General features: G+C 42.9%; 1 protein-coding gene across 2 annotated transcripts; it reads right to left on the bottom strand.

Annotated features, from left to right (window-relative positions):
* Positions 1 to 834: 834 nt before the first annotated feature.
* Positions 835 to 31947, bottom strand: LOC129816523 (5-hydroxytryptamine receptor 2A-like). Of its 2 annotated transcripts, XM_055871094.1 has the most exons (4): positions 30477 to 31947; positions 8875 to 9075; positions 1235 to 1990; positions 835 to 1203 (listed from the first exon to the last, which is right to left on the bottom strand). In XM_055871094.1, exons 1-4 carry the CDS (start codon positions 30952 to 30954, stop codon positions 1118 to 1120), a joined length of 1521 nt encoding a protein of 506 aa, XP_055727069.1. In that variant the 5' UTR covers positions 30955 to 31947; the 3' UTR covers positions 835 to 1117. The 2 variants fall into 2 exon arrangements, with proteins under 2 accessions (XP_055727069.1, XP_055727068.1); XM_055871093.1 differs by having other exon boundaries at positions 835 to 1990.
* Between the last annotated feature and the right edge of the window lie 40142 nt (positions 31948 to 72089).

A 72089-nucleotide genomic window follows, 5' to 3' on the forward strand; every position in this document is an offset into this window, starting at 1 on the left:
GTATACATTTATGAACAACTAGCTTACTAAGATTTACAAATGTGGTAGTAATGGTTAATAAATGGTGAATCCCTTATAGATGGTTTATTATTAAAGTGTTACCGTACTTTGCCCAAACACTTACACACTTTGCTTCTCCTTGGTCTGCAGTTAAAAACCAGGTCTGCTTTGACCAGTCAGACATACACACTAAGAAAATGACTTCCACACACTCATAAAGGCTTCAATTTCTATTTTACTTTGATCGGAAACAGAAATCATTTCATTTGTGTCAAGAAGAAAATTGTACGTTGGCTGCCCCCCTGGTAATATTGATGCCACAATAAACTCCATCAAATAACACAACTCTTTCCATTGGAGTTAGACGTGATTACCCAGGCAACATCAACATTTTATTGAAGATATTTTTTTAAATATATATTTTTTAAACATCAGTTCAACGCTTGAGTAGGGTTGAGATCAGAGGACCTTGTAGTAAAGTCGAGATGGTGGGTTCACCATGAATAAGAGGGAGGGGTTATAACATCACATCACATCAATCATACTGTAGGTACAACAACACGTAGTTCAAATGAGTCCCATGCCTTAAAAAGTAAGGTTGTTTAGTCCATTGAGCTATGCCTAGGAATCCCTCAACATATCTTCATTTACCCTACATCCCACCATTACACATTTCTGTATTTTAATACCGCGTCAAGGAAAACACAAGATCACAAGATAGGTCTTTCTCTTCGGTTAATGACAACAAAAACAGAACATACAGGTATTTATTTATGTGCACAATGTATACACAAATATAGATTTTGTCTGTGGTGTTTGTTTTTGGGGGGGGGGGGGGGGGGGGCTGGCGGTTGCTGATAATATAGTATTAGGTCAGTTGTTCTCTTCTGGTGTTACTAGTTTAAGTGTTTGTGAGGCAGGTATTGTCTTTCCTCTCTCTGTTCTTCCTGTTTCCTATTTCCCTGTTTCCTGGCAGCATGAGTCTCACCATGCAACTACTGAGCATGCTCCAGCACAGGAACCCCCGTTCCCAGTGTTTCCCTCCCAAAACAAGATTGAGATGGGAAATCTAATAAAAACCCAGCACATTCCACTAGGATTATGGGAGATTGAGTCCTTACAGGCTCACAGCCTCACACACAGCTGATGCTCTCATCTTTGTCCCTGGTTGCTTTGTGTTTGTCTGAGTTTGATTTGGTCCTCACAAGGTTTCGTAGGGAGTCCCTGGGTCCTCCACCGCTGTGGACCCCATTCCCGAGGGACCCCATTTCCTCCAGGGGCAGGTGGGTGGAGTTGTAGGCCAGTGGAGGGATGGTGTTAACCAGTATGAGCTGCAGAGGCTTCCTCTCCGGGCTGTACTGGCAGCGTACATAGCGGGAGAAGGCTGCACGGTACGTCTTGTTGAACAAAGTGTACACCAGAGGGTTGATGGCTGAGGAGAGGTATCCCACCCACACAAACACATTCAGCAGCCCCCCCATCACCCCCGGATCACAGTTCACAGGGTCGCACACCACCGCCAACACATTGGTGATGAAGAAGGGACACCACATGACCACGAACAGGAAGAAGACCATTCCCAGGACCTTGGAGGCTTTCTGCTCGTTGCTGATTGACTGCATGGTGCGACGCCCGTACCGCGGGTCCACACCGGCCCCGCCGACCCCTCCTCCTACCCCTCCCGTGTCACGGCTGAGCGAACGCCTGAAGAAGAGCTTCTCTGAAGAGAGTGAGCCCTGCGGGAGGAAGCCCAGTGTCAGGGTGGCGATCCTCTTGGGCCGGGGCACCAGCTGGTCCAGGCAGAGGGTAGCCTCGTTCTGGAGGGCGCTGATGGTGAGGAAGTAGGTGACCACCATGATGGTGAGGGGGACGAAGAAGGCCACGAAGGAGCCCACCAGGACAAAACTGTCGTCTGTCAGCAGGCAGCTGCCCTCTTTAAACACCTTGGTGTGGTCCCGCAGGCCTAGGACGGGGATGGGCATGGAGATACCTACAGAAAGACACGGAGGCGATAGAGGTTAGTTTAGTATGAGATGTGTGTGTGTGTGTGTGTGTGTGTGTGTGTGTGTGTGTGTGTGTGTGTGTGTGTGTGTGTGTGTGTGTGTGTGTGTGTGTGTACATGCGTGCTTACATGTGTTCCACTTCTTATTTAAGATTTCAAATTGAAAAAGTAAAAGCAATTTTGTACAGCTTGTCTCTGCCTAAACGGTAAATAGCAGTGTGGCACTTCAAGATTGTGCCAGTAATATCAAAAAGTCTGGCCCTATAATGTACAGATCACTCTACGGGCAAAGCACACCTGTTGCGCATTCCCACCATAAATCAATCCACCACGGCAGGATCCTCTGGCATCAATAATGCAATAGTCCTCATATCACTACTGTGTGCCCACCAGGACAGATAAACCCTGCAATTTCCCCTCACAGGCCCAGCATTAGTGTCATTAGTGTCCAATAACTGGATTTGTGAAGGAGAGGGACAGAAGCATCTGGAGCCATTCACTAAGGCTTTCATCCCCATTGCAACACAGTGAGATGCAAAGACTAATAACCTTAGGGAGGGAGTTCAACTGGCCTGAAATTGACGGCCATTTTGGGGCTTAGACCAGGAAAATAGACGGGGACAGTTGCCAGAACCAGCTCCAATTAAGATCACATCGCTTTAGGCTTTGGTAACAGATTCAATGATTTACAACCTCACATTTGCAAGGGCATTAGCCTAATTCCTCAATTCTGTCTGGTCTGGCATCCAGATCTGAAGGAATTAAATAGTCACTCGTTTTTTCACCATTTTACTACAGACCTGTCAAATTTAAGAGGCAAACATCCATCAACACGCCTGCAGAATTCTGAAATTAAATAGACATTTTGTCTCTCTTTCTCTTCCCCCTGACAATCTCCTTCCTCAAAAGATAGAGGGGCTAGGAGAGAGAAAGGTGGAGTTTTTCTTTGAGTTGATGTTTTCTTAACCACTATTTTTTGGCTGGCTTAGAGAAAATGCAGTAATGCAATTTCGTCAAGAGTATTAGCAAGTTGAGAAAGATAATTCTTATTGTGTGTGGGTTGGGATGTGGAAGCAGTTGAAAGAGTCAAGACAATATTTTGCTACCAGATGGCCATGGAACCCTGAATCAATCATATGACTTAAGTCCAACATTTCTTAATGTAAGCCTTTGTTTATGTTCCTGTATCTTTACTTTATTCTTCCCTAGTATTACAGGTTGTTTGGACTAGCTTCACATTGCCCTGGGTGTGTGCTCAGTGGTTCCCTGGGTTCCCTTGCCCTGCAGTTGGAGACAGGCCAAAGAACACATACCTGATCCAGACATCTCAACAATCTCTGCCATGTTTCCACACTAACACATCAATACCAGAGCCACAGATACATTGAGCTCCGGGTTAGAGATTACACTAGACACAGACCTAGGATCAGCTCACCCTTCCCAAAACTTGAGCTTAACCTCAGGAAGAAGAAATGCTAAGAGAAGAAATGTATTCCAATAAATACAGCTCAGCTAATTATCCCTCCATGTTTGCACAAAATCTTTCTGTGGCAGTCACATTGACATTGAACTGCTGATGTCAACATGTACATTGTTATGCCTTTGGTAATTGCGTGTCTCTTTGCTCTAGGAAACTATAGCCAGTGTGTCTGAAGAGAGAGAGATACAGCTCCAGGGAAGACACATCACAACATGACAGAAATACAGGAAGCTGCAGGATGCTCCTGAATGATTTAATAGAAAGAGAAAGACTGCAGGTTACAAAGACCAAAGAGTATTATTATTTAATTGAGCTTTGCGGTCTTACAAAAATTATTGGCTGATATGAAATGTTTTTATGTCCTGGTCATGGCCCAGGAACTTTCCTTGGTCATGGCGATTTGAGGTGTGTGTCAGTGTGAGGGTGTGGACTCGTGTGTGTGAGACTTTGTTTGTGCGCAATATGTGTATGTGCGTGCACACATTCGTTGTACAGGATGAGGTGTGTACGTGTAGACGTGTGTTCTGTGTATAGGTGGGATTTTGTAAGGTCTTCAGTGAATTCTCTCTGTGGTTGGAGTCTTGTACAATAGGCTGGGCAGTAGCAGCACTGTTCCAGGGTTTATTTAACAGCATACATCATCTCAGTTCTGTGTAACATCAGCTACACTTCAGCTTCTATTTCTCTTTCTCGGTCTGCCGTGTACAGATGGACGAGAGGAGAGGGGGATGATACATAACATGAAGATAAGCAGCAGTGAATATCTTATTTAATTTGCAGGCAGCAGCGTATCATATGATAACTTTCCGCCTGGGGCCTGGAACCTGTGGAATGGTGAGTCATATTAGGGGTTCATTCCTCCCCACGTTGTGTGTTGTCTCTCTCTGCTTCCCTGGTTCTATGTGACAATGTCTCTCCCTGCCTACCGGGGTCTCTACACAGCATGACTGGATCATTAGTGGTGGAATTGACCAGCATGACTGGATCATTAGTGGTGGTATTGACCAGCATGACTGGATCATTAGTGGTGGTATTGACCAGCATGACTGGATCATTAGTGGTGGTATTGACCAGCATGACTGGATCATTAGTGGTGGTATTGACCAGCATGACTGGATCATTAGTGGTGGTATTGACCAGCATGACTGGATCATTAGTGGTGGTATTGACCAGCATGACTGGATCATTAGTGGTGGTATTGACCAGCATGACTGGATCATTAGTGGTGGTATTGACCAGCATAACTGGATCATTAGTGGTGGTATTGACCAGCATGACTGGATCATTAGTGGTGGTATTGACCAGCATGACTGGATCATTAGTGGTGGTATTGACCAGCATGACTGGATCATTTGTGGTGGTATTGACCAGCATGACTGGATCATTAGTAGTGGTATTGACCAGCATGACTGGATCATTTGTGGTGGTATTGACCAGCATGACTGGATCATTTGTGGTGGTATTGACCAGCATGACTGGATCATTTGTGGTGGTATTGACCAGCATGACTGGATCATTAGTGGTGTATTGACCAGCATGACTGGATCATTAGTGGTGGTATTGACCAGCATGACTGGATCATTAGTGGTGGTATTGACCAGCATGACTGGATCATTAGTGGTGTATTGACCAGCATGACTGGATCATTAGTGGTGGTATTGACCAGCATGACTGGATCATTAGTGGTGGTATTGACCAGCATGACTGGATCATTAGTGGTGGTATTGACCAGCATGACTGGATCATTTGTGGTGGTATTGACCAGCATGACTGGATCATTAGTGGTGGTATTGACCAGCATGACTGGATCATTAGTGGTGGTATTGACCAGCATGACTGGATCATTAGTGGTGTATTGACCAGCATGACTGGATCATTAGTGGTGGTATTGACCAGCATGACTGGATCATTAGTGGTGGTATTGACCAGCATGACTGGATCATTTGTGGTGTATTGACCAGCATGACTGGATCATTAGTGGTGGTATTGAGGCATTGGTTTGAAGCAATGGAAAGGAGCCACAAGTCTGACAGGCATTTTTTATTTTTGATCTGATCACCCTCTAATATTCTTAAATTATATACAAATTTACGTCTGGTTATTTGAACCCTAAAAGTTGATAACTCCTACAGCAGGGCATGTCTCATTTTAGCAGCAGCTTCAGCTTCGATACAGAAATAGTTGGGTGTGCTGCCTTTCACGCAACATACAGTGGGAAGAAAAAATATGTGAACCCTTTAGAATTACCCGGATTCTGCATAAATTGGTCATAAAATTTGATCTGATCTTCATCTAAGTCACAACAATAAACAAACACAGTCTGCTTAAACTAATAACCCAAACAAATATAATTTTTCATCTCTTTATTGATCACACCGTGTAAACATTCACAGTGCAGTTTGGAAAAAGTATGGGAACCCTTGGATTTAATAACAGGTTGACCCTCCTTTGGCAGTAATAACCTCAAACAAACGTTTTCTGTAGTTGTGGATCAGACTGCACAACGGTCAGAAGGAATTTTGGACCATTCTTCTTTACGAAACAGTTTCAGTTCCACAATATTCTTGGGATGTCTGGTGTGAACCGCTCTCTTGAGGTCAGGCCACAGCATTTGAGGTCAGGACTGACTGGGCCACTCCAGAAGGCGTATTTTCTTTTGTTCAAGCCATTCTGTTGTTGATTTACATCTGTCTAATGGGTTGTTGTCCTGTTGCATCACCTAACTTCTGTTGAGCTTCAATTGGCGGACAGATAGCCTTACATTCTCCTGCAAAATGTCTTGATAAACTTGGGGATTCCTTTTTCCGTAGATGCTAGCAAGCTGTCCAGGCCCTGAGGCAGCATAGCAGTCCCAAACCATGATAATCCCTCCACCATAGTTTACAGTTGGGATGAGGTTTTGATGTTGGTGTGATGTGCCTTTTTTTCTCCACACATAGTGTTGTGTGTTCCTTCCAAACAACACAACTTTAGTTTAATCTGTCCAACAGAATATTTTGTAGTAGCGCTGTGGAACATCCAAGTGCTCTTTTGCGAACTTCAGATGTGCAGCAATGTTTTTTTTGGACAGCAGTGGCTTCTTCCATGGTGTCCTCCCATGAACACCATTCTTGTTTAGTGTTTTACGTATTGTAGACTCGTCAACAAAGATGTTAGCATCTTCCAGAGATTGCTGTAAGTCTTTAGCTGACACTCTAGGATTCTTCGTAACCTCATTGAGCATTCTGCTCTGAGCTCTTGCAGTCATCTTTGCAGGACGGCCACTCCTAGAGAGAGTAGCAACAGTGCTGAACTTTCTCCATTTATAGACACTTTGTCTTACCGTGGACTGATGAACATCAAGGCCTTTAGAGATACTTTTGTAACCCTTTCCATTTTTTTCAAGTCAACAAATCTTAATCTTAGGTCTTCTGAGATCTCTTTTGTTTGAGGAATGGTTCACGTCAGTCAATGCTTCTTGTGAAAAGCAAAATCAAATTTTGTGACTGTTTTTTATAGGGCAAGGCAGCTTTAACATCTCCAATCCAGTCTCATTGATTCGACTCCAGGTTAGTTGACTCCTGATTCCAATTAGCTTTTGGAGAAGTCATTAGCCTAGGGGTTCACACACTTTTTCCAACCTACACTGTGAATGTTTAAATTATGTATTCAATATAGACAAGAAAAATACAATAATTTGTGTGTTATTAGTTTAAGCACACTGTGTTTGTCTATTGTTGTGACTTAGATGAAGATCAGATCAAAATGTATGTCAAAATAATGCAGAAATCCAGGTAATTCCAAAGGCTTCATATACTTTTTCTTGCCACTGTACATGACACATGTTTATTCTGTATGGAGCTAAGTCTGATGGCTTGATGCATCAGAATGCATTAGTGGCTCAATCATTTCCTTTTCATGCTAGGCCATTGAATTGATCAGCTGGATATCAACAAGGCCATTATAAAGTCCTGAATGTTCAGTCGCCTTGGCTTTTACGCTAAATAATATAGACCTTAAAACTCAAATTACAGTTGCTTATGAGTCATTCTCCTTTCATTCCCTCATTCACAGCCTCCATCCCTCCTTTGCTCTCACCCCAAGGCGCCTGTTGCCTTGCCCATATCCAACCGTAAAATGTTCAAATGTGGGGGTGTTTTTACAAAGACTTGGTTCTAAATATGCCCCTCCCCTGACAACCACACTTTATATTAACAAATACAGACACATGGTCTCTGTCTGTCTCTCGCAAGGGAGCAGCATATACACTACCATTCAAAAGTTTGGGGTCACTTAGAAATTGCCTTGTTTTTAAAATAAAAGCACATTTTCTGGTCCATTAAAATAACATCAAATTGTAAATGACTATTGTAGCTTGAAACGGCAGATTTTTTTATGGAATATCTACATAGGTGTAGAGGCCCATTATCAGCAACCATCACTCCTGTGTTCCAATGGCACGTTGTGTTAACTAATCCAAGTTTATAATTTTAAAAGGCTAATTGATCATTAGAAAACCCTTTTGCAGTTACGTTAGCACAGCTGAACACTGTTATACTTATTAAAGACGCAATAAAACTGGCCTTCTTTAGACTAGCTGAGTATCTGGAGCATCAGCATTTGTGGGTTCGATTACAGGCTCAAATTGGCCAGAAACACTTTCTTCTGAAACTCGTCAGTCTATTATTGTTCTGAGAAATGAAGGCTATTCCATGCGAGAAATTGCCAAGAAACTGAAGATCTCGCACAACGCTGTGTTCTACTCCCTTCACAGAACAGCGCAAACTGTCTCTAACCAGAATAAAAAGAGGAGTGGGAGGCCCCGGTGCACAACTGAGCAAGAGGACAAGTACATTAAAGTGTCTAGTTTGAGAAATAGACGCTTCACATGTCCTCAACTGGCAGCTTCATTAAATAGTACCCGCAAAACACCAGTCTCAACGTCAACAGTGAAGAGGCGACTCCGGGGTGCTGGCCTTCTAGGCAGAGATGCAAAGAAAAAGCCATAATGAAGCTGCCAGTTGAGGACTTGTGAGGCGTCTGTTTCTCAAACTAGACACTCTAATGTACTTGTCCTCTTGCTCAGTTGTGCACCGGGGCCTCCCACTCAATTAGGCTTTTAAAATTATACACTTGAATTAGTTAACACAACGTGCCATTGGAATACAGGAGTGATGGCTGCTGATAATGGGCCCCTTTTTTTCCCCCTTGTAGATATTCCATAAATCAGCCGTTTCCAGCTACAATAGTCATTTACAACATGAACAATGTCTACACTGTATTTCTGATCAATTTGATCTTATTTTAATGGACATAAAATGTGTTTTTCTTTCAAACAACAAGGACATTTTTTAGTGACCCCATACTTTTGAATGGTAGTGTACTTGTACAGGCTTTTCTTCCTGTTTCTTACCCACAGAGATGGTCCAGACAGCCATGATCTTGAGGCGGGCCTTGGTTCGGGAGTTGAAGCGGCTGTGGTGGAGGGGGTTTCTGATGGCAATGTAGCGGTCCAGAGAGATGGCACACAGGTGCATAATGGAGGCTGTGGAGAACAGCACATCCAGATAGATCCAGACAGGGCACAGGTCAGAGGGCAGGGGCCACCAGTAGTCTGTAGGGGGGAACACAGAGAAAACAATGAACTCTGGAGAAGAAAAAAAATGGGAATGGGAATACCAGTTACACAATATACAGTATGTGAGACTTTTAACACAGATTCGTTTTTATGAAATTGGAGTTGGTTGTAAAACACATTTGCAGTGGCATTGTGAAATTTTTAACAGAGTTGTTGGGTAGTAATATCCACTAAAAAGCTTCTTATGAGGTGACCAAAATACATCAAATAGAAAGCCTCAGATGTGTGGAACCAAACCCTCTAAAACACAGACTTAAGCTACTTTAAGACACATACACACTGAGGTTAACACACACAGCGCAAGGCAGCCTTTCACAGAATGTAGAAGGCTTTTTATAATAAAATATTACTCTTGAGAAACTGTAACTACATCCCCCCCACAAAGACAAAACTTAATACAACCTCCAAATTAAAAGTTTACACAGTAACGTGCCGAATAAAGACCAGGCAGCAGAATCTGATAGTATGCGACAGATCCCCACACCAGGCCAAAACAAATACTCTGCCTGGATAATAACCTGGAGATAGGGAATGTCACTTTTGCATCCACAGTCAGACGTGGCAGTTACACTGTTTCTCCATTTTATCCTCTATTTCTCTCTCTCCATGGGGAAGTCAGACTCCCTCGCTCCTCTCCTCCAGGTGAAGGAGAACCTTACATAAAGCCTGTTTATTTGGACTCAGTGACTCATTGTCATCACCATGGTCACGGACTGACTGTGTCTCTTTCTCTTCTTCCCTCTCTATCGCTCTGCCTTTCTCGTTCTCTTCTTTCCTTTGCATGTCTTTCGTCCTTATCCCTTCCTTCCTTTTTCTCTCTTCTATCTCCCTCTTTCATCTTTCTGAGGTAGAAAGTCATTAGACATCCAGCTGTCTCAGCATGCACCTCTTTGTGGTAAGATATATTTTGGTCTGCCCATCTGAATGTCGAAATGGATGGAGGGAAGATAGAGGGAACAGGGTAGGGGGGATAAAATGGAGGCAGTCCATGTTTGCGGATTAGGATCTTATAATGATGATGTGTCACCTGCAGCCAATATAGTGTAGTACATTCCCTTATCTCTAATCAGTCTGCCTGAGTTGTCTCCATCCCACCCTGTAGGATTTAGCCTAAATGAGTCTTTCTGACCTGCAGCCAGAGAAGCAGAGAGAGCCTAATGATGCTGGTTTAAGGCCTTACAGAGCAGCCACAGTGAATTGCCCTTCAGTGCTGTTCGCAGAGCGACCAATAACCCCAGTGAAAAGAAGACTGCTGAAAAGTAACATATTTTCACTACTACTTTTCAGAAACCCAAAAACACTTGACACTGCAGTATTTCACAGCTCAGGCAGAGAAGTGCACACGCTTGTCTGAACACCCTAAGAAAGAGGACACGTTCGGTTAAGTTCCACAGAGGGATGCTGTATATGTTCATGCAGATATTGGCAGGGGCATCAATTTGGGCACTGGAGACAAATGAAAGCGCTTTTCTCCTCAAACTTGCTGACAGCTTCAGGCTTGTTTGCCTTCCCCCTGACCAAAGCTGCATTTGTATTTCCTACCAAACAGAGTGAGGAATGGTGAGAGAGAAAGAGGGAGAGAGAGAGAGAGGGGTAGAGAATGGGAAAGAGAGAGGACCAGTGAAAGATAGTGGGAGAAGGAGAGAGGAATAGACATGGTGAGCTAGAGACATGGTGAGCTAGAGACCTTCATGACCACACAGTGTATACACCAAGTCTTTCATCAATGACAGACACAAAGAGTATCTCCAGAGACCGCTAAAGGATTTGTTATATTATGTGGACCCAACCGGCATAAAGAATTCTGAACAGGTTTTCTTTCTGACTTTATCTGGTTTAGTACTTCCTCAGTGATGCCTTGTATCAGGGGTGAATAGTGTATTTCTAACATGTTTCTCTTTACTCCATCTCCCTTTCTCCCCCTTCTCCTCTCGCTCTCTGCCTCTGTAGGTCTAGATCAGGGGTGTCAAACTCATTTTGCACCCGGGGGCCGCGTTTGGTCTTCAACGAGGTCCGGAGGGCCTCACTGAAAATGTGTTATATTTCCTCGCCGTCAGAAGAGGCAAAAAATAGTCCTCTATCCAACGTTTTGGGAATTTCCGATGCTCCCTGACTGTCTTGTTTTCATTCCGGTGATTATTAGCAAGCTGGACACAGTCAAGAAACTGTATGAATGTAGGTCCATTATTATTTCTAGACAGTTTAGATTTTGTTTTAAAGTAAATTGAGTTTGCTTTACCCCAAAATATGTATTTTTCTTTTTAAAACGCTAGCCATATGTTTGACACTTCTTTTGGCCGGATTCCACTTAAGTCCACTTGGAAAAGACCATCTGTAGAAATTCAAAAAGGTTACCATACAGAATTAATCCAATTTAATAAAGCCTATCTCTCCAAGAACATGTGAAATCAACTCATTGACATGAAAGCTCACAGAACTCTAATCCACCAGGGCCAATACAATGGGTGAAACAATGACAGGTTATTCCAACAATATGTCTGTGTTCTGACAAAAACAATCCTGTATAATGGCTGGAAGGCCTTTCGATTGTGATTCTGATTCAGAACATCAAGAGGTCTGCTCCTTTGAAAAGACTAGAATCAGTTATTACATTCGGTGCAGAACCCAGAAACACACCATTGGACCATGTGAGTGTGTGTATGTTGAAACAGCCAGGAAATATGTTTGTAATGATAATACTACGCTTTAAATCAGGTGTGTCTTTAGAAGGAGAGCTGGAGAGAATTTGGAGATGAGAGAGAGAATAGAGGAGAGTAGAAGGCAATTTGCCAATGTGTCATCTTCAGGCTCAAAGAGTGTCAGTCTATTCCACGCTGCTCTGATGGCACAATGACAGGAATAATACAGTCCAAATGAACAAGTTGCCTGAGAGAGAGGTGAAAGGCAGAGCAGGTGAGGAGAGAGAGAAAGAAGGAGGGAGAGCAGAAGGGAATTCATCTGCCAATTCTGTTGCAAAACGTTTCTTAAACGGAAACGAACGAAACGGGGAGGGACCTACAGTGCATTCGGAAAGTATTCAGACCCCTTGACTTTTTCCACATTTTGTTACATTACAGCCTTATTCTAAAACTGATTCAATTGTTTTTCCCCCTCATCAATGTACACACAAAATCCCACAATGACAAAGCAAAAACAGGTTTTTCAAAATTTTTGCAAATGTATCCCAGAACCCTCCCGGAAATATTACATTTACATATGTATTCAGACCCTTTACTCAGTACTTTGTTGAAGCACCTTTGGCAGCGATTACAGCATTGAGTCTTTTTGGGTATGACGCTACAAGCTTGTTGGCACACCTGCATTTGAGGAGTTTCTCCCATTCTTCTCTGCTCTTCTCTGCAGATCCTCTCAAGCTCTGTCATGTTGGATGGGGAGCGTCTCTGCACAGCTATTTTCAGGTCTCTCCAGAGATGTTCCATTGGGTTCAACTCCGGGCTCTGGCCGGTCCGGGCTCATGGACATTCAGTCCTTAAGGTGTCTTTTGGCAAACTCTAAGCGGACTGTCATGTGCCTTTTACTGAGGAGTGGCTTCCTCAGTAAAGGCCACTCTTGAGCTGGCCACTCTAACGTAAAGGCCTGATTGGTGGAGTGCTGCAGAGATGTTGTCCTTCTGGAAGGTTCTCCCATCTCCACAGAGGAACTCTGGAGCTCTGTCAGAGTGACCATCTGTTCTTGGTCACCTCCCTGACAAAGGCCCTTCTCCCCCAATTGCTCAGTTTGGCTAGGTGGCCAGCTCAAGGAAGAGTCTTGGTGGTTCCTAACTTCTTCCATTTAAGAAATTATGGAGGCCACTCTGTTCTTGGAGACTTAATGCTGCAGACATTTTTTGGTACCCTTCCCCAGATCTGTACTTCATCACAATCCTGTCTCAGAGCTCTACGGACAATCCCTTCGACCTCATGGCTTGGTTTTTGCTCTGACATGCGTTGTCAACTGTGGGATCTTATATAGACAGGTGTGTGCCTTTCCAAATCAAGTCCAATCAATTTAATTTTCCACAGGTGGACTCCAATCAATTATAATTTAATCCATTTTAGAATAAGGCTGTAAGGGGATCTGAATACTTTCCGAATCCACTGTACCTGAATCTATCCAACTGGAATCTCTGGTTTGCTCTGTTGGCTTCCATTTGGTTCTGAAACGGTAAACCGTTTCCGTAACGAATACACCCAGGCAAGTGAACGGAGAGAGAGAGTGGGGAGGGTGGGGAGGGAGAGTGAGAGCATAGATGTACAGTAACTCATATCTCACGTTGCCCTCTTTAGCTGGTTGGGTTCTCTCGTCTCTCACCTGTCTGATGAGTGACGGATCATGTGAACCTCAGACGTCTGGTGCCATGGGAACACGTCTGCTATCTGTCCAATAACTCAACCTCATACTGCCTGTATGAGATACTATAATAAAACCGTATACTGTAGTATTTCGTACGAGATCCTATGAAAAAAAACTATTTTTTATCGTCTGAATCCAAACTTGAGATGTGTGACTCTTGAGTACATTATGCATGGAAACTCAAATGCAATTTAAGTTACAGTACCCACGTGGATTTAATTTACTGTTGAAGTCGGAAGTTTACATACACTTAGGTTGGGATCATTAAAACTTGTTTTTCAACCACTCCAAAAATTTCTTGTTAACAAACTATAGTTTTGGCAAGTCGGTTAGGACATCTTCTTTGTGCATGACACAAGTCAATTTTCCAACAATTGTTTACAGACAGATTATTTCACTTATAATTTACTGTAACACAATTCCAGTGGGTCAGAAGTTGACTGTGCCTTTAAACAGCTTGGAAAATTCCAGAGAATTATGTCATGGCTTTAGAAGCTTCTGATAGGCTAATTGACATCATTTGAGTCAATTGGAGGTGTACCTGTGGATGTACTTCAAGGGCTACCTTCAAACTCAGTGCCTCTTTGCGTACATCATGGGAAAACAAAAGAAATCAGCCGACCTCAGAAAAACAATTGTAGACCTCCACAAGTCTGGTTCAATAGTATGCAAGTATAAACACCATGAGACCACGCAGCTGTCATACCGCTCAGGAAGGAGACGCGTTCTGTCTCCTAGATATGAACGTATTTTGGTGCGAAAAGTGCAAATCAATCCCAGAAGAACAGCAAAGGACCTTGTGAAGATGCTGGAGGAAACAGGTTCAAAAGTATCTATATCCACAGTAAAACAAGTCCTATATTGACATAACCTGAAAGGTCGCTCAGCAAGGAAGAAGCCACTGCTCCAAAACCGCCATAAAAAAAGCCAGACTATGGTTTGCAACTGCACATGGGGACAAAGATCATACTTTTTGGAGAAATGTCCTCTGGTCTAATGAAACAAAAATAGAACTGTTAGGCCATAATGACCATCGTTATGTTTGGAGGAAAAAGGAGGAAGCTTGCAAGCCGAAGAACACCATCCCAACCGTGAAGCACGGGGGTGGCAGCATCATGTTGTTGGGGTGCTTTGCTGCAGGAGGGACTGGTGCACTTCACAAAATAGATGGCATCATGAGGCAGGGCAATTATGTGGATATATTGAAGCAACATCTCAAGACATCAGTCAGGAAGTTCAAGTCAAATCAAATCGAATGTTATTTGTCACATACACATGGTTAGCAGATGTTAATGCGAGTGTAGCGAAATGCTTGTGCTTCTAGTGCCGACAATGCCGTAATAACCAACGTGTAATCTAACCTAACAATTCCACAACTACTACCTTATACACACAAGTGTAAAGGGATAAAGAATATGTACATAAAGATATATGAATGAGTGATGGTACAGAACGGCATAGGCAAGATGCAGTAGATGGTATAGAGTACAGTGTATACATATGAGATGAGTAATGTAGGGTATATAAACATAAAGTGGCATAGTTTAAAGTGGCTAGTGATACATGTATTACATAAAGATGGCAAGATGCAGTAGATGATATACAATATATGTAGATGAGTACAATATAGATGAGTACAATATATACATATACATATGAGATGAGTAATGTAGGGTATGTAAACATTATTTTAAGTGGCATTGTTTAAAGTGGCTAGTGATATATTTTTACATAACTTTCCATCAATTCCCATTATTAAAGTGGCTGGAGTTGAGTCAGTATGTTGGCAGCAGCCACTAAATGTTAGTGGTGGCTGTTTAACAGTCTGATGGCCTTGAGATAGAAGCTGTTTTTCAGTCTCTCGGTCCCTGCTTTGATGCACCTGTACTGACCTCGCCTTCTGGATGATAGCGGGGTGAACAGGCAGTGGCTCGGGTGGTTGTTGTCCTTAATGATCTTTATGGCCTTCCTGTGACATTGGGTGGTGTAGGTGTCCTGGAGGGCAGGTAGTTTGCCCCCGGTGATGCGTTGTGCAGACCTCACTACCCTCTGGAGAGCCTTACGGTTGTGGGCGGAGCAGTTGCCGTACCAGGCGGTGATTCAGCCGACAGGATGCTCTCGATTGTGCATCTGTAGAAGTTTGTGAGTGCTTTTGGTGACAAGCCAAATTTCTTCAGCCTCCTGAGGTTGAAGAGGCGCTGATGCGCCTTCTTCACAACGCTGTCTGTGTGGGTGGACCAATTCAGTTTGTCCGTGATGCGTACGCCGAGGAACTTAAAACTTACTACCCTCTCCACTACTGTCCCGTCGATGTGGATAGGGGGGGTGCTCCCTCTGCTGTTTCCTGAAGTCCACAATCATCTCCTTTGTTTTGTTGACGTTGACGTTGAGTGTGAGGTTATTTTCCTGACACCACACTCCAAGGGCCCTCACCTCCTCGCTGTAGGCCGTCTCGTCGTTGTTGGTAATCAAGCCTACCACTGTAGTGTCGTCCGCAAACTTGATGATTGAGTTGCAGGCGTGCATGGCCACGCAGTCGTGGGTGAACAAAGAGTACAGGAGAGGGCTCAGAACGCACCCTTGTGGGGCCCCAGTGTTGAGGATCAGCGGGGTGGAGATGTTGTTACCTACCCTCACCACCTGGGGGCGGCCCGTCAGAAAGTCCAGTACCCAGTTGCACAGGGCGTGGTCGAGACCCAGGGTCTCGAGCTTGATGATGAGTTTGGAGGGTACTATGGTGTTAAATGCTGAGCTGTAGTCGATGAACAGCATTCTCACATAGGTATTCCTCTTGTCCAGATGGGTTATAAGTCGCTCTGGATAAGAGCGTCTGCTAAATGACTTAAATGTAAATGTAATGTAAATGTTATGGCAGTGTGCAGTGTGGTTGCGATTGCGTCGTCTGTGGACCTATTGGGTCGGTAAGCAAATTGGAGTGGGTCTAGGGTGTCAGGTAGGGTGGAGGTGATATAGTCCTTGACTAGTCTCTCAAAGCACTTCATGATGACGGAAGTGAGTGCTATGGGGCGGTAGTCGTTTAGCTCAGTTACCTTAGCTTTCTTGGGAACAGGAACAATTGTGGCCCTCTTGAAGCATGTGGGAACAGCAGACTGGGATAAGGATTGATTGAATATGTCCAATAACACAACAGCCAGCTGGTCTGCGCATGCTCTGAGGACGCGGCTGGGAATGCCGTCTGGGCCTGCAGCCTTGCGAGGGTTAACACGTTTAAATGTTTTATTCACCTCGGCTGCAGTGAAGGAGAGCCCGCAGGTTTTGGTAGCGGGCCGTGTCAGTGGCACTGTATTGTCCTCAAAGCGAGCAAAAAAGTTATTTAGTCTGTCTGGGAGCAAGACATCCTGGTCTGCGAAGGGGCTGGTTTTCTTTTTGTAATCCGTGATTGACTGTAGACCCTGCCACATACCTCTTGTGTCTGAGCTGTTGAATTGCGACTCTATTTGTCTCTATACTGGCACTTAGCTTGTTTGATTGCCTTGCGGAGGGAATAGCTACACTGTTTGTATTCGGTCATGTTTCCGGTCACCTTGCCCTGGTTAAAAGCAGTGGTTCGCGCTTTCAGTTCCGCGCGAATGCTGCCATCAATCCACGGTTTCTGGTTTTCGAATGTTTTAATCTTTGCTGTGGGTATTACGTCACTGATGCACTTTCTAATGAACTCGCACACCGAATCAGCGTATTCGTCAATGTTGTTGTTGGATGCAATGCGGAACATATCCCAATCCACGTGATCGAAGCAGTCTTGAAGCGTGGAATCAGATTGGTCGGACCAGCGTTGAACAGACCTGAGTGCGGGAACTTCTTGTTTTAGTTTCTGTTTGTAGGTAGCAACAAAATGGAGTCGTGGTCAGCTTTTTCCGAAAGGAGGGCGGGGGAGGGCCTTATATGCATCGCGGAAGTTAGAATAACAATGATCTAGGGTTTTACCAGCCCTGGTAGCACAATCGATATGCTGATAGAATTTAGGGAGTTTTGTTTTCAGATTAGCCTTGTTAAAATCCCCAGCTACGATGAATGCAGCCTCAGGGTGTGTGGTTTCTAGTTTACATAGAGTCAGATAAAGTTCATTCAGGGCCATCGTTGTGTCTGCTTAGGGGGGAATATATACGGCTGTGATTATAATCGAAGAGAATTCCCTTGGTAGATAATGCGGTCGACATTTGATTGTGAGGAATTCTAAGTCAGGTGAACAGAATGACTGAGTTCCTGTATGTTGTTATGATCACACCACGTCTCGTTAATCATAAGGCATACCCCCCCTCCCCTCTTCTTACCAGAAAGATGTTTGTTTCTGTCAGCGCGATGCGTGAAGAAACCAGCTAGCTGCACCGACTCCGACAGCGTCTCACGAGTGAGCCATGTTTCCGTGAAGCAAAGAACGTTACAGTCTCTGATGTCTCTCTGGAATGCTACCCTTGCTCGGATTTCATCAACCTTGTTGTCAAGAGACTGGACATATGCTAGGGAGTGGAGCGCGGTGTGCCCTTCTCCGGAGCCTGACCAGAAGACCGCTTCGTTTGCCCCTTTTACGGCGTTGTTGTTTAGTGTCGCCGGCTGGGATCAGATCCATTGTACTGGGTGGAAGGCAAAACACAGGATTCGCTTCGGGAGAGTCATATTCCTGCTCGTAATGATAGTGAGTTGACGTTGCTCTTATATTCAGTAGTTCCTCCCGACTGTATGTAATGAAACCTAAGATTACCTGGGGTACCAATGTAAGAAATGCATTGCTATGATTTGAGAACTGAAATACTGGTGGTTGTTGCTACTGCATATCTTTGGATATTCTGCAATAATTGGCAGTTGAGACTGTTCTGTAATTTTTTTTTTTCATGGCAATTCACTACAAAACTGTATTCTACAAGACTACAAGACTGTTCTGTAATTTTTGTTTTTCATGGCAATTCACTACAAAACTGTTGAAAAAAACAAAATTTGCATAGTTTCCTAGGAACGCGAAGCGAGGCGGCCATCTCTGTCGGCGCCGCAAGTAGTTAAAGCTTGGTCTCAAATGGGTCTTCCAAATAGACAGTGAACACAAGCATACTTCCAAAGTTGTGGAAAAATAGCTGAAGTATAACAAAGTCAAGGTATTGGAGTGTCCATCACAAAGTCCTGACCTCAATCCCATAGAAAATTTGTGGGCAGAACTGAAAAAGCGTGTGCAAGCAATGAGGCCTACAAACTTGACTCAGTTACATCAGCTCTGTCAGGAGGAATGCGCCAAAATTCACCCAACTTAATGTGGGAAGGTTGTGGAAGTTAAAGTTAAACAATTTAAAGGCAATGTTACCAAATACTAATTGAGTGTATGTAAATTTCCCACTGGGAATGTGATGAAAGAAATAAAATCTGAAAGAAATAATTTTCTCTAGCATTATTCTGACATTTCACAGTCTTAAATTGGTGATCCTAACTGACCTAAGACAGGGACTTTTTACTAGGATTAAATGTCAGGAATTGTAAAAAAAATGAGTTTAAATGTATTTGGCTAAGGTGTATGTAAACTTCAGACTTCAACTCTACATCATAAACATGAGGTCTGATATCTCTTCCCACACCTTGTATCAGACATTTTCTTTTATGATCTTCATCGACAGTTCAGTATATGTAACTAACTCTGATTATATCCACTGAACAAAAATATAAACGCAACATGTAAAGTGTACATTTTATCGATAGCAATTTGAAAATACAGAGATACCGTGTTGAGATCCTGAGGCCCATTGTCGTACCAATCATCCGCCACCATCTCATGTTTCAAAATGATAATGCACGGCCCCATGTCGCAAGGATCTGTACACAATTCCTAGAAGCTGAAAATGTACCAGTGCTTCGATGGCCTGCATACTCACCAGACATGGCACCCATTGAGCATGTTTGGGATGCTCCAGATTATCGTGTGTTCCAGTTCCAGCCAATATCCAGCGACTTCGCACAGCCATTGAAGAGGAGTGGGACAACATTCCACAGGCCACAATCAACAGCCTGATCAACTCTATGCAAAGGAGATTTGTCGCGCTGCATGAGGCAAATGCTGGTCACACCAGATACAGACTGGTTTTCTGATCCACTCCCCTACCTTTTTTTTAAGGTATCTGTGACCAACAGATGCATATCTGTATTCCCAGTCATGTGAAATCCATAGATTAGGGCCTAATGAATGTATATCCATTGACTGATTTCCTTTGAAAATGGTTGCAGGTTGCGTTTATATTTTTGTTTAGGATATATCACAGGCAGACCCCTAGCACGGTAAAAAGTTTTACTTCCACGTTTGGAACATGAAGAGTGTCCACTGTCCTCCTGCTGCTTGATGGACAGACACAGTAATCTAAACTACTCTTATCTCTGATGTACATGTATCATGTACAGTATATATCCCAGTTGAATGATAATGATCTGGTCCTCTGGGATAATTTCTCTGGTCTGATCTAGGCTTGTTGCTCTGATTTTGAGGTTACTGAGCCCTGTCTTCACAGCTGGAAACAGACTTTGCAGGGGAAGATAGGGGGCTTAAGGAAGTGTAAAGTCATCTGGTGACGAGGCTGATATCAAAGGCTTTATCCACAGAAGCAGGAGAGAGTAAATTCATGCCTTGTCACATGCAGAGAAAACATCACACAGTCTTGTCATCAGGGGAACTCAGGTCAGAAACGCTGGGGTAGGGTTGTATGACAGCAGGGTATGAATAAGGAAAAAGAGGGAAACTTATAATTAAGATGAACTCCATCCATGTTTTGCCTTTTAAACTCACAAATCTAATTAAACAACAAACTGCCACTATAATTTATGAGAGAGATAGAAAGAGCTGTTGAAGGACAAGGAACTATCTGACAGACAGAGAGTTCTTGAAACAGGTGCTAATTGTGTGTGTGTGTGTCCATGCTTGCGTGTGTGTTGGTGTGTGTGCGTGCAGTTGTGTGTCTCCTTGCGATCACTCGTGAGTGTGTGTGTGTCTAGTCTTCTGTGTAAGCTTATCATTTTGTCTGTTGAAGGGAGGTTTGTGGGGGTGTTGGCATTTCACGATTTCAGTTACTGCAGCTCACCACCTAAGCCCCCATTTAAAAGGAAATGATGAACTCATCTTCCGCCTCGTTAAATCTGGGATGCTAATTAGGCGACAGACATGATATCGGTGATGGTCAAGACATAATTTCATTTTTTTTTATTGTGAAACCCCACTTTCTGCACTGTTGTTGAAATAATATGTTCTTTTTAATGTAGAATAAGCTTCTGTTTTCTCTGCATTCTTCAATTTCCGGTCCTATGGACTTCACCAAGTGACATCCTAAGCAAATATGTTATCATTAAAAAAATATATATTTGAATTGTTTTTTTGTATTATAATATATCAACTTAGGAGCTCACAGGCACCGAAGACGTGGATGTCAATTAAGGCAGCCCTCCACACCTCTCTGATTCAGAGGGGTTGGGTTAAATGCAGAAGACACATTTCAGTTGAATGCATTCAGTTGCACAACTGACTAGGTATACCCCTTTCATTTCCACTTGGTGAACTCAACAGGACCAAAAATGGATGAATGCAAAAACCATGTCTCTGTAACTAACAAATACAGTCATGAGTGGTAACTCTACAATTTACTCAAAGGCAAGGCACTCCGGGAAATATTTGAATAATGCTTTACACTAAGCACTGTTAATTTAACACTGTTCCAGTGTCTGTATAGGTCCACAGACTCAACACGTTCAGTGTCAATTTAACACTCTGTGTTCATTTTTAACACCGGAGAATTTGCATTTGCAGAATGCTCAGATAGAAATGTATTGTGTAGATAAAAAATGACTGCCAAATATATTGGAAAAGTATTCATGCTATTTCTATAGTCAACATGCAGTTCCAGTTCCATTAGTTGAATGCATCCAATCCATTAGTTTCAGAAAAGTAGTCACTACCTGAGAAAAGTAGTCACTACCTGAGAAAAGTAGTCACTACCTGAGAAAAGTAGTCACTACCTGAGATTTGTATTCAAATATTTTTTTTAAGTAGTTGCTTTCACATATCTGTATTCAAATAGTTTTAAAAAGTAGTTTATTTCAGAAATCTGTATTTAAATAGTTTTAAAAAGTAGTTTATTTCTGAAATCTGTATTCAAATAGATTATTAAAGTAGTGATTTTTGGGGATCTCTATTCAAATAGTTGTAGTTACCTACAAAGTGAGTATTTGTTCCCCCAGAAAAAGTGTTACTTTCAACAAAGCATAGATAAAAAATATAGTTATCCCAGGTCTTGTGTGTGTGTGTGTACAATATGTCATGGTTGATGTCCCTATTCCTGGTCTTGACATTGGTGTAAACAGGGTTCTAGAACTAGTTACAAGAGGACTGGAAGCAGTCAGAGGCTCCATAAATCAACACACAGCAGTGTAAATAAATACATCCCCAATCCATCACCTCTAACTGCTGCATTTACACAGTAAACCGCTGGTGGGCTCCAGTAGGTAGAATGTGATACTACTAGTTATGTATAAATAACGGTGGGAGGATAAGCAAGAAAAGCTCTAATCTAATCCTCCTTTTCTCTTTCTCCCCTTACAGAAAAACCACATGACATTTCACATGTGAAATCAGCAAAAATGAGTTGTTATGATACGCACACAGTGCTTTTAACTTACATATTTGACTCACATGACTACATTGGGTATGTTTTTTTATACTGTAATTATTATTTAACGTGCATTCCAATCTTTCTGCTACGCCTTCACTTGTGTCAACAACTGATTTAACCTGTGTTCCTACACTTTTGACTTCAAAGTAAATTTCAGCTTTGTTAAAAGTATACTCAAGAAAAATATTATATTTATCATAGTGATTCTGGAGTAGCATTGAAGCACAATATGCCCCACCAACATCAGACAACTATACAGAAAACTCTCAAATTGCTGAAATAAGTCAATTAAATCAATGATGAGAGTAGTCAGATGAATTTATAACTATATAAAACAGAAGTTCAGACAGCAGATGGCACACTTCTGCTATGCGCAGAGATGTATTATAGGTAAGAAAGGTGTAGGGGAATATAACAGGCTTTGTGGTGCAGCAGACAGATCAGTGCACCTGAAATCCAGTGATTGTGAGTTCAATTCTCAGACTAGGTCATATTGTAGCTGAACAGTGTACCACTTACTTTAAAACAACCATACAATTACTTTACTCATAATGGCTTAGGACCATCTGGGACCATCATGTGATGTCCTGATGACTGGTAAAACAAATGTCTTGAGAACATCTTTGAAAAATCCTAACATTCCTCACTCAGCCAGTTTATGCTTGATCTGAAAATGTGGTCAGAGGCTTTGTATGGAGGGTGTAACAGAATTGTGGAGCCTCAGGAGGCAGAGGCCAAATCAAGCTCCGTACGGCATCGCTGTAAACCTCCCACATGTTGTAACAATGCGGAGGGCTCCGTATAGCTCCGCATTGGCATTTTTGGTTGATGGTAGGTGGGGGCTGGAAGTCCTGTATAAACACAAACTCATTTCCTTGGCAAGTTCCTTCACAACAGCACTGCTCCGCGAAGCACAAGAAGTATGTTTGCTCTGACTTCTGTGGGGGATTGACCATGCAGAGCCTTTTAGAGAAAAAACATGAATTTCATGTGATCACGTTTTCACCTGAAATGTCACATATGAAGTGTTCCAAAAACACATGATTTCACATGTGAAATGTCACGTGATATGTTCCAAAAGCACATGTTTTCACATTTGAAATGCCACAAGTTAAGTGTTCCAAAAACACATTTTCCAATGATTTTCCACATGTAAAATTATGTGTTTTTTTCTGTAAGGGAGATGCCAGCAACCTGATTTTTTTTGTTGCTATACCACCAGGTCTGTGTCCATGACAGAGAAATTTATTGGAAAGAATACATTTCTGCACTGTTAAAAGGTGCACAGAATCAAGTCAATAGTTGTGTGATTAAGTAGCAGTGCTCAGGGACACTTGACGTTAAGTGTGCATAAATGCTCTGGGGATTTGAACTTGCAACATTTTGGTCTGGAGTGCATTAAAGGGATACTTTGGGATTTAGGCAAGGAGGCCTTTTATCTACTTCCCCAATGTCAGCAGATACTAGCAGATACCCATAGACATCTAGTCATTGTGCTAACGCTAGCATGGGCTCGCAAAACTAACTCTAACTTCCTTCATACTAGACACAGAGACATAAAAAGGATATCCACAAGTTCATCTGACTCGGGGCAAGTAGATAAAGGGCCTCGTTGCCAAAATCCCGCATTATTCCTTTAATGTCTCAGCAGGGTCACCAGGTACATTTAAATGTTTATTTTCTTTTTACCAAGAACATACAGTACCAGTCAACCCAATTGAGATGGTTTGGGATGAGTTGAACTGCATAGTGAAGGCAAAGCAGCCAACAAGTGCTCAGCAATTGTGGGAACTCCTTCAAGCATGTTGGAAAAGCATTCCAGGTGAAGCTGGTTTGGAGAATGCCAAGAGTGTGCAAAGCTGTCATCAAGGCTGGCTACTTTGAAGAATCTCAAATATAAAATATATTTTGATTTGTTTAACCCTTTTTTGGTTACTACATGATTCCATATTATTGTTATTTCATAGTTTTGATGTCTTCACTATTATTCCACAATGTAGAAAATAGTAAAAATAAAGAAAAACCCTTGAATGAGTAGGTGTGTCCAAACTTTTGACTGGTACTGTATGTCCACATTCTCTCAAAAATAAGAGTAAGGTTACGGTACAATGTTGCTCCCTGGTGTACAAAAAGGTCATAGGCACATAGGAACTCACATCATACTGGTCAGTATCTTTTAGGGTTCATGTGACTGTGAGGATAATCTAGTATAGTGGTACGTTTGTCTACCCAATATATTCAATATAAGGTACAATCATTACTGCAATTTGAAATGTAGGTGGGAGCAATGTATTGGCGGGGATTCATTAGCATATTTCGGGGAATGGTCTAAAATATGTTGTATTTGTGCCAACCGTCAATAGAAATCTTGTACCATTAAGGGATTTATTGTAATGTTGAAGAACATGGGCACCTCTTTTGTCAAGGTCAGTGCTACAATCTAGGTAAATCTTTTGAGTATCACATGCTTCTCTGTTATGAGCTTACTGTGCATTTTCCAGTGGCTTAATTTCAGCTGGTTCATATAAAGTTCATGTTTAATTTTCAATAACTTTCTTTCAACTAGCTGCAAGTGGGTTATTGTAATATTCACAGTTATTTACTGTAGCTAATCTGTCACACTCACTGACCTGATGGTGTAGCTGGGAAGTGAGTACAATGGCATGCTGACTTGCTATAAATGAAATATGGTAAGGGTCTTTGGTATCACATGCAGCTATGTCAGGCTTTAAACACATAATCCGGAACTTTTAGTGACTACTAAGTATTTTTTAAACCACACACTTTGGGCTGGATGTGTTTTCGGGGACTGCTGCCAATCAGCAAGTAAAGTTGCATGTTATCAACAGAAGAGTCAGTGAAGCCACAGTAAGTTACTGGCATGTATTGCTAGTGGCAGCAAGTTGCCTGTAGGTTACTGGCAACATTTTGATAGTAAGTTATTGTGAATTTTACAATAACTTACTGACAAATTGTTTTCAGTTAAGAAATTACAAATTCACACTGGTAACAAGTTGCCATTGAGTTACTGGAAAAAGCACAATAACCTCTTTACAGTGCAACTCATTACTGACACATTCTCTTACAAAGTTTGCAGAACAGACAGTGTCAAAAGAGGTGCTTGACTTGCATCGGCATAAGCATCAAACACTTAAACTGCTATAACACTTTCACTGATGGGTGTACATTGCCCTCAACCATCAACGCGCTGGGATGATCGTACCTTATATTACAAAAATTGCGTAGAAAATGTCACATTATACCTGCAAGGTACCGAACTGTAACATGTGAGTTCATACGCTACATGACCAAAAGTATGAGGACACCTGCTCGTCGAACATCTAATTCCAAAATCATGGGCATTAATATGAAGTTGGTCCCCCCTTTACTGCTATAACAGCCTCCACTCTTCTGGGAAGCCTTTCCACTACATGTTGGAACTTTGCTGCAGGGACTTGCTTCCATTCAACCACAAGAGCATTAGTGAGGTCGGACACTGATGTTAGGCAATTAGGCCTGGCTTGCAGTAAGTGTTCTAATTCATTCCAAAGATGTTCAATGGGGTTGAGGTCAGGGCTTTTTGCAGGCCAGTCAAGTTTTTCCACACCACTCTCGAAAAACATTTCTGTATGAACCTCAGTCGGACTGCCAGATGGTGAAGCATGATTCATCACTCCAGAGAACGTGTTTCCACTGCTCCAGAGTCCAATGGCAGCAAGATTTACACCACTCCAGCCGACGCTTGGCATTGTGCAAGGTGATCTTAGGCTTGTGTGCGGCTGCTCGGCCAAGGAAACCCATTTCATAAAGCTCTCGAGGAACAGTTCTTGTGCTGACGTTGCTTCCAGAGGCAGTTTGGAACTCGGTAGTGAGTGTTGCAACCGAAGACAGATGATTTTTACGTGCTTCAGCATTCGGCGGTCCCGTTCTGTGAGCTTGTGTGGCCTACTACTTCATGGCTGAGCCGTTGTTGCTCCAAGACGTTTCCACTTCACAATAACAGCACTTACAGTTGAACGGGGCAGCTCTAGCAGGGCAGAAATTTGACAAACTGACTTGTTGGAAAGGTGGCATCCTATGACGGTGCCACATTGAAAGTCACTGAGCTCTTCAGTAACGCCATTCTATTGCCAATGTTTGTCTATGGAGATTGCATGTTGTGTACTTGATTTCACAGCCGGATCCACTCATTTGAAGGGGTGTCCACATACTTTTGTATATATAGTGTATGTGTACCTGTGACTTTTTTTTACCCTAGGGAACAACACTGTACCCTAACATACTGTCCATGAACACTTCTTGTAGAGCTTCTTGTAGATTTACTGCATTTTCACCGCAACTAGACAAAAACCTCAAGGAAACCATGACACAATGTTCTAAGAACATTCTAAAAATGTTCTTGTGAACATTTCTGGAACAAACCGGGAACAAGATAAAACCTGCAGGGGACCATGACTGTTTAAATTGAATTAATGCCAATTATGCCTTTTAAGGTAAGATATTTTCAATTACATTTTGACACGTATAGTTTCATGGGATCATATCGTAAAATTTTGCATCCCCATGTTGTCACATTTATACCACGAGATCATGTTTCCACATGTGTAGTTACATGTTATCACATTGCACATGTTATCACATTAACTTCACATAAAATCACGTGATCAAAAGGGTCTGTCCGTTTACTAAATCTTTTTTCAAACTGACCCCCTATCACATACCTAAACACTCAATTTCCTCTTCACCCTTTCTTGCTCCTCTCCTTTTTACCTGGTTCTAACATGCATAATATGTCCTTAATATGTCCTGATCTTGTCCACATTCTGACAAGATGAGGACAAATGTGTGTCCACATTTTTAGATGGGTGTAGACAACCTCAGGAGGTAGTCAGGCATGCATTGTGTCTGGATATCTTACAAGTCGCTTCGAGGCAAGCAACACTGAAGCATGCACGAGAGCACCAGCTGTTCTGGATGATTGTGTGATAATGCTCTCGGTAGCCGATGTGAGCAAGACCTTTAAACAGGTCAACATTCACAAAGCCGCAGGGCCAGACGGATTACCAGGATGTGTACTCAAAGCATACGCTGAACAACTGGCAAGTGTCTTCACTGACATTTTCAACCTCTCCCTGACCGAGTCTGTAATACCTACATGTTTCAAGCAGACCACAATAGTCCTTGTTCCCAATGAAGCGAAGGTTACCTGCCTAAATGATTACCGCCCCGGAGCACTCACATCGGTAGCCATGAAGTGCTTTGAAAGGCTGGTCATTGCTCACATCAACAGCATCCTCCCGGACACCCTAGACCCACACCAATTCACATACCGCCCCAACAGATCCACAGATGATGCAATTTCAATCGCACTCCAAACTGCTCTTTCCCACCTGGACAAAAGGAACACCTATGTGAGAATGCTGTCCATTGACTACAGCTCAGCGTTCAACACCATAGTGCCCACTAAGCTAAGGACCCTGGGACTAAACACATCCCTCTGCAACTGAATCCTGGACTTCCTGACGGGCCGCACCCAGGTGGTAAGAGTAGGCAACAACACGTCTGCCACACTGATCCTCAACACGGGGGCCCCTCAGGGGTGTGTACTTAGTCTAATCCTGTACTCCCTGTTCACCCATGACTGCATGGCCAAACACGACTCCAACACCATCATTAAGTTTGCTGACGACACAACAGTGGTAGGCCTGATCACCGACAACGATGAGACAGCCTATAGGGAGGGGGTCAGAACTGGCAGTGTGGTGCCAGGACAACAACCTCTCCCGCTATGTTAGCACCAGGTATAAACAAGGCTGTTGTCTCGTCCCTCTCACCCCCCTGTCTCTTCCCTCTCTTCTCTCTGCCTCTCTCTCTGATGTTTCTCTCCCAGTCCTTCCCTTGATTGAAGCATCAGGAACTCTGTCATTCCCATCGCTTGTTTTTCGCCTCTCGAAACCACTTGTTTATTTTCCTCCGCTTGTCTCTCTCCGTCTGTGAATGACCTGTTGCCCTGCTATCACACATCTGGTTCTCTGACAGCAGATAATGACATGGCTTTGTTTTGTTCTGTGTGATCGTGTCTGAGAGGAAGCTGCTGAGGCTCATTCTCATGCCAGCTGACTCTTGTTTTGCTGCTGCTGGATTGACATGAACTCTACCCGTGTCTGGCTAAATAGCTGAGCACAAACCAAGTTTCTAACCCTAGCCAAACAAACGCTACACACAGCCCCCCCCCTCGCACTCTCTCTTTCTCTCTCTTTGTCTCTGTCTCTGTCTGTGTGTCTCTCTCTCCCCTCTCTCTCTGCCGACTGTATCTGTCTCTGTCTCTTTCTCTTCTTCTCTTTCTATTCTATTCTGCTCTCTCTCTCTCCTTCTCTCTCTTTACATGTCTCTAGTCCATCACCCAGGGGATTAGTTCAATTTTTTCCAAGGGGGCAATCTTCCTCTCATAAAGACAGTCTAAAGAGTGAAGGTCTGAGGATAAGGGGATTATATGAAACACATCTTCCCCTAGTTCAGCAGTTGTCAGAAGGCTGCATGTTCTCCATCTCATGATCTAAGCAAAACCAAGAAACTAGAGCTGTAGCTAGGTTTCCATCCAATTGGCGACATATTTTCATCCGAATATTCAAAAATCTGCATAAAGAAATGATGTCATTTTCCAACTAGGGGTGTTTCCACCAAACTGACTTGTTGCAGATAAACATCAGTGCATGATGACGTGTTTTTTTGCTTAAGTTTTCATGTACGCATATAAATCTAATGTTCAATGTGTTTCCATCGCATTTTCAACTCTACCAATAGTTTTGTCCCAAAAACTGTTGCCTTAAATAGCAACTGTGACTACTCTGGTCTTGGCATCTGCGTGCTAGCCAACAGCTCGCAGTTACAGTGCAGGTACTGTAGGCTCCGCGGGTAAGCTAGTCTACATGAAAGATTATGGATAATGTTTTAATTTGTCAAAATGGCAGTCAAACATTGATCATCACATCTGTATGTCTGCATGCTGTGCCTGAGCCCATATGTCTGCATGCTGTGTCTGAGCCCGTATGTCTGCATGCTGTGTCTGAGCCCGTATGTCTGCATGCTGTGTCTGAGCCCGTATGTCTGCATGCTGTGCCTGAGCCCGTATGTCTGCATGCTGTGTCTGAGCCCGTATGTCTGCATGCTGTGTCTGAGCCCGTATGTCTGCATGCTGTGCCTGAGCCCGTATGTCTGCATGCTGTGCCTGAGCCCGTATGTCTGCATGCTGTGCCTGAGCCCGTATGTCTGCATGCTGTGTCTGAGCCCCTATGTCTACATGCTGTGCCTGAGCCCGTATGTCTGCATGCTGTGCCTGAGCCCGTATGTCTGCATGCTGTGCCTGAGCCCGTATGTCTGCATGCTGTGCCTGAGCCCGTATGTCTGCATGCTGTGCCTGAGCCCGTATGTCTGCATGCTGTGTCTGAGCCCGTATGTCTGCATGCTGTGCCTGAGCCCGTATGTCTGCATGCTGTGCCTGAGCCCGTATGTCTGCATGCTGTGTCTGAGCCCGTATGTCTGCATGCTGTGCCTGAGCCCGTATGTCTGCATGCTGTGCCTGAGCCTGTATGTCTGCATGCTGTGTCTGAGCCCGTATGTCTGCATGCTGTGCCTGAGCCCGTATGTCTGCATGCTGTGCCTGAGCCCGTATGTCTGCATGCTGTGTCTGAGCCCGTATGTCTGCATGCTGTGTCTGAGCCCGTATGTCTGCATGCTGTGCCTGAGCCCGTATGTCTGCATGCTGTGCCTGAGCCCGTATGTCTGCATGCTGTGCCTGAGCCCGTATGTCTGCATGCTGTGCCTGAGCCCGAATGTCTGCATGCTGTGTCTGAGCCCGTATGTCTGCATGCTGTGCCTGAGCCCGTATGTCTGCATGCTGTGCCTGAGCCCGTATGTCTGCATGCTGTGTCTGAGCCCGTATGTCTGCATGCTGTGTCTGAGCCCGTATGTCTGCATGCTGTGTCTGAGCCCGTATGTCTGCATGCTGTGTCTGAGCCCGTATGTCTGCATGCTGTGCCTGAGCCCGTATGTCTGCATGCTGTGCCTGAGCCCTTATGTCTGCATGCTGTGTCTGAGCCCGTATGTCTGCATGCTGTGCCTGAGCCCGTATGTCTGCATGCTGTGCCTGAGCCCGTATGTCTGCATGCTGTGCCTGAGCCCTTATGTCTGCATGCTGTGTCTGAGCCCGTATGTCTGCATGCTGTGTCTGAGCCCTATGTCTGCATGCTGTGCCTGAGCCCGTATGTCTGAGCCTGTATGTCTGAGCCTGTTTGTCTGCAAGCTAAAGACAGATATACATTGTTAAGCAAACGATGGGACAATTACGTTTTTGAACTTGAGCTGGAACTCACTCACCATAGAGAATGGTGACCATGGAGACGGGCATGACCAGGATGCCCAGAAGCATGTCAGCGACGGCCAGCGACATCAGGAAATAGTTGGTGGCATTCTGGAGCTTCTTCTCCAGAGACACAGCCATGATAACCAGGATGTTACCCGTCACCGTAACGGCGATTACCGCCAGGATCAGCAACGCTGCCCAGTTCTTGTCCACTGCCATCATCCCCGTTGCACACAGCGATGATGCCAGGATCCTCCCTTCCTCACTGTAACCCCTGACGCCATGAGTCCAGTTGCCTGATGGAAAGTAATTCACATCGGCGTCTTCATTCCTGTTACACCCGTTTGAAAAATTCCTGCCTCCATTTCCCAGAAGTCCCTTTGACCCGGGAAGCCAAGGTTCAGGGTTAAAGGGCGGAATAGTTACAGCTTTGACAGCAGATGAGATCAACTCCGATACGTTCCCGTGCAGGTTCATTATGTCAGTTCCCATACACCTCCAGCACTTTAATTACAACAACACACTTACTCCTACAGGTCTCTTACAAGAGAGGAGCAAAAGGGATGTGTCGGGTCCTTAAAAGTCTCCACATGGTCTCCACCATCGTGCTCAGAGCAACGTGTCAAAAAAACGCCACAAAACAATAGAGGTCTATGACTTTCGCTCTGTTGCAAGTATCCCAAACCAGAGAGCAATTACCCTAAGCTCTATTTCTCACATTCATTCCTTTTCTCAGGTCCACATTATCACCTGTTGATCAGAGGTTGAATCCATTTGGATTCAGGAAAGTAGAATCATTAGAATGTGCTCAACTCTAGCATGCCAGTTTGGTGAGAAAGGTATCCACGCTGTCAGATGGCACCGTTTGCTCGGTTAAATCCTTACGTCATCTTAGCGATGGAGAAGATTAGACATGAGATGTGCGTGTGTGTGTCAGATAATCCTCAGGTGTCTTTGCTGCTCCTGCTAGGGTTTACAGCTGTGTGTGAGTACTATGGAAATGATTCAGAAGCATGATGAGTGACGACAGGTGTCACACACACTATCTCTCTCTTTCTCAGTCACACACACACACACTCACACACATATACGCACACACACACACACACACACACACTTCCAGCCAGGTCCGTTCTCTGAGCTGGGAGGGAGACGAGTTTTGCCAGATGTGATGGATGGAAAATCCTAGTTTGGGAAAAACAGTCACCCTCTACTTTTCTTCCATTTTTTCTTTTTTTCTTCCTTATTCCTTTAGCCCTTTAATCCAGCCTCAACAGAGCCTACATTGTTTTCTTTCCTATTTGACAAGTGACAGGTTCTCCAGGTCCCCTGATTATTAGGAAGTTCCCACTTCAGCCGTCAGTTACTGAGCAGTATTCCACTGTGTGCTGTTTCTGCTTTCTCACAGGCACTCACATACGCTCTCCGTGCCTCACATTCTCTCTCTCTCGCTCTCTCTCGCTCTCTCACACACTTTGTGTTCTGTTCCCCTCTCCATCCACCTTTCTCTCCCTCCCTGTTTCACACTCTCTCTCTCACTCCCTCTTTCACTGCCCCTCCCCTCCCCTCCCCTCTTTCACTGCCCCTCCCCTCTTTCACTCAATTTGCGTGCTCTCTTTCTCTCTCTCCCCCTCTCTCTCTCGCTCTTGACACAGTCTAGTTCACTGTAGGTCTTCCATGTACACACAGTAGCATTAGAAGTTATGTGAGAGCTCATAAAAGTACTGCTTTGAATTGATAAATAAGCTGAATCCAGGGAGCATAGTGTGCATACAGGGGTCCTTCTGAGTGCTGTCTGAGCACAATAAACCCCCCTGCTGTACACACCGGAGGACCAGTCTGAGCACAATAAACCCCCCTGCTGTACACACCGGAGGACCAGTCTGAGCACAATAAACCCCCCTGCAGAACACACCGGAGGACCAGTCTGAGCACAATAAACACCTCTGCTGTACACACCGGAGGACCAGTCTGAGCACAATAAACCCCCCTGCTGAATACACCGGAGGACCAGTCTGAGCACAATAAACCCCCCTGCTGAATACACCGAAGGACCACCTCTTTCCCCCCACTCTGGGGGCTTTCACACACTTGCTTAAGCAGAAACATGTAGGAGGACATAAAGTACTAACACACAACTGGGTCCTGGACTTCCTGACGGGCCGCCCCCAGGTGATGAAGGTAGGAAACAACACCTCCACGTCGCTGATCCTCAACACTTGGGCCCCACAAGGGTGTGTTGCTCAGCTCCCTCCTGTACTCCCTGTTCACATATGACTGCATGGCCACGCACGCCTCCAACTCAATCATCAAGTTTGCAGACTGACATAACAGTAGAAGGCCTGATTACCAACAATGACGAGACAGCCTACAGGGAGGAGGTGAGGGCCCTGGGAGTGTGGTGCCACGAAAATAACCTCTCACCCAACGTCAACAAAACAAAGGAGATGATCGTGGACTTCAGGAAAGAGCAGAGGGAGCACCCCCCTATCCACATCGACAGGACCGCAGAGGAGAAGGTGCAAAGCTTCAAGTTCATCGGCGTACACATCACTGACAAACTGAAATGGTACACCCACACACAGTGTGGTGAAGAAGGCGCAACAGCGCCTCTTCAACCTCAGGAGGCTGAAGAAATTTAGCTTGGCACCTAAAACCCTGACTAACTTTTACAGATGCACAATTGAGAGCATCCTGTCGGGCTGTATCACCGCCTGGTACGGCAACTGCATCGCTCGCAACTGTAGGGCTCTCCAGAGGGTGGTGCAGTCTGCCCAACGCATCACCGGGGGCAAACTACCTGCCCTCCAAGACTGTCATCCAGAAGGTGAGGTCAGTACAGGTGCATCAATCCTGGGACCGAGACACTGAAAATCAGCTTCTATCTCAAGGACATGAGGCTGTTAAATAGCCATCACTAGCACATTAGAGGCTGCTGCCCTATATACAGTTGACGTCAGACGTTTACATACACTTAGGTTGGAGTCATTAAAACTCGTTCTTCAACCACTCCACGTTCTTCAACCACTCCGCTTGTTAACAAACTATAGTTTTGGCAAGTCGGTTAGGACATCTACTTTGTACACGATACAAGTCAATTTTCCAACAAATGTTTACAGACAGATTATTTAACTTATAATTCACTGTATCACAATTCCAGTGGGTCAGAAGTTTACATCCACTAAGTTGACTGTGCCTTTAAACAGCTTGGAAAATTCCAGAAAATGATGTCATAGCTTTAGAAGCTTCTGATAGGCTAATTGACATACTTTGAGTCAATTGGAGGTGTACCTGTGGATGTATTTCAAGGCCTAACTTCAAACTCAGTGCCTCTTTGCATGACATCGTGGGAAAATCAAAAGAAATCAGCCAAGACCTCCAAAAAACAATTGTAGACCTCCACAAGTCTGGTTCATCCTTTGAGCAATTTCCATATGCCTGAAGGTACCACGTTCATCTGTACAAACAATAGTACGCAAGTATAAACACCATGGGACCACAGCCATCATACCGCTCAGGAAGGAGACGCATTCTGTCTCCTAGAGATGAACGTACTTTGGTGTGAAAAGTGCAAATCAATCCCAGAAGAACAGCAAAGGACCTTGTGAAGATGCTGGAGGAAACAGGTACAAAATTATCTATATCCACAGTAAAACGAGTCCTATATCGACATAACCTGAAAGGCCGCTCAGCAAGGAAGAAGCCGCTGCTCCAAAACCGCCATAAAAAAAGCCAGACTACGGTTTGCAACTGCACATGGGGACAAAGATTGTACTTTTTGGAGAAATGTCCTCTGGTCTGATTACGGGGGTGCTTTGCTGCAGGAAGGACTGGTGCACTTCACAAAATAGATGGCATCATGAGGGAGGACAATTATGTGGATATATTAAAGCAACATCTCAAGACATCAGTCAGGAAGTTAAAGCTTGGTCGCAAATGGGTCTTCCAAATGGACAATGACCCCAAGCATACTTCCAAAGTTGTGGCAAAATGGCTTAAGGACAATAAAGTCAAGGTATTGGAGTGGCCATCACAAAGCCCTGAGCTCAATCCCACAGAAAATGTGTGGGCAGAACTGAAAAAGCGTGTGCGAGCAAGGAGGCCTACAAACCTGACTCAGTTACATTAGCTCTGTCAGGAGGAATGGGCCAAAATTCAGCCAACTTATTGTGGGAAGCTTGTGGGAGGCTACCCAAAACGTTTGACCCAAGTTAAACAATTTTAAAGGCAATGCTACCAAATACTATTTGAGTGTATGTAAACTTCTGACCCACTGGGAATGTGATGAAAGAAATAAAAGCTGAAATAAATCATTCTCTCTACTATTATTCTGACATTTCACATTCTTAAAATAAAGTGGTGATCCTAACTGACCTAAGACATGGCATTTTTACTAGGATTAAATGTCAGAAATTGTGAAAAACTGAGTTTAAATGTATTTAGCTAAGGAGTATGCAAACGTGCGACTTCAACTGTATCACTGGCCTCTTTAATAATGGAACACTAGTAACTTTAATACTGTTTACATATTTTGCATTACTCATCTCATATGTATATACTGTATTCTATTCTCTTCTACTGTATCTTAGTCTGTGCCGCTCTGACGTTGCTCGTCCAAATATTTATATATTCTTAATTCCATTCTTTGACTTTAGATTTGTGTGTATTGTTATAAAATTGATAGATATTACTTGTTAGATATTACTGCACTGTTGGAGCTAGAAACACAAGCATTTCGCTACACCCACAATAACATCTGCTGAACACGTGTATGTGACCAATAACATTTGATTTGATGTGACACATAAACACAAACATACATATTTAGATACATACTCTAGCATACATACATGTATGCACGCATGCAGACAGACAGGGACAAGGAACACAAACATTTCTCTGCAGCCAACCGCATGAGCTTGAGTCATGAAAGAGATAGTGGTAATGCCAGGATAAAATGGGATTAGGATGATAGAGATAAATGATTGAATGAGACAAAAAAGGAAGAGAGAGAGAGAGAGAACAGATGTGTCTTTGGCTGACTGTACGTGTGCTGAACCTGAAAGCAAGCATTATACAGAATCTGTGTATCTAATGGGGACATTATTTACGTAAGCCAGTGTGGGGTTGAAAGGTGTTTCTGTTTTGTATGTTAGTGTTTCATGTGTCTTAAGTAGATTCCTTCCCATTTTTACATTTATCCAGAGCGATGTACAGTTAGTGCATTCATCATAAGATAGTGAGGTGATATGTCTTCTCCTGTCACTGTACTGGAGATTTATGATCTCCCTCATTAGTGGAGTTTTGAATAAATACAATGTTGTATCAACACATCAGAGCAGTGAAATGTGTTGTTTTACAGGGGCAGTCATAGTAGTACAGCACCCCTGGAACAAATTGGGGTTAAATGCCTTGCTCAAAGGTATATTGACTGATTTTCCCATTGTCTGCTCAGGAATTTGAACCAGTAACCTTTCGGTTAATGGCCCAATACTCTAACCACTAGGCTACCTGCCACATAGTATTAGTAGGAGTCATGGTAGATACTATGAAGTTACAGCCAGCACCACATAACAGAGATGACTCGGCTAGTTTGTTTGCCCTTTCAATTAGCTATATGCTAATTCATGTAGCAGAGCGCTATACTGTAGCGGTGTTGGCGTGAATTAACGCTGAAAAAAACCTGATATGAGCAGGAGGCTGCTGCCTGACAAAGATACTGTAGCTGCCTACATTTACACACACGCCAGACAACACACACAGGCACACACGGACATACATGAACATACACATCCCCACACACACAAACTGTAGTGGTAAAACGTTGCAGACAGACACATTCACTATATTACCACTTTGACAGTCAGACACACTCAAAGCACTGTTAACATAACAAGACTATTGAATGCTTCTGCAGGGAAAGCATAAATCATACAATTCATACACAGCTGCTGGTCTTTGCCAACAGAAGTCTATCATAACAGAAGTCTATCATAACAGAAGTCTATCATAACATTGCAATGTCAGCTACAGTGCACTACGGAATCAACTAGAAGGAATATTGAAACCGTAAGCCACAAATTCCATTGATAGAGGTGAAAGCTGAGAGTGTCCCAACCAAACGTATCCTATAGCTTGGCCCTGCTACCGCTGAGCTGGGTCACTTGCTGTGATTCCTATCGTACCAGTCCGCTCCTCTTACTGCTCTCTCACTCCTCTTTCGCTGCTCTCTCACTCTTCTCTCACTGCTCTCTCATTCCTCCTTCACTCCTCCTGGCCAAATCATTTATCCCAGACAAGGGAGGTCCATTCATTTATGACCGAAGCGCTTAATAAAAGTGCCAATAAAATCAAGCATTCGTGGAGATTTACTGTGATCGAGTGAAATAATGGAATCCTTTTTTATGATCCACCCAAAAATTATTCGAATTGGAATTTATTATTTTTCCTCCCTCTGCCATATTTTTATAAGCGCTCTATATTCTAAATTGTATTATCTAAAGTCCAAGTGGGACGGGCTTAGTGACTTCCTCATGTCGTAAGCCACATGAATTTGATTGGCATCTAGATATCAGATATTGGATTGGGCACCGAAATGAGATCCAGCTCACTGTTTGATTGAATTACATGTTAGACAGATGAAATAAACAAAGCAATTAACAAATGGAAATACAAATGAAATACATTTTCACCACCAATTATCAGACTCTTGTGCTACTCAAGGGCTCTTAAAATGGAGACTGAATAATGTGTCTGAGAGTATTTAAAACAGCACAAGGAAATGTAACTTTTAAACAAATGAGTCAGGCTACTCTGTAGTCGTGTTTAATGTACATTTCCATATAGTTTCGAAGATATTTGTAATAGCTACAATTTAAATTATCTCACAGGTTGTGAACGTATACTGTATGTCTTCAGAACGGTGCAAATATCTCTTTTGGCACCTAGCTAATGAATACTAAGGTGGTAAAACAGCAGATGGGACAAAGAAGAATATGTGAGGCCAAGCTTAATTTTTCACACTGGCAAGACAGGCTATGCTCTCACTTGCTGTTCGGCAAAGGTCACACACACACACACACACGCACACGCACGCGCACACACACACACACACACACACACACACACACACACACACACACACACACACACACACACACACATAGTCTAACAATCAGGAAATCATGCAAATATCTTTTTTTTTTAATCGATATTCAAAATGTGTTTTTGTTAACCTTCATCTGGCCTTTTAGAGAGAGGAAGTCATCCAACCCCACTTCCAATTGTCATATTAATGGCAGAGGGCTTGATGGAGAGTTCCACGTTTACCATCACACCTTACCTCACTGTCTATCCTACATCAGTGTCATTTCAGATTATATGGAAGATTAACTATAGTAAACTACTATTTGTACTGTATTTTACTGTAAGTCTGGACACAAGGATGTTGCTCAAGGTACTGTAATCAATATGCATTCCCCCATGTGTTACAGGTCATGATGACAGCCCCATGTCAGACATAACAGGTGTTCTGTCCTTGGGCTCATCTTTCAGGAGGCAGGTCAGGTGGCTCAGAAATATTGGTCAGTAAGGACAGTGATTTTCCCCTTTTTTGCCTACTGAAGCCTACCTCAGATAAAACAAATGTTGAGTGGATGACAGAGAGAACAGAGATTGGCTCAATATACCATAATATTCATGTTGCTGACTGTAGTCCTAAACAATGTCCTCCATCAACACTCCCCTCCCTTCTCCACAACACTTCATCTTGATAAACAACCTGTCCTCGCTGTTCACAAAGACAGATACAGTCATCCCTCCCTCCCTCCCTCAACCCTTCCTCTCTCGTTTTATCTGCTTACACTATTAATAATGTGCGGATATACAGAAGTGATCGATAGCTATGAGAGGAAAAGGAAATAAACTGATGTCAAAAGTCAAAGGTCACCCAGTTAAAAGACTTATGTAGATAAATCATGTTGTTCTCAATCAACAGTTACTGACTGTGCTATGATATAATTCAATGAGATGAGAATGGAGGAAAGCAAACAGATGTTGAACCCCTGTAAAGGTCAAAGGTCACTGTGATCCATCACATCCCATTGGAAGGCTGACTGATCTATATCTCACAAGAGTTATAGATGGACATTGTAAACCAACAGTAACTGACTGGTTATCTAGATGTCACTGATCTAAGATACTATGCTACAGAGGGGCATTTCCATCCATATCGACATGGCCACAGCGGAGAGGGTGAAAAGCGTGCACATCACTGACAACATGAAATGGTCCATCCACTCAAACAGACAGTGAGGTGAAGAAGGCTAAAGAGTTTCCTACGGACTTGAAGCTTGGCATTCAGGCCAAAGATTTCAATCTTGGTTTCATCAGACCAGAGAATATTGTTTCTCATGGTCCGAGTGTCCTTTAGGAGGCTTTTTGGCAATCTCCAAGCAGGCTGTCATGTGCCTTTTACTGAGGAGTGGCTTCCGTCTGGCCACTCTACCATAAAGCCCTGATTTGGTGGAGTGCTGCATAGATGGTTATCCTTCTGGAAGCTTCTCCCATATCCAAAGAGGAAATCTGGAGCTCTGTCAGAGTGACCATCGGGTTCTTGGTCACCCCCCTGGCCAAGGCCCTTCTCCACCGATTACTCATTTCGGCCGGGCGACTAGCTCTAGGAAGAGTCTTGGTGGTTCCAAACTTCTACCATTTAAGAATGATGGAGGTCACTGCATTCTTGGGGACCTTCAATGCTGCAGAAATGTTTTGGTACCCTTCCGCAGATCTGTGCCTCGACACAATCCTGTCTCGGAGATCTACGGAGAATTCCTTCGACCTTATGGCTTGGTTTTTGTTTCATCTTATACAGACAGGTGTGTGCATTTCCAAATCATGTCCAATCAATTGAATTTACCACAGGTGGACAACAATCAAGTTGTAAAGACATCTCAAGGATTATTAATGGAAACAGGATGCACCTGAGCTCAATTTCGAGTCTCATAGTAAAAGTTCTGAAGGGCTGAGGGCTAATAAAATAAGAATGGTAGAAACTCCCCAAATACAGGTGTGCCAAGCTTGTAGCGTCAACCCAAGAAGACTCGAGGCTATAACCCGCTGCCAAAGGTGCTTCAAAAAAGTCCTGACTAAAGGGTCTGAATACTTATGTAAATTTGATATTTCAGTTTTAAATGTTTAATAATATATATATATACTGAACAAAAACATAAATGCAACTTGTAAAGTGTTGGTCACATGTTTCATGATCTAAAATAAAAGAACCCAGAAATGTTCCATATGCACAAAAAGCTTATTTCTCACATTTATTTATATCCCTGTTAGTGACTATTTCTCCTTTGCAACATTATCCATCCACCTGAGAGGTGTGGCATATCAACAAGCTGATTAAACAGCATGATCTTCACACAGGTGCACCTTGTCCTGGGGACAATAAAAGGCAACCCCCAACTTCATTTTAGAGAATTTGGCAGTACGTCCAATTGTACAAATTACCTCGACTAACCTGTACCCCGCACATTGACTCGGTATCAGTACCCCACTGTATATACCCTCGTTATTGTTATTTTATTGTGTTACTTTTTATTATTTGTTACTTTAGGTTATTTGGTAAATATTTTCTTAACTCTTTCTTGAACTGAATTGTTGGTTAAGGGCTTGTAAGTAATTACATCACGGTAAGGTCTACCCCTGTTGTATTTGCAACATGTGACAAATAAAGTTTGATTTGATTTGTAACCACGCCATCCCAGGACTTCCACATCCGGCTTCTTCACTTGCGGGATCTTCTGAGACCAGCTACTCGGACAGCTGATGACACTCTGGGTTTGCACAACCGAAGAATTTCTGGGAAATTCAGATCAGGGAAGCTCATCTGCGTGCTCGTCATCCTCACCAGTGTCTTGACCTGACTGCAGTTCGGCGTCATAACCAACTTCAGTATGCAAATGCTCACCTTCGATGGCCACTGGCATGTTGAAGTAGTGTGATCTTCACGGATGAATCCTGGTTTCAACTGTACCGGGCAGATAGCATCCTGTGAGCGAGTGGTTTGCTGATGTCAACATTGTGAACAAAGTGCTCTATGGTGGCGGTGGGGTGTGGTTATAGTATGGGCAGGCATAAGCTACGGACAATGCAAACAATTGCATTTTATCGATGGCAATTTGAATGCACAGGGATACCATGACAAGATCCTGAGGCCCATTGTCGTGCCATTCATCTGCCACCATCACCCGTGTAGTGCAGCGGTCTAAGGCACTGCATGTCAGTGCAAGAAGCGTTACTACAGTCCAGGCTGTATCACACCCGGCAGTGATTGGTCGCATAGGGCGGCACGTAATAATTTTCCTGATAACGCACGGCCCCATGATGCAAGGATCTGTACACAATTCCTGGAAGCTGAAAATGTCCCAGTTCTTCATAGCCTGCATACTCACCAGAGATGTCACCCATATTTGGGATGCTCTGGATCAACGTGTTCCAGTTCCCGCCAATATCCAGCAACTTCGCACAACCATTGAATAGGAGTGGGATAACAGTCCACAGGCCATGATCAACAGCCTGATCAACTCTATGCAAAGGAGATGTGTTGCACTGCATGAGGCAAATGGTGGTCACACCAGATACTAACTGATTATCTCATTCAGGCCCATAACTATTTTTAAAGGTATCCATAACCAACAGATGCATATCTGTATTCCCAATCATGTGAAATCCATAGATTATAATTTATTTCCATCGACTGATTTCTTTATATGAACTGTAACTTAGTAAAATCTTTGAAATTGTTGCATGTTGCGTTTATATTTTTGTTTAGTGTATATATATATATATATATATATATATATATATATATATATATATATATGTGTGTGTGTATATATATATATATATATATATATATATATATATATATATATATAAAATCAAATCATATATATATATACAGTATACTTAAACTATATACAGTATATATTAAACATCAAGGACACCTGCTCTTTCCATGACATAGACTGACCAGACGAATCCAGTTGGAAGATATTATCCCTTATCGATGTCACTTGCTAAATTCACTTCAATCAGTGTAGATGAAGGGGAGGAGACAGGTTAAAGAAGGATTTTTAAGCCTTGAGACAATTGAAACATCGATTGTGTATCTGTGCCATTAAGAGGGTGAATGGGCAAAATATTTAAAGTGCCTTTGAACAGGGTATGGTAGTAGGTACCAGACGCATTAGTTTGGGTCAAGAATTGCACTGCTGCTGAGTTTTTCACGATCAACAGTTTCCCATGTGTATCAAGAATGCTCCACCACCCGAAGGACATCCAGCCAACTTGACACAACTCTGGGAAGCATTGTGTTCAACATGGGCCAGCATTCCTGTGGAACGCTTTCGACATCCTGTAGAGTTCATGCTCTAACAAATTTGTTATGTATTTTATTTCACCTTTATTTAACCAGGTAGGCTAATTGAGAACACGTTCTCATTTACAACTGCAACCTGGCCAAGATAAAGCAACTCAGTGCGACACGAACAACAGCACAGAGTTACACATGGAATAAACAAACATACAGTCAATAACACAATAGAAAAAGTCTATATACAGTGTGTGCAAATGAGGTAAGATAAGGGAGGTAAGGCAATATATAGGCCATGGTGGCGAAGTAATTACAATATAGCAATTAAACACTGGAATCGTAGATGTGCAGAAGATGAATGTGCAAGTAGAGATACTGGGGTGCAAAGGAGCAAGATAAATAAATAAATACAGTATGGGGATGAGGTAGATAAATGGGCTGTTTACAGATGGGCTATGTACAGGTGCAGTGATATGTGAGCTGCTCTGACAGCTGGTGCTTAAAGCTAGTGAGGGAGATATGAGTCTCCAGCTTCAGTGATTTTTGCAGTTTGTTCCAGTCATTGGCAGCAGAGAACTGGAAGGAAAGGCGACCAAAGTAGGAATTGGCTTTCGGGATGACCAGGGAGATATACCTGCTGGAGCGCGTGCTACGAGTGGGTGCTGCTATGGTGACCAGTGAGCTGAGATAAGGCGGGGCTTTACCTAACAGAGACTTGTAGATATTCTGTAGCCAGTGGGTTTGGCGACGAGTATGAAGCGAGGGCCAGCCAACGAGAGCGTACAGGTCGCAGTGGTGGGTAGTGTATGGGGCTTTGGTGACAAAACGGATGGCACTGTGATAGACTGCATCCAATTTGTTGTGTTGGAGGCTATTTTATAGACGACATCGCCGAAGTCGAGGATCGGTAGGATGGTCAGTTTTACGAGGGTATGTTTGGTAGCATGAGTAAAGGATGCTTTGTTGCGACATAGGAAGCCGATTCTAGATTTAATTTTGGATTGGAGATGCTTAATGTGAATCTGGAAGGAGAGTTTACAGTCTAACCAGACACCGTAGGTATTTGTAATTGTCCACGTATTCTAAGTCAGAGCCGTCCAGAGTAGTGATGCTGGACGGGCGGGCAGGTGCGGGCAGTGATCGATTGAATAGCATGCATTTAAGGAGAGTTGTATGGCATTGAAGCTCGTCTGGAGGTTAGTTAACACCATGTCCAAAGAGGGGCCAGAAGTATACAGAATGGTGTCGTCTGCGTAGAGGTGGATCAGAGAATCACCAGCGACATCATTGATGTATACAGAGAAGAGAGTCGGCCCGAGAATTGAACCCTGTGGCACCCCCATAGAGACTGCCAGAGGTCCGGACAACAGGCCCTCCGATTTGACACATTGAACTCTATCTGAGAAGTAGTTGGTAAACCAGGCGAGGCAATTATTTGAGAAACCAAGGCTGTCGAGTCTGCCAATAAGAATGTGGTGATTGACAGAGTCGAAAGTTTTAGCCAGGTCGATGAATACGGCTGCACAGTAATGTCTCTTATCGATGGCGGTTATGATGTCGTTTAGGACCTTGAGCGTGGCATGACCAGCTCTGAAACCAGATTGCAACCAGATTGCATAGTGGAGAAGGTACAGTGGGATTCGAAATGCTCTGTAATCTGTTTGTTAACTTGGCTTTCGAAGACCTTAGAAAGACAGGGTAGGATAGATATAGGTCTGTAGCAGTTTGGGTCTAGAGTGTCACCCCCTTTGAAGAGGGGGATGACCGCGGCAGCTTTCCAATCTTTGGGATTCTCAGATGATATGAAAGAGAGGTTAAACAGGTTAGTAATTGGGGTTTCAACAATTTTGGCAGATCATTTTAGAAAGAGAGGGTCCAGATTGTCTAGCCCAGCTGATTTGTAGGGGTCCAGATTTTGCAGCTCTTTCAGAACATCAGCTATCTGGATTTGGGTGAAGGAGAAATGGTGGGGGCTTTGGCGGATTGCTGTGGAGGGTGCCGGGCAGTTGACCGTGGTAGGGGTAGCCAGGTGGAAAGCATGGCCAGCCGTAGAAAAATGCTTATTGAAATTGTCAATTATAGTGGATTTATCGGTGGTAACAGTGTTTCCTAGCCTCAGAGCAGTGGGCAGCTGGGAGGAGGTGCTCTTATTCTCCATGGACTATACAGTGTCCCAGAACTTTTTTGAGTTTGTACTACAGGATGCCAATTTCTGTTTGAAAAAACTAGCCTTAGCTTTCCTAACTGCCTGTGTATATTTGTTCCTAACTTCCCTGAAAAGTTGCATATCACGGGAGCTATTCGATGCTAATGCAGAACGCCACAGGATGTTTTTGTGCTGGTCAAGGGAAGACAGGTCTGGATTGAACCAAGGACTATACAGAGAAAAGAGTCGGCCCGAGAATTGAACCCTGTGGCACCCCCATAGAGGCTGTTCTGAGGGCAAAAGGGGGTGCAACTCAATATTAGGAAGGTGTTCCTAATGTTTTGTATACTCAGTGCATATGTAACAGGGTTGGTTATGTTTCCACTTGCCTCTAAAGAAATGTGTATTTGATGTTCAAGCATTCTTATTGGATAGTTCAATTCTGATGACAATAAGGGGTGTTGTGATTGGCCCCACTTGCAGATAGGGGGAGATCGCGAACGTCAGGTCTTCCCAGTATGAAAATGTGATGCAAGGGGTAGGTCACGTTCTGAATACTGTTTTCTATTTTCTATTTTACAATGTGTACAAGTTTGCTGTACGTTACTGATTTTATACATGTGTGGGTATATGATACCTGTTAGGGATTGAGGGGCTTTCTGGGATGTGCTTTGGCATACGATTGCTGTAAATAATTGTGTTAGCTAGCATACACCGATGTCATGGTCACATAAGCCACGGCTAACACAGTTGTCTTCATGCTACAGATTTTGCCATCGACAGCCATCAACACTGTTAAGCCCTGCACAACTAACGTGCTGTTTCCCATTTAACAACAGGTATTTACACATGTTATATTTTGTATTGTATTTTTGTATTTTGTTCGCCCAGTATGAAAATGTGATGCAAGGGATTTTGCCATCGACAGCCATCAACACTGTTAAGCCCTGCACAACTAACGTGCTGTTTCCCATTTAACAACAGCAGAAATAAATGATGCTCAACTGGGACCACTGGCCGAAGTTATTTATTATTAGAAAACACAACGCATGGAGAGTACACTATACATGTGTTACACATATATATTTTTATATTTCGGATTCTGCTCGACATTGCTCGATCTCATATTTCTTAATATCTTTATTTTTATTTCTGGGATTTGTGTGTATTGTTTTGTATTGTTAGGCATTTTGCTGCACCTGCAAAAACATCTGCAAAATATGTGCACGTGACCAATAACATTTGATTTGCACGAGTTGACTGACATTGTAAATGCAATGCTGTGTAACATGTAGAGAACTGAACAGAGTGACATTGGTATAAATAAGTTGTTGACCTACGGTAGTACATAAGACCTGTAGTTAACACCAGAACCTTACTCACAGATCGTCAACAAAAAGAGCCTGTGTTAAAGGCCCAATGCAGATGTTTTTATATTAATATCAAATCGTTTCTGGGTAACAAGGAAGTTCCTTACTGTCATAGATTTCCATTAAAATTGGCAAAAATAGGCTTGGCGCAAAAAGCTATTTCTCAAGCAAGAATTTTGCTAGGACTGTCTGGAGTGGGGAGGGGGAAACTTAAAGCTGTTTTTTTTATTTTTATTTACCGTTATTTTACCAGGTAAGTTGACTGAGAACACGTTCTCATTTGCAGCAACGACCTGGGGAATAGTTACAGGGGAGAGGAGGGGGCTGAATGAGCCAATTGTAAACTGGGGATTATTAGGTGACCATGATGGTTTGAGGGCCAGATTGGGAATTTAGCCAGGACACCGGGGTTAACACCCCTACTCTTACGATAAGTGCCATGGGATCTTTAATGACCTCAGAGAGTCAGGACACCCGTTTAACGTCCCATCCGAAAGACGGCACCCTACACAGGGCAGTGTCCCCAATCACTGCCCTGGGGCATTGGGATATTTTTTAGACCAGAGGAAAGAGTGCCTCCTACTGGCCCTCCAACACCACTTCCAGCAGCATCTGGTCTCCCTTCCAGGGCCTGACCAGGACCAACCCTGCTTAGCTTCAGAAGCAAGCCAGTAGTGGTATGCAGGGTGGTATTATTATTGGCAGAGAAGTTTGGAACTCTCTTTGTTATTGGTCTAGTAACCCCTTTACCACATGGTGATGTCACCATGCAAAGCCGAAACTCCCGCCCATGCAAACCTGCTGATTAGAAGTTCCTGTGTAGATTGTTTTTTCAACCAACAACTATCAGGAAATAACACTGATCAAATGTTTTCACACTTTTAAAGTGTTAGTTTCATCAGATGTTGTACAATATGATATAAAACACAGGAAAAAACTGCATTTTGACTGCACTGGGCCTTTAAGAGTTTACAGCTATTCCTGACCCTGAAGGACTGGAGACAGGGTGAGTCGGGAACATTGCCTCAGGTGTCCTTCCTGAGAAAGAGAAAGAGAAAGAGAAAAAGAACATGACATTCACAAAGTCATAAAAGACAGCTTATATTGAGTAAGATTCTTTTTATTCACTTTCATCATGGGTGGATAGCCTCTACAATGATTCAGCTGAACACAATAATGAACCCTCTGAGTAAAATGACTTAATTGTCATGACCTTTCTCCTGTTATGGAGATGGGTTGGAGAATGATAGCTAAATGTCATTCACAGGGTCTTCACCTCAACTTACCCCACTCTCCTCTCCACTCCTCTCCCCCTCGTCTCTCCTTTCTTAGCTCCAAAATCACTCTCAATTCCTCCCCCTCACACTCTAATCTTCCCCTTCATTCTCTTCTTTCTTTTCTTTTCTCTTCTCCTCTCTTTCTTCCTCCTCTCCTGTTCAATCTCCGGCATCATGTTACTCTCACATTCCCCCCCATCTCTCGTGTCACCCAGGGGGGGACAGAGCTGCTCTGTACTGGGGCTTATGTATCAACAGGACACAGAAGGTTGTTGTGTCCATGGGCAAGGTGCTGTGTTGGCTGCCGCTGCTGCTGCCATACTGTACCTGCCAGGCACATGATGAGTTGAGGGAGAGGTTCAATCAATGACATCCGAGACAGGCCCCTGAGACCCCTACCGTACATCCATGACTGGAGGAGTCAAAATGGATGTTTGACATAAATTCATGATAACACTGCCTCTCTCTCTCATACTAGGTCCCTTTTGCTCTTTCGCTTCCTTTATCTCTTCTCCTCCTTCTTTCTCCCTCTCTCTCTTTCTTCCCCTTCTTTATCTCTCTGGCTAAGCCTGTTATGCTGTTTGTTTTCCTCAGGACCCGTGGGGCTAAATTAGGGTGCATTAGTTCCCAGCAGTGTTGGAGCCTTACACACACACGCACATACACACACACTTGTTAAGACCCTCTGCTCTTTCTTTCAGCCTCCCACAAATCATAGAGCTAAATACCCTCGATTTGATTAATTAAAATAAAGTGCCTTCAGAAAGTTTTCATACCCCTTGACTAATTCCACATTTTGTTGTGTTACAGCCTCAAATCATAATGGATTAAATAAAACAATTTCCCACCCACCTACACACAATACCCCATATTGACAAAGTTACATTAAAAAAAAGCTAATTTATTGAAAATTAAATACAGAAATAGGTAATTTACATAAGTATTCACACTCCTGAGTCAATACTTTGTAGAAGCACCTGTGTCAGCGATTACAGCTGTGAGTCTTTCTGGGTAAGTGTCACGCCCTGACCATAGAGAGGCCTTGGATTCTCTATAGTGGTTTAGGTCAGGGTGTGACCATGGTTTTGTATGGTTCCCAATTAGAGGCAGCTGGTAATCGTTGCCTCTAATTGGGGATCATATTTAGGAAGCCCTATCTCCCACCTGCTTTGTGGGATATTGTTTGTGTTAGTGTGTTTGGGCACTAAGTCTTCACGGTCTTTGTAAGTCTTGTTGTTTTGTTTCTAGTTTCACTTTGTATTAAAAAGATGTGGAACTCAATTCACGCTGCGCCTTGGTATGCTCATTTTGAAGTTTGTGACAGTAAGTCTCTAAGAGCCTTCCACACCTGGATTTTGCAACATTTCCCCATTATCCTTTATAAATTCTTCAAGCTAATTGGTTGTTGATCATTGCTTGACAACCATTTTCAGGTCTTGCCATAGATTTTCAAGTAGATTTAATTCGAAACTGTAACTCGGCCACTCAGGAACATTCACTTTCTTTTTTGTAAGCAACTTCATCTCCCAGTTTCTGGTGGAAAGCATACTGAACCAGGTTATCCTCTAGGATTTTGCCTGTGCTTAGCTCCATTAGATTTGTTTTTTTTATCCTGCAAAACTCACCAGTCCTTAATGATTACAAGCATACCCACAACATGATGCAGCTACCACTATGCTTGAAAATATGAAGAGTGGTACTCAGTAATGTGTTGTATTGGATTTGATCCAAACATAACACTTTGAACAAAAAGGACAAAAAGGGAAAGAAATGTTTTGCTTTGCCACCATTTTTTGCAGCATTACTTTAGTGCTTTGTTGCAAAAAGGCTGCATGTTTTGGGAATATTTTTGTTCTTTACAAGCTACTTTATTTTCACTCTGTCAATTAGGCTAGTATTGTGGAGTAACTATAATGTTGTTGATCCATCCTCAGTTTTTCACCTATCACAGCCATTAAACTCTGTAATTGTTTTAAAGTCACCAAGGGTGAAATCCCTGTGCAGTTTACTTCCTCTCCGGCAACCGAGTTAGGATGGATGCTTGTATCTTTGTAGTGACTGGGTGTATTGATACATCATCCAAAGTGTAAATAATAACTTCACCATGCTCAATGCAATATTCAATGTCTGCTTTTTTTTTTTACCCATCTACCAATATGTGCCCTTTGTGAAGCATTGGATAACCTCTGGTCTTTGTTGTTGAATCTGTATTTGAAATTCACTGCTCGACTGAGACCTTACAGATAATTGTATGTGTGGGGTACAGAGATAAGGCAGTAATGTTAAACACTATTATTGTACACAGAGTGAGTCCATGCAACTTATTATTTGACTTGTTAAGCACATTTTTACTTCAGAACTTATTTCGACTTGCCATAACAAAGGGGTTGAAAACGTATTGACTCAAGACATTTTAGCTTTTCATTTTTATATAATTTAAACATAATTTAAACATAATTCCACTTTGACATTATAGGGTATTGTGTGTAGGCCATTGGCAAAAAAACTCAATTGAATACATGTTTAATTCAGGCTGTAACACAACAACAATTCAAGGGGAGTGAATACTTTCTGAAGGCACTGTACTTGTACAGAAGACTTCTACGAGAAACTCACAAACGTTGATGTTGCTTTTGTCCTCCTGCCCTTGACTTGTACCCTCTGTGCCAGCCCTGTGCCCTGCTATGCTGTATTACAGGGTAATGGGTTTTCATAACTAGGGCAGAACCGCATGGCACAAAGGTATACATGTGGATGGCCAGAGTTTTTGAGCTTGAAGCAATTCACATAGCTTTAATAAATCGAACTTAATGGCATGTGTTGGCATACACGCCAACACACAAACAAAGTCACCATCATTCTCAGTGAAGTATTGTCTACTTTTCAAGTAACTGTGAAGTATTAAGGTTGAATGTCTAGTCAAGCTCTAATCCCAGACAGCACCTGTAAAAGCATCGACGTGTGGACACATAATGGGTTTAGCACTTGTCAGGGGATTGATGTTTGTGGTGATGAGTGAAAGTGGACGGTAGTCTGAACTCGTGGCAATATGTTGCTGATAAAGTTGAGGTTTTACTTTGAATAGACTGCTACGCAGTGGCTTGGACTGTTTTTACTATGATCCACTCCACTTGTCATTACATACAGTAAACATGTACTGTCAGGTCCAAAATGATTGCCACCTTGATAAGCAAAAAATACTTCATAAAATAAATAATACAAATAATAATAATAATTTGCAAAGTTACACTATTGTATACCAGTACAATTGTTCAGATCAGATAGTTGTGTTGTGGCCATAGACATGTAATCCATAGAAGGGTTTTGGAACCTCTAACCCTTTGCAATTTTGCTGGCATCCAGGCGGTGAGGGTAGGCAGCAACACATCCACCACGCTGACCATCAACACAGGGGCCCCGCAGGGGTCGACTCCTGCACTCCCTGTTCACCCACTACTGCGTGGCCTCGCACAACTACAACACCATCAACAAGTTTGCTGACGACGCGACGGTGGAAGGAATGATCACAGACGACAATGACACAGCCTATAGGAAGGAGGTCAGAGACCTGGCGGTGTGGTGCCAGGACACAACCTCTACCTCAATGTCAGTAAGACAAAGAAGCTGATTGTGGACTACAGGAAACAGACGGGCGAGCTCGCCCCCATCCACATTGTTGGGGCTTTAGTCGAGCGGGTCAAGACTGCTAAATAAGACTGCTATAAAGCAAATAAAATGGCTTCCTGGACCGTTTTCTCTTGCACTGATTATATGCACACACATTGGAATCTACCCACACACTCACACATATCTGCCCTGTTGCCTAGTAACTTTTCCTCTACCTATATGTAAATAGCTACCTCAATTACTTCGTAACCCTGCAAATCGACTCTGTACTGGTGCTCCCTGTATATAGCCACTTTATTTTTACTCATTATTGTTATTCGTTATTCACTGTGTATTTATTCCTTGTGTCACTATTTCAATTTTTTTATTTAAATGTTCTATATTTATCTTTAACTTTACATTGTTGGAAAATGACCCTTAACTAAGCATTTCACTGTTAGTCTAGACCTGTTCTTTACAAAGCATGTGACAAATACAATTGAATTTAATATGTTAACTCATGGGTAGTTGGGTACAGTAGCAATGGCTGCCAGGCCTGACTTGAATGAGAAATCTATGGATTATATTTCTATGGTTGGTTGAGGATGTCAGTCTGCCTTTGGCAAATTTTTTAATACAATCGTGAGGAAAGCGTACAGTTTGGAAAGCAAATGCCTACTGCTGAAAATAGAAGACGAATGTGTCTGTAGAAGCTAAAAAAAAACTAACTAACTTTGGAGCACTGTTTTTCATAGTAGCTTCCCAATGGGTACAGATGTCAATTCAATGTCTATTCCACGTTCAATTTCATTGAAATTATGTGGAAACAACACTGATTTGACCAGTGTGTGCCCAGTGGGTTATCTTGAGACCCTGCTTACAAATGTTCCCCATGTGTGGAAGTCCCAAAAACCTCTCTGCTCAACTGTATGCCACCATGCAAATGTGATTATAGATGCATGCAATGCTTTATTATAAAGTGGATTTGTTTTCATTAAATTGTACTAATTTTGCCATGGGAGACATTTTTGCAGTTTCAGAGCAATTTTTCTGCAGTAATTATTTTTTTGCAATGGGGTTAAGAGACATTTTTGCAATTTTACAATACATTTCATGTAATTCTACTCGTTTTGCAATGGGGCAGAGAGATAGTTTTGCAATTTTAAAGCTAATTTCCTGAGATTCTATCCATTTTGCCATGGGGTGGAGAGAATTTGGGGCCAAGCCTCCTGCCATCCAGGACATACAGTGGGGAGAACAAGTATTTGATACACTGACGATTTCGCAGGTTTTCCTACTTACAAAGCATGTAGAGGTCTGTAATTTTTATCATAGGTACACTTCAACTGTGAGAGACGGAATCTAAAACAAAATCCAGAAAATCACATTGTATGATTTTTAAGTAATTCATTTGCATTTTATTGCATGACATAAGTATTTGATCACCTACCAACCAGTAAGAATTCCGGCTCTCACAGACCTGTTAGTTTTTCTTTAAGAAGCCCTCCTGTTCTCCACTCATTACCTGTATTAACTGCACCTGTTTGAACTCGTTACCTGTATAAAAGACACCTGTCCACACACTCAATCAAACAGACTCCAACTTCTCCACAATGGCCAAGACCAGAGAGCTGTGTAAGGACATCGGGGATAAAATTGTAGACCTGCACAAGGCTGGGATGGGCTACAGGACAATAGGCAAGCAGCTTGGTGAGAAGGCAACAACTGTTGGCGCAATTATTAGAAAATCGAAGAAGTTCAAGATGACGGTCTATCACCCTCGGTCTGGTGCTCCATGCAAGATCTCACCTCGTGGGGCATCAATGATCATGAGGAAGGTGAGGGAACAGCCCAGAACTACACGGCAGGACCTGGTCAATGACCTGAAGAGAGCTGGGACCACAGTCTCAAAGAAAATCACTAGTAACACACTACGCCGTCATGGATTAAAATCCTGCAGTGCACGCAAGGTCCCCCTGCTCAAGCCAGCACATATTCAGGCCCGTCTGAAGTTTATCAATGACCATCTGGATGATCCAGAGGAGGAATGGGAGAAGGTCATGTGGTCTGATGAGACAAAAATAGAGCTTTTTGGTCTAAACTCCACTCGCCGTGTTTGGAGGAAGAAGAAGGATGAGTACAACCCCAAGAACACCATCCCAACCGTGAAGCATGGAGGTGGAAACATCATTCTTTGGGGATACTTTTCTGCAAAGGGGACAGGACGACTGCACCGTATCGAGGGGAGGATGGATGGGGCCATGTATCGCGAGATCTTGGCCAGCAACCTTCTTCCCTCAGTAAGAGCATTGAAGACGGGTCGTGGCTGGGTCTTCCAGCATGACAACGACCTGAAACACACAGCCAGGGCAACGAAGGAGTGGCTCCGTAAGAAGCATCTCAAGGTCCTGGAGTGGCCTAGCCAGTCTCCAGACCTGAACCCAATAGAAAATCTTTGGTGGGAGCTGAAAGTCCGTATTGCCCAGCGACAGCCCCAAAACCTGAAGGATCTGGAGAAGGTCTGTATGGAGGAGTGGGCCAAAATCCCTGCTGCAGTGTGTGCAAACCTGGTCAAGAACTACAGGAAACGTATGATCTCTGTAATTGCAAACAAAGGTTTCTGTACCAAAATTAAGTTCTGCTTTTCTGATGTATCAAATACTTATGTCATGCAATAAAATGCAAATGAATTACTTAAAAATCATACAATGTGATTTTCTGGATTTTTATTTTAGATTCCGTCTCTCACAGTTGAAGTGTACCTATGATAAAAATTACAGACCTCTACATGCTTTGTAAGTAGGAAAACCTGCAAAATCGGCAGTGTATCAAATACTTGTTTTCCCCCCTGTACATACTAGGCGGTGTCAGAGGAAGACCCCAAAAATTGTCAAAGACTCCAGTCACCCGTTCTCTCTGCTACCACACGGCAAGCAGTACTGGAGCGCCAAGTCTAGGTCAAAAAGGCTCCTCTACTCCAAGCCATAAGACTGCTGAACAATTAACCAAATGGCCACCTGGACTATTTACATTGACACCCCCCTCCATTCGGTTTTTCACTGCTGCTACGAGCTGTCTATTTTCTATGCATAGTCACTTTACCCATACCTACATGTACAAATTACCTTGACTAACCTGTTTCCCCTCACATTGACTCAGTACTGGTACCCCCCTGTATATAGCCTCGTTATTGATATTTTATTGTGTTGCTGTTTATTATTCTTTACTTTATTTAGTAAATCATTTCTTAACTCTTTCTTGAACCTCATTGTTGGTTAAGGGCTTGTAAGTCAGCGTTCACGGTAAGGTTTACACCTGCTGTATTCGGTGCATGTCACAAATAACATTTGATTTGACAAATACATTTTTAATTGACCACAAAATCTACATTTTGCATTGGCCATCTCAGTCTTCGGACTTGAACCCCATTGAAAACCTATGGTTTGAACTGAATACATCAGTCCATACGCTCAGACGAAGGATATCAAGGATCTGGAAAGATTCTGTATGGAGGAATGGTCTAAGATCCCTCCCAATGTGTTCTCCAATCTCATAAAACACTTCATAAAACATTTGCGGAATATTGAAAACAGGGGTGCCAATAATCTTTACCTCTATCTTTTTTATCTTTTTTTGTATTACTTGTTAAACAAAATCTATTTCACTGAGCAATTGTATTGGTAAAAATTATATGATAATACAAGATAGCTCAATATTTGTAATAATTATTTTGTACAGTATTTTTTGCCCATCTTTATCAAGGGTGGCAATAATTATGGCCCTGACTGTATTTGATGCACACAGCCCTGAGACCTTTTTCCAGGAATTCTCTTTCACTATCCACATCTAAGCGTCTCAGTCAGAATATAGCTAGGTCCCTACAGAGCCACAGAGACAGCCACCTCACTGAATTTATCATATGGCTGCTGGCATAGCTGTAATTGAAACTTTATGAAGTGTGAAACCTTTTTCACTGTTTGAAAGTTTCCAATTAATTTTTTTCTATGCCTCTTCCATACAATTCCATATCGCATTAAACTTCCACAATTTCCACTCCACCCCAAACAGCCAAGGCAAATGGTCTGGTTGCTTGAGTGTTGATTCTATTTGACGAGATGTTTTCGGCTGTGGTGGACATTTTAAATGAAGGGGAAAGGAATTAGGACATCTGTGCCAGAAGGGGAGAATATTATTTTGTCACATGTTTGTGTCCAGCTGTCTGTCTATTGCGTACAGGCATCTGCCAAAGAAAGAGAAACTATGTCTCTCTGTACATCTTCTTTCTCTCCACCGCCATCACCCCGATTCTATTCATTAGCCTTCTGTTTGACCTTGGCCTCATGGCGAGTGCTCAGTATGTGGCGGGCTAGTGAGACAAATGGTGTTTACTGAATTACTGAGACTGTAGCAGCTCTCATCATCTTTTTATGACTGACTTCCTTCTCTGTTCCCTCTCTGGTTTTATGGTACAAAAATGCAGATGCTGTAAACCATGAGGTATGTTGTTCGTTTTTAAAGGATAAAAACAATATTTCATGTCTATGTTTCTAGCTGTAAGTGCATGTGTGTTTGAATACATACAATATGTGTGTCTGCGTTTCATACAGTGCATTCGGAAAGTATTCAGACGCCGTCCCTTTTTCCCCATTTTGTTACGTTACATCCTTATTCTAAGATGGATTAAAAAAATACAAATTCTCATCAATCGACACAAAATACACAATAACGACAAGGTGAAAACCGTTTCTTTGACATTTTTGTTAATTTATTACAAATAAAAAAAACGAAATACCTTATCTACATACGTATTCAGACCTGTTGCTATGAGACTCGAAATTGAGCTCAGGTGCTTCCTGTTTCCATTGATTATCCTTGAGATGTTTCTACAACTTGATTGGAGTCCACCTGTGGTAAATTCAATTAATTGGAAATGATTTGGAAAGGCACACACCTGTCTGTATAAGGTTCCAGAGTTGACAGTGCATGTCAGAGCAAAAACCAAGCCATAAGGTCGAAGGAATTGTCCGTAGAGCTCCGAGACAGGCTTGTGCCAAGTCATAGATCTGGGGAAGGGTACCAAAACATTTCTGCAGCATTGAAGGTCCCCAAGAACAGAGTGGCCTCAATCATTCTTAAATGGAAGATGTTTGGAACCACCAAGACTCTTCCTAGAGTTGGCCGTCTGGCCAAACTCAGCAATCGGCAGAGCTCCAGAGTTGCTCTGTGGAGATGGGAGAACCTTCTCTGCAGCACTCCACCAATCAGGCCTTTATGGTAGAGTGGCCAGACAGAAGTCACTCCTCAGTAAAATGCACATGACAGCCCACTTGGAGTTGGCCAAAAGGCAAAGGACTCTCAGACAATGAGAAACAAGATTCTCTGGTCTGATGAAACCAAGATTGAACTCTTTGGCCTGAATTCCAAGCGTCACGTCTGGAGGAAACCTGGCACCATCCCTACGGTGATGCATGCTGTTGGCAGCATCATGCTGTGGGGGTGTTTTTCAGCTGCAGCGACTGGGAGACTAGTCAGGATCGAGGGAAAGATTAACGGAGCAAAGTACAGAGAGCTCCTTGATGAAAACCTACTCCAGAGCACTCAGGACCTCAGACTGGGGCGAAGATTCGCCTTCCAACAGGACAACAACCCTAAGCACACAGCCAAGACAACGCAGGAGTGGCTTCGGGACAAGTCTCTGAATGTCCTTGAGTGGCCCAGCGAGATTCAAGAAAGGAAGAAAAATAATTCATCCATTACAATAAGGCTGTAACATGACAAAATGTGGAAAACGTGAAAGGGTCTGAATACTTTCGGAATGCAATGTATATGTCTTATGCGTGCAACACGCCCTTGTTCCGAATGGGGGCTGTGCTCAACGGGGTGTTTTTGTGTTTGTTTGCATGTTTGTCCTTTAATTTGACTCTCTCCCTCTGCTCTTCTAAATATTAAGTGTCAATCAAAGTGTGACCTGAACAGTGGCCTTCAGAACGCAGTAGCAGTGGAGCACTGTGAGAAGTGGTATATCTGATGGAGATCATCAAGAAATAACCACATAGATCATTAAATGAGAACCAGAAGGGACAGAACTGGGATAGTATAACGTGACACCAGAAACAACAGGCTTTCAAAAAGAGAATAAGCTTCACATACTCCAATAATGAATTTACTTTGATGTGTTTGTTTTTTTTCAATTTGGAAGCGAGCGCTGTTACCAATTCATGAACTGGAGATCACTCTAATAGAATGCATACTGTTCAGCCCGAGGCAGGCGTTTCACAAATTTGGGATTTGATTTCTATTAATTTCTTGAAATGACAGAGATTTAATGGGATTCACCTATGGCAGGGATGTCAAACTCAATCCATGGAGGGCCTAGTGTCTGCTGGTTTTTGTTTTTTCCTTTAAAACCTAGACAACCAGGTGAGGGGAGTTCCTTAATAATCAGTGACCTTAATGCATCAATCAAGTTCAAGGGAGGAGCGAAAACCCGCAGACACTCGGCCCTCCATGGAATGAGTTTGACACATGCTCTATGGAACAAGCTCCACAGCATCATAAGAAATCTAATAAAAATCACAGCACCCCACAAGCAACACAAAAACACAAAAACATAAACAAAGCACCCACTATACAACACATTCCCCATAGTGATTAACATATGGTCTCCACATTCTGTCAAACATTTCCAGTTTTTGTTTAACTTTAGAATATGCAAAATCCAACAGTTTGTAGATAGATAATTCAGTCCTTTAATTTGTTATTGAGGGTAAATAAGAGGCTTTCCAATTGATGGCGACACATTTCTTTGCAGCAATTAGACCTAGATTATAAAATTGTCTCTGATATTAAATCACCAATATTTACATTTCCCAACAGACATTATCGTGGAGATGGATGGATATAAATTCCTAGGCACAATGAAATGATAACACGTACAGTACATTATCCCAAACCGGTGTCAGGACCACAGCATAATAAGGTTTCTTTTGCATCTCCAACAGAAATGTGACATTTCTGGTTGCATTACATTCATTCTGGCAGGAGGGTAGTAAGTCCTATGAATTGTCTTAAATTGCAGTAGCTTATGTCTTAAGTTGTAGGAGCAGGTATAAACTTTTTCACATATCTGTGACCAGATCTGTTTCCCATTTTTTGGAACCATCAGGTGCAGCTTCAATCAACCCTCGATATAACTTTGCAATCAACTTCTTTAGCGTAGCAAATTCTTTCAGTATTTGTTCTATACTAGATGCCTTAGATTCATCCAGATTCTTTTGAAGTGGTTGAATAAGATTTCGGAGTTGTAAGAATTTTAAGAAATCCTTGAATAATCCTTTCGATAATACAAATCTTTCTTGTAATTGATTGAATAACAGGAGAGAGCCATCATAGTACACATGTTCAAAATTCATGATGCTACTTTGGAACCAGGACTTAAAGGTTTTGTCATTAAACACTGGAGGTAAGGTGGGGTTATTCCAAATAGGTGTCCCTGGCGATATTGGTTCTTACCATCTCATGAATTTATGTACATTTCCCCAAACAAGAATGGAATTGAGAATCATTGGATTGTCTGTTTTTCTGTTCAACGCCTTGTACCAGAAGTAGTGAATTTATTTCAGATCATGAGGTATTATATTTATGGCTTCGATACTCCTCCATGCAAAAGGATAGTCTGCTGTCCATTGTTCAAGTGAACGCAGTTGTGCAGCCCAGTAATACATTTTCCTAATACAGCACCATATCATGTTCCAAGATCGCTTAGCAGTCGGATGTGTGTTTTGTCTTGTCCCATCCTGTCCCGTGTAAATATAATTTTCCACAATTTTTTGGGGTATATATTTTGTACATATTTTAATCTCACTTTCCATCTATGGGCTGAATATACTCTCCTGCAACCCGCGTCACCCAATGTGGTACGGATCTGCAATTTTTATACTTTAGAACCAGAACCCCCATCAGCAGCTAGCCAGCTAACTATCTACTAGCTAGCAGTCAGTTAGCCACTGCTAGCGGTCTTCACCGTTAACTCGGACACCAGCCAGCCTCAGCTCGGTCAATACGTGCCAGTCTTCCCCACTCGATATCAACCCAGAGCATATCGGACTGCTTTTTCTCTACCACATCTCTGGATTCCCACCGCAAGCCTTCAACCTTTACAGCAGATCATCGAAGCTAGCTAGCTGCAATTCGAGTGGCTAATCCTGGCTAACATCTCTGTCCCGAAGCAAGCACCAGTTAGCCTAGAGCTAGCCTCGAGCTAGGCCCATCTCTCGGCTTGCCAAAGAGGTCCACCAGCTAACTCTTGGGCTCCAATATCTCTTTTGCCAATTGGCCTGGACCCATTACTGCCGACACGGAGCCCCGCCGATCCATCACGACTGGTCTGCTGATGTAATCATCCAAGGTAGTTTCAACAGGCTCTTCGGTTGCGACATCGCCGAAGGCCCATCTGCTAGCCCCGGCCTGCTAGCTGTCTGAATCTCCGTGTCTCCAGCTCGCCTAGCATAGTAGCGACTACTGAATTGGCTCACTGACTAACCTATTGCTACTCATTAGAGCCTATGATCACTCGGCTATACATGCCTCTCCCTAATGTCAATACGCCTTGTCTATTGCTGTTTGGTTAGTGATTATTGTCTTGTTTCACTGTAGAGCCCCCAGCCCTGCCCAATATACCTTAGATAGCCCTTTTGTCCCATCCCCCACACATGCGGTGGCCTCACCTCGCTTAACTGGTGCCTCTAGAGACAAAACCTCTCTCATCATCACTCAATGCCTAGGTTTACCTCCACTGTATTCACATCCTACCATACCCTTGTCTGTACATTATGCCTTGAATCTATTCTTCCACGCACATAAATCTGCTCCTTTTACTCTCTGTTCCAAACGCACTAGACGACCTGTTCTTATAGCCTTTAGCTGTACCCTTATCCTACTCCTCCTCTGTTCCCTGAGTCGCCTCTTCACTGTTGACATTGAGACTGGTGTTTTGCGGGTACTGTTTAATGAAGCTGCCAGTTGAGGACTTGTGGGGCGTCTGTTTCTCAAATTAGACACGCTAATGTACTTGTTCTCTTGCTCAGTTGTGCACCGGGGCCTCCCACTCCTCTTTCTATTCGGGTTAGTTTGCACTCTTCTGTGAAGGGAGTAGTACACAGCGTTGTGCGAGATCTTCAGTTTATTGACAATTTCTCGCATGGAATAGCCTTAATTTCTCAGAACAAAAATAGACTGATGAATTTCAGAAGAAAGTTCTTTATTTCTGGCCATTTTGAGCCTATAATCGAACCCACAAATGCTGATGCTCCAGATACTTCAGATACTCAACTAGTCTAAAGGACAGTTTTATTGCTTCTTTAATTTGGACAACAGTTTTCAGCTGTGCTAACATAATTGCAAAAGGGTTTTCTAATGATCAATTGGCCTTTTAAAATTATAAACTTGGATTAGCTAACACAACGTGCCATTGGAACACAGGAGTGATGGTTGCTGATAATGGGCCTTTGTACGCCTATGTAGATATTCCATAAAGAATCTGCCGTTTCCTGCTACGATAGTCATTTACAACATTAACAATGTCTACACTGTAATTCTGATCAATTTGATGTTATTTTAATGGACCAAAAATTTGCTTTTCTTTCAAAAAGAAGGACATTTCTAAGTGACCCCAAACTTTTAAGTGGTAGTGTATATATATATATACAAAAATACAATAATAATATGATAATAAGTCCAATATTGAACAACTAGGACTAAAGTGAGTGTCAGTAATATGTATCCATGATATGTGCAGTCAACTAGTATATTTAGGGTTTATGAAGTGAATATTGTGATTATTATTAAGTAGTCCTGTTTAAGGCTGGTTCAACCTTCTGAGATAGATAAGGTCCTTCAAAAGTATACATTACTAATTTGTCCTGGCCAGCGTCATAGGCCTAACTCTTATTTTTTTTAAGCCAAAGGAAAGGAATAGATTATCCCTCTCAGGGTCAATAACAAGAGAACAACTACATAAAAAGCACTTGCCATAACTATGTTAATTGAGAATGAAATGAATTTGATTATTTAGGCATTAGGTATCATTATAGTATATTAAAGAGAGAGATTCGTTCAACTCTCCATATAATTCTCTAATTAAATTAAGGCAAACAGATGTTGGGCTATAACTGCTGAAGTAGCGTACAGTTCCGCTGTACTGCACGTAACCACATGTGGGAAGCACTCGTTTTGACCCTTTGGGACAGAGCGGGCGGCTCCTTAAGAGCAGGGTGATATAATGACTTGTAAGGTTAATGCAACATCCGTCCGCTCTGGGCACCGCTCTGGGCATCCATTCACTTCCTTTTTCAGTTGGCCTAGCTACATTTCTTGTAAATTCCACCTTGCGATTCAGTTAGTTGATTCATTTCAATATAATTGTCCATTGAAGAGCTGGAAATAATAATTGAAAGGCGCATAATTGTGGGCTTCGCACACATACTGTAGCCTGCTTGTTGCTATCTCTCTTATTAGCTCGGCAATTGCCCATATTTCTTCAACATTCATTCAACCAATTCATTAACATTATTCATTGTTCTTTCTATGGGAGAATAAAAATTGAAAAAGGATAATCGACACGTGATGATATCATGTTGCCCACACTAATACAATTTTTTAAATTCATATATCAATTTCCCCATTATCATGGCTTAATTCGGACAAAAGTAAATTCAATTTTTTTTAAAGAAGGGAGAGACAGCAACGGAAATGAATGTACTGTGTGCATACAATTTCAGCGTCTTAGGCTGTATGACATTTAAACTCTCCCAGTGTATTTTCACGTGCCATTTAAATTCTTCCCACCCACTCAGGTCTTCATAGCTTATTTGCTGGGGAGCATTCCAAAAGAATTGTCCAGATCATAGCAATCATCATGCTGCCTTGTTCACTTGTCAGTTTGTTACTTAAACAAATAGATCATGGCTACAGCCTACCAATGAATGGGTTTTCATTCATGCTACATAGCCAATAGTCATTAAAGTGATATTCATTTAGACAGATCAACTGAATGGTGCTGTGATTGTCTTTTCAATAGGCGTGTAAGTGACGGCATTAACAACACATACCTTTCTCTTTTGTGTCTTTAATCAGTTTACAATTGGCTCATTCATCCCCCTCCTCTCCCCTGTAACTATTCCCCAGGTCGTTGCTGCAAATGAGAACGTGTTCTCAGTCAACTTACCTGGTAAAATAACGGTAAAATAAAATAAAATAAAGTATTTTAAAAAATCAGTAGCTTGAACAGTTCAATAGTCCAGTGCATCATCTGTTGTACATCGTCTGTTGACAGGCTGTCTTGTAGTCTATACATTTTGTTCATTGCCATTTCCACTGTTCTCCTTGTCCAGGTTATCCAGGAATCAGGTAGCTTCTTTTGATGATTTCAGTGTGATGTCAAATCAAATCAAATCAAATGTATTTATATAGCCCTTCTTACATCAGCTGATATCTCAAAGTGCTGTACAGAAACCCAGCCTAAAACCCCAAACAGCAAGCAATGCAGGTGTAGAAGCACAGTGGCTAGGAAAAACTCCCTAGAAAGGCCAAAACCTAGGAAGAAACCTAGAGAGGAACCAGGCTATGAGGGGTGGCCAGAGAGTTGAAAACAGCAGGTCTGGGACAGGTAAACCGGTTAGGGTTCCATCGCCGCAGGCAGAACAGTTGAAACTGGAGCAGCAGCATGGCCAGGTGGACTGGGGACAGCAAGGAGTCATCATGCCAGGTAGTCCTGAGGCATGGTCCTAGGGCTCAGGTCCTCCGAGAGAGAGGATATGTAATAGTTTTAACTTTAGTCCGTCCCCTCGCCCCAACCAGGGACCCTCTGCACATATCAACAACAGTCACCCACGAAGCATTGTTACCCATCGCTCCACAAAAGCCGCGGCCCTTGCAGAGCAAGGGGAACAACTACTTCAAGGTCTCAAAGCAAGTGACGTCACCGTTTGAAAGGCTATTAGCCACCGCTAACTAGCTAGCCATTTCACATCTGTTACACTCACCCCCCTTTCGACCTCCTCCTTTTCCGCAGCAACCAGTGATCCGGGTCAACAGCATCAATGTAACAGTTTAACTTTAATCAGTCCCCTCGCCCCGACCTGGGCTCTTCCGCACACATCAGCAACTGACACCCACGAAGCATCGTTACCCATCGCTCCACAAAGGCCGCAGCCCTTGCAGAGCAAGGGGAACCACTACTTCAAGGTCTCAGAGCAAGTGACGTCACCGATTGAAAGGCTATTAGCGCGCACCACCGCTAACTAGATAGCCATTTCACATCCGTTACACATACTTAAATTCACACAGAACCCTGGATAAGACAGGAGAAGTACTCCAGATATAACAAACTGACCCTAGCCCCCTGACACATAAACTACTGCAGCATAAATACTGGAGGCTGAGACAGGAGGGGTCAGGAGACACTGTGGCCCCATCCGATGATACCCCCGGACAGGGCCAAACAGGGCCAAATGTCACTTTCCTTCCATTTGACACGTAGTTGTGTGGGATAACATTACACCAAAGACAACAGGATTGGTTTTTCCCATAGCTTTTTCTTTATGGGGTCAAATTCACTGCATTTCATGTAGAGGTCTCTGCTTATGTCAGCGTTAATTTAATATAGATCTAATGGCCCCAAACATAAAATGTCCGACTCTCAACTTTTTGGCTTGGATGGCCAGCCGTAGAACTTTATCTTTGTCCCTTTAGTTAAGGAACCCCTGTTTTGCTGATTGTGTCTGAAGTCCTCCATCTCTTTTAATCGTTCAGTAAGCCCCATAATGATGTATTTTTGTTCATCCACGGTTTTCTGGAGCTTTTCTAGTGTTATTTTCTCCAGGGTTTTGACCTCCTCCGTGTGTTTGCCCAGTTCAGTCATCTCAGTTTTGATAATTTTTTATTAATCTACAGTTTTTCATTGCCAGTGCGAATTTCTGTTAGTAGGCCCTAGTGTCTCAAAACTTACATTAGTCGAGTCGTCAGCTACTTGGTCCATGGTTGTGTTGTTTCAGTGTGTTTGTTGGTTTATATTTCCATACCGGAAATCTGTCTACTGGCGTTGTCAACTGACATCCTGATATTCTTGTTCAAACCAAAAGGAACTTGGTATGCAATGTAACACAGGGTTTGCATTGTGACACAACGTAAACGGTTGATGTTGTCTTCAGATGTTTGAAGGCATCCAGGTTTGATTCCCTGAGACTGAGTCAGAGAGGGAGAATGTGAGTTAGAGAGGAATGGTTGTACGCCATATCCAGACAGTGTGTTGAGACTGCCGTAGAGTCTGCTGACTGATGGGAAATAGGGAAGTTAGAGGGAGAGAGAGAGAGAGAGAGAGAGAGAGAGAGAGAGAGAGAGAGAGAGAGAGAGAGAGAGAAAGGGATAAAAGAAAGAAAAGAAAGAATGAGGCTGAGAATTTGTCCAAGAGTGACTTTTAGCTTTCCACCATGAGTGTCTACTGTTGGCTATGTGTACATTTATCTTTCATTGGCCATGTAACAGTTTTCACAACATAACTTAATACAAATGCATTCACAGCACTTTGTAATGGAAGAAAGGGTCTATATTTTAAAGTGAGTGCACAGTGTAAGAGTGAGACAGAGTGACCATAGACGTGTATATGTGAGGTCTGTGCTGATTATTTTTTCTTTAGCATTCACCCTCTGGTCCAACAGCTGCAACTGTGTTCTATTTCGGTTGGAGATAAATGAGGTGCCATGTGTGGAATAGGAATACACTATTATCAGGATGAAATGTCTGATGAGTGGATAGCGTGTGACTGGCTAGGAATAAAACTGACAGGTTCATTTTTCTCCGCCCCCTCAACTGGAAATAACTAGCTTGGATGCCAGTTAGCCAGCTTAATTGTCACTACATTGGATTGGCATAAGAAATATGGTGGATCATTTGTCTACACCTTTCTTTGACCACTGAGCTAAAGCCTCTGAATTAGCTGTTGGAGTTAACACAATACTAGACGTATCAGGAATCACAAAGCTGTAGTTCACGGAACCCCCTCTGTTACAATAAGTGCAACCCTAACCCTAGATTCATGTCCACAGCCTGGTTCAACCGTAACTCTAGCCAAAAGCCTAACCCTAGCTACATGTCCTCACCCTGGTTCAACCCTATCCACAGCCATAACCCAAACCTAACCTCAATCCTACTGGTATGCAGGCCTAAAGAAAATCAGTATGGAAAGCACGGATTGTAACATATTCTGTTCCACGGAGACATGGCTCTCTCGGGATATGTTGTCAGAGTCGGTACAGCCACCTGGATTCGTTGTGCGTTGCACCGACAGGAATAAACATCTCTCTAGGAAGAAGAAGGGCGGTGGTGTATGTTTCATTATTAACCACTCATGGTGTAATTGTAACAACATACAGGAACTCAAGTCCTTTTGTTCACCTGACCTAGAATTCCTCACAATCAAATGCCGATCGAATTATCTTCCAAGAAAATTCGACTTGGTCATTGTCACAGCCGTGTATATCCCCCCTAAAGACGATACCACGATGGCACTTAAGGAACTTCACTGGACTTTATGCAAATTGGAAACCATATGTCCTGAGGAAGCATTTATTGTAGCTGGGGATTTTAACAAAGCAAATTTGAGAACAAGGCTACCTAAATTCTATCAGCATATTAACTGTAGCACTCACGCTGGAAAAACACTGGATCACTGCTACTCTAACTTCCGCGATGCATACAAGGCCGTGCCCCGCCCTCTTTCAGCAAATCTGACCACAACTCCATTTTGCTCCTCCCTTCCTATAGGCAGAAACTCAAACAGGATGTACATGTGCTAAGGACTATTCAACGCTGGTCTGACCAATTCGGAATGCACGCTTCAAGATTGTTTTGATCACAGGGACTGGGACATGTTCCGGGTAGCCTCAGAGAATAATATTGATGTATACGCTTATTCGGTGAACGAGTTTATAAGGAAGTGTATAGTAGATGTTGTACCTACTGTGACTATTAAAACCTAGCCTAACGAGAAACAGTGGATAGATGGTGGCATTCACGCAAAACTGAAAGCGCAAACCACTGCATTAACCATGGAAAGGTGACTGGGAATATGGCCGAATTCAAACAGTGTAGTTATTCCCTCTGCAAGGCAATCAAAAAAGCTAAATGTTCATATAGAGACAAAGTGGAGTCGCAATCCAACGGCTCAGAGACGAGACTCATGTGGCAGGGTCTACAGACAATCACGGACTACAAAAGGAAAACCAGCCACGTCAAGGATATCGACGTCCTCAGAGCATGCGCGGATCAGCTGGCTGGTGTGTTTACGGACATATTAAATCTCTCCCTATCCCAGTCTACTGTCCCCACATTCTTCAAGATGGCCACAATTGTTCCTGTACCCAAGAAAGCAAAGATAACTGAACTAAATGACTATCGCACCGTAGCATTCACTTCTGTCATCATTAAGTGCTTTGATAGACTAGCCAAGGATCATATCACCTCCACCTTACCTGCCACCCTAGACCCACTTCAATTTGCTTACCGCCCCAATAGGTCCACAGACGATGCAATCTCCATCACACTGCACACTGCCGTATCCCATCTGGACAAGAGGAATACCTATATAAGAATGCTGTTCATTGACTATAGCTCAGCATTCAACACCATAGTACCCTCCAAGCTCATCATTAAGCTTGAGGCCCTGGGTCTCAACCCCGCCCTGTGCAATTGAGTTCTGGACTTCCTGATGGGCCGCCCCCAGGTGGTGAAGGTAGGAAACAGCATCTCCACTTCACTGATCCTCAACACTGAGGCTCCACAAGGGTGTGTGCTCAGCCTCCTCCTGTACTCCCTGTTCACACATGACTGCGTGGCCATGCATGCCTCCAACTCAATCATCAAGTTTGCAGATGACACAACAGTAGTAGGCTTGATTACCAATAACGATGAGACAGCCTACAGGGAGGAGGTAAGGGCACTCAGAGTGTGGTGTCAGGAAAACCACTCACTCAACATCAACAAAACAAAGGAGATGATTGTGGACTTCAGGAAACAACAGAGGGAGCACCCCCCTATCCACATCAACATCAACAGTGAAGAAGCGACTCCGTGACGCTGGACTTCTATGCAGAGTTGCAAAGAAAAAGCCATATCTCAGACTGGCCAATAAAAAGAAAAGGGCAATGGGCAAAATAACACAATCCCTGTACAGACGAACTCTGCCTAGAAGGCCAGCATCCCTGAGTTGCCTCTTCACTGTTGACGTTGAGACTTGTGTTTTGTGGGTACTATTTAATGAAGCAGCCAGTTGAGGACTTGTGAGGTACCTGTTTCTCAAACTAGACACTCTAATGTACTTGTCCTCTTGCTCAGTCCCACTCCTCTTTCTATTTTGGTTAGAGCCAGTTTGCGCTGTTCTGTGAAGGGAGTAGTACACATCTGTCAGGACCCGGTGAGAGAAACAGTCACTAATAGTTGGCAGAACCCAGAAGATGAGGCAGACTCAGCAGTACTAGAGATAATGATTTAATAAAAGGACAAGATCTTCAGGCAAAGAATATAAATCCTCCACGTCCAAAATAAAGCCAAGAGGCACAAAATGGATATCCTCCAAAATACAAAGAAACTCCACAAAGTGGTAAAAACAGCAGGGAAAAACAAACCTCAAAAGACTACTCAAAAAATACACAAGAACTAAACCAGAGAACCTCTGGAAAATCCAATAAGAAAAATATAAGTTTCACACAAAAAGGCTTGGGCTGGGGCTGGGTGCTAACATACAAACACTGAGCAAAGAACTGAGGAACACACAGGGTTTAAATACAAACAAGGGAACGACACACAGGTGCAAACAATAAAAGAGCAAGGAAAAAACAAAAGGTTCAAAAAAGGTGCAATGGGGACATCTAGTGACAAAAACCAGAACAGTCCTGGCCAAAACCTGACAACATCTTCAAATAATATTTTTGCAGGAATCTCCTTGCGAATGATTTTGCAGAAGATTGTATCTCCGCCGGTACGAGATCTTCAGTTTCTTGGCAATGTCTCACATGGAATAACCTTCATTTCTCAGAACAAATATAGACTGACGAGTTTCAGAAGAAAGTTATTTGTTTCTGGACATTTTGAGCCTGTAATCAAATCCACAAATGCTGATGTTCCAGATACTCAACTAGTCTAAAGAAGGCCAGTTTTACAGTTTTATTGCTTCTTTAATCAGAACAACAGTGTTCTGCTGTGCTAATAATTGCAAAAGGGTTTTCTAATAATCAATTAGCCTTTAAAAAGGATAAACTTGGATTAGCTAACACAACGTGTCATTGGAACACAGGAGTGATGGTTGCTGATAATGGGCCTCTGTACGACTATATAGATATTCCATTAAAAGATCTGCTGTTTCCAGCTAAAATAGTCATTTACAACAATAACAATGTCAACACTGCATTTCTGATAAATGTTGTGTTATTTTAATGGATAACAATTTGCTTTTCTTTAAAAAACAAGGACATTTCTAAGTCACCCCAAACTTTTCAATGGTGGTGTAAATATTCTTATTCCATTCCTTTACTTAGATTTGTGTGTAGTAGGTAGTTGTGGTGGAATTGTTAGATTACATGTTAGATATTGCTGCACTGTCGCAACTAGAAGCACAAGCGTTTCACTACACTCGCAATAACATCTGCTAACCATGTGTATGTGACCAATAAAATGTTATTTTATTTAATGTGGGAACCACAATGCCCGTATGACTATAATAATGCTAACAAAGACATTATTTCTCAGTGAGATATTGTAGTGAATGTGGAGTGTTATTTGAGTGGTCTGCATATTCATTTCAGGCAATACATTTGGAATTTTATTTCAGAATGTTGTTTGACACAGCAGCTTCGCTTGAGAGAAAACAGAGACCTACTCAGGAGGCCGACATTTCTCTCTCTCTCTCTCTCTCTCTCTCTCTCTCTCTTTCTCTCTCTCTCTCTCTCTCTCTCTCTCTCTCTCTCTCTCTCTCTCTCTCTCTTTCTTTCTTTCTTTCTTTCTTTCTTTCTGTGTTGGCAGCCAAGGTGTGTGCTACTGGAGATGAACAGGAGTCAGTTCCTGGCCAAATGGGAGAGGAGAGATCGACCATGCTCCTCCGGAGGGGATGGCTGCCGTTTTACGGGCTCCTAACCAACTGTGCTATTTTGTTATTTTCTTCGCATTGTTTGTAACTAATTTTGTACATAATGTTGCTGCTACAATCTCTTGTGGCCGAAAATAGCTTCTGGACATCAGAGCAGCGATTACTCATCTCGAACTGGACAAAAACATTTTTTTAAACAAGTCTGACGCAAAGGATATACTGCTTTGTCGATTCAAGACCCAAATCCCCGTCATCCGCATGAAGAAAAGACAGAGAAAAAGGGGGAGGAGGGCGGGTGCCTTGTAATATTTTGCCGACGAGTAGGTAAACCACCATTACCCCCCGTATTATTAGCCAACGTGCAATCATTGGTAAATAAACTGGACAATCTGAGATTAAGACTATCCTACCAACGGGACATTAAAAACTGTAATATCGAATGTTTCACCAAGACATGGCTAAACGATGACACGGATAATATAGAGCTTGCTGGCTTCTTGCATTGGCAGGACAGAGATGCTACGTCTGGTAGGACTTGGGGTGGGGTGTGTGTCTATTTGTCAATAACTGCAGGTGCGCAATGTCTAATATTAAAGAAGTGTCAAGGTATTGCACGCATGAGGTAGAATACTTCATGATAAGGTGTAGAACACACTGTCTACCAAGAGAGTTTTCATCTTTATTATTCGTAGCCGTCTATTTACCACACCAAACCGATGCTGGCACTAAGACCGCACTCAATGAGCTGTATAAGGCCATAAGCAAACAAGAAAATGCTCATCCAGAAGCGGCGCTCCTAGTGGCCATGGACTTTAAAACATCTTAGGGATAAGGTCTATTTTCCTGAATTTCCGCCTGACTGACGTTTCCAAAGTAAACTGCCTGTTACTCAGGCCCAGAAGCCAGGATATGCATATAATTGGTACCATTGGATAGAAAACACTGCGGTTTGTAGAAATGTTAAAATAATGTATGAGACTATAACACAATTGATATGGCAGGCAAAAATCCAAAGAAAAACCAACCAGAATTATATATTTTTTGAGCTCCCAGGGTCTTATAATGGAAAGCTATGGGTTCTATGTAATTTCAGCTCCCAGACTGCAATTCCTATGGCTTCCACTAGATGTCAACTGTCTTTGTTCATTGTTTCAGACTAATTTATTCAAAACGAGCAAGAATTTTGAGTTTTTGTACAAAGACTCTCGGTACAATATCAGTCTGTTGGCGGGCGATGAAGAGGACGCACGCTTACTAATTTTACTTTTCTATTGAACATACTTCTTTCCATATGTTCATTTACATTTTAGGATACCTGAGGATTAAATAAAAACTTAGTTTAACTTGTTTGAACAAAGTTTAGCGGTAGCTTTTTGGACTCCTTTGTCTGCATGTTGAACGAGTGGAATACTGAAATCGATGGTGCCAACTAAACAGACTTTTTGGGATATAAAGAAGGATTTTATCTAACAAAACGACCATTCATGTTGTAGCTGGGAAACTTGGGATTGCAAACAGAGGAAGATTTTCAAAATAAAGTGATTTATTTAATCGCTATTTGTGATTTTATGAAGCCTGTGCTAGTTGAAAAATATGTTGATGTGGGGTGCCGTTCTCAAACAATTGCATGGTATGCTTTCGCTGTAAAGCCTATTGTAAATCAGACAATGCAGTTAGATTAACACAAATTTAAGCTTTTAAATGATATAAGATAATTGTATGTTCATAAATGTTTAATATTACGATTATTTATTTTAATTGCGCGCCCTCCAATTTCACCGCTAGCGGGACGCCTAGCCTTAAGAAGTTTTAATTTTAATGCAGGCAAACTTACATCCATTTGACCTAATTTCTACCAGCATGTCACATGTGCAACCAGAGGAAAAAAACTGTAGACCACCTGTACTCCATACATAGAGATGCATACAAAGCTCTCCGTCGCCCTCCATTTGGCAAATCTGACCATAATTCTATACTCCTGATTCCTACTTACAAGCAAAAACTAAAGTGACCTGTACGTACATATCCCAACCAGAAGCCATGGACTACAGGCAACATCTGCACTGAGCTAAAGGCTAGAGCTTTCAAGGAGTGGGACACTAATCCGGACGCTTATAAGAAATCCTGTTATGCCCTCGAACATCAAACAGGCAAAACGTCAATACAGGACTAAGATTGAATCCTACTACACCAGCTCTGACGCTCGTTGGATGTGGCAGGGCTTGAAAACTATTACAGACTACAAAGGGAAACCCAGCCGTGAGCTACCCAGTGACGTGAGCCTACCAGACGAGCGAAATGCCTTTTATGCTCGCTTCGAGGCAAGCAACACTGAAGCACGCATGAAAGCACCAGCTGTTCCGGACGATTGTGTGATCACGCTCTCCATAGCCGATGTGAGCAAGACCTTTAAACAGGTCAACATTCACAAAGCCGTGGGGCCAGACAGATTACCAGGACGTGTACTCAAAGCAAGAGCAGACCAAATGGTAAATGTCTTTACTGACATTTTCAATCTCTCCCTGACCGAGTCTGTGATAACAACATGTTTCAAACAGACCACCATAGTCCCTGTGCTCAAGAAAGCGAAGGTAACCTGCCTAAATAGTTACCGCCCCGGAGCACTCACGTCGGTAGCCAAGCGCTTTGAAAGGCTGGTTATGGCTCACACCAACACCATCATGCCGGAAACCGAAGACTGACTCCAATTAGCATATCACCCCAACAGATCCACAGATGACACAATCTCAATCGCACTCCAAACTGCCCTTTCCCACCTGGACAAAAGGAACACCTATGTGAGAATGCTGTTCATTGACTACAGCTCAGCGTTCAAAACCATAGTGCTCACGAAGCTCATCACTAAGCTAAGGACTCTGGGACTAAACACCTCCCTCTGCAACTGGCTCCTGGACTTCCTGATGGGCCGCCACCAGGTGGTAAGGGTAGGCAACAACACATCTGCCAGTCTGATCCTCAACACGGGGGATCCTCAGTGTTGCTTGCTTAGTCCCCTCCTGTACTCCCTGTTCACCCACGACTGCATGGCCAAGCACAACTCCAACACCATCATTAAGTTTGCTTACAACACAACAGTGGTAGGCCTGATCACGACAACGATGAGACCACTTATAGGGAGGAGGTCAGAGATCTGGCAGTGTCGTGCCAGGACAACAACCTCTCCCTCAATGTGAGCAGAACAAAGGAGCTGATTGTGGGCTATAGGAAAAGCAGGGCTGAACAGGCCCCCATTCTCAACGACTGGGCTGAAGAAGAGCGGGTCGAGAGTTTCAATTCCTTGTTGTCCACATCACCAACGAACTACCATGGTCCAAACACACCAAGACAGTTGTGAAGAGGTCACGACCACACATTTTGCCCCTCAGGAGATTGGAAAGATTTGGCACTGGTCCTTGAATCCTCAAAAAGTTCTACAGCTGCACCATCAAGAGCATCCTGACCAGTTGTATCATCACCTGGTATGGCCACTGCTCGGTATCTGACCATAAGGCGCTACAGAGGGTAGAGCGTATTGCCCAGTACATCACTGGGGCCAAGCTTCCTGACATCCAGGACCTATATACTAGGCGTGTCAGAGGAAGGCCCAAAAAATTGTCAAAGACTCCAGTCACCCAAGTCATAGACTGTTCTCTCTGTTACCACACTGTAAGTGGTTCCGGAGCACCAAGTCTAGGACCAAAAGGCTCCTTAA

This window comes from Salvelinus fontinalis, chromosome 19 (assembly GCF_029448725.1).
Source record: "Salvelinus fontinalis isolate EN_2023a chromosome 19, ASM2944872v1, whole genome shotgun sequence".
NCBI classification, from domain to species: domain Eukaryota; kingdom Metazoa; phylum Chordata; class Actinopteri; order Salmoniformes; family Salmonidae; genus Salvelinus; species Salvelinus fontinalis.

Bases quoted from the DNA above. Each gene is read 5' to 3' on its own strand.
- LOC129816523 (XM_055871093.1), bottom strand. From the start codon at position 30,954: ATGGGAACTGACATAATGAACCTGCACGGGAACGTATCGGAGTTGATC. The intron at 9,076-30,476 runs GTGAGTGAGTTC...TCCCCCCTACAG, and splicing joins CATGGTCACCATTCTCTATG to ACTACTGGTGGCCCCTGCCC. The intron at 1,991-8,874 runs GTAAGAAACAGG...GTCTTTCTGTAG, and splicing joins TGTCTGGACCATCTCTGTGG to GTATCTCCATGCCCATCCCC.